Below are 70880 nucleotides of genomic sequence, written 5' to 3'. Positions count from 1 at the left end.
CTGGTATCTTGGCGGTTGTGCTGTTTGGCGTTGTCCTGTAGTGCAATAAAAAGATTGATACCTGGTGACTCACGGACCTACCAGTTGGCGTTGTTTTTAGAGACTTCTTAAACTCTTGCACCATTCTCTCAACCTGTCCGTTTGAGGCTGGGTGAAAAGGAGGAGTTAATTGATGTTTTCTTCCATTTACTGACATAAAAGTCCTTGAATTCGTGTGAAGTAAATTGTGGACCGTTGTCCGTCACCACCCGTAGGGTAGTCCATTATAACTAAAAGTACATCTCATGGTATCCATTGTTTGTGCTGTGGTTGCATGAGTACCTAACTCATCTACTTCAGGCCATTTACTGAATGAATCCACCATAAGCAGGTACTATTTCCCTGCGACTTTACAAAAGTTGGCGTGTACTCTCTCCCATGGCTTCTGAGGATAAATCCAAGGGTGTGGAGGATCAGTCCGAGCCGGTTTGTTTTGCAGACTTTGACAAGCTTCACACTGCTTCACTACTTCCTCAATCTCTTTATCTAGGCTTAGCCACCATACATAGCTGCGGGCCAATGATTTCATTCGACTCATTCTTTAGTGTCCTTCGTGTAACTCAGACAGAATCAACGATCTCAACTGGCTTGGAATAATGACACGGTTTGCCCATACTAAGCAACCGTTCTCAATAGAAAGATTGTTTGCTCGTCTCCTGTATTGTTCTATGACTGGTTCACCATTGGGTCCCCAACCACATTTTGTATATTGATAAACTCTCCTTAGGATTTGGTCTCTCTGCATTTCTTTTGCAATCTCTGCTGCAGTGACCAGTAATGCCCAACAGTAATCCACATTAAACGTCTGTTCATTTGGGTCAATGACTTCTGCTGGGATGGGCAATCTGGATAGCAAATCAGCTTCCTTATTCTCAACGCCTGGCTTATACTGGATTTCATAATCATATGCACTCAAAATAAGAGCCCAGCGCTGCAAACGTGCTGCTGCTAAGGTTGGGACTCCCAACATGTGGTCCTAGGATCCGTAGTAATGGACGATGGTCAGTCACTAAAGTGAACTGTCTTCCAACTAAATATTTGTGAAACTGTCTCATCCCAAAGATAAGAGCCAGTACCTCTTTCTCCAACTGTGCATATTTTCCTTCCGCTTGAGACAGAGTTCTAGACGCGAAAGCTATCGGTCTTTCTGTTCCATCTGCCATGACATGTGATAGGCAAGCTCCAACTCCTGCTGGTGATGCATCGCAGCATAGAACGACAGGCTTCTTTAAGTTGTAGTGTACTAAGAAATCAGACTGCGACAGCTTCTGTTTTGCTTTCAAAAATGCTTTCATCTGTCTTGTTCCCCAAGACCACTGTCTCTGTTTCTGCAACAACTCATACAATGGTTCCAATACGGAACTCAGATTATGCAGGAAGTTCTTATAGTAACTGAGAAGACCCAAAAATGCCTTCAACTCAGTAACATTGGTTGGTGTTGATGCATCTCAAATTGCTGCCACCTTGCTCTCTGACGGTTGGATGCCTCTGCTGGTGATAACATGGCCTAAATATTCAATTTGTGACTTGTTGAATTCACATTTCTCTCGTTTGAGCTTTAGACCCGCTTTGTTCAATTTCTGTAAAACTGCCATGAGTCTCTCATCATGCTGTGATTTGTTTTCTCCTACGACTAAGGTATCATTCATGTAGCATACTGTTCCGCCAACTCCTGCCAAGATCCTATCCATTTCTCTCTCCCAGATGCTGGGTGCTGTGCTGATTCCAAACGGCATTCGAGTGTTAGTGAATAGCCCCTTACTAGTATTCACAGTCAGATATTCTTGGCTGTCCAGCTCCAACTGTTGGTAAGCATGTTTCATATCCAGCCTTGAAAATATGGCTCCTCCTGCTAGTGTGGCAAAAAGATCTTCCGGATTAGGCATAGGGTGTGGATTACTCTCTAAATAAGGATTAATTGTCACCTTGTAATCTCCACGCAGACGCACAGTCCTATCTGCCTTCCGGACCACTACTATGGGCGCAACCCACCGACTGCTTTCCACAGGTCTCAGTATGCCTTCGTTTTGCAAGCTCACTGTCCACTTTCTCTTGTAACGCGTACAGTATAGGACGGGGTCTATAGAACTTCGGTTGAGCTCCCTCCTTCAGTGTTATCCTGACTTGACTTCCTGCCAAGGTACCGACTCCTGGACCAAATAGTGCAGGAAACCACTCAACTAGACTAGGACGCTTCTCTCCCTGGACTTGAAACAATGAGCTCCAATCCATGTGGATCACCTGCAACCAGCTCCTTCCAAGAATTGCAGGCCCTTTGTTAACATCAACAACAACAATTTTTAGCACAGCGAATTGATTGCCATACCTCACTGGAACATCTGCTTCTCCTCGTACTTCTAATGACTCGCCACTGTACGTTTGCAGACGCACAGAACTCGGTGGTGATAACTGCACATGACTTAATGCACTCTGGTAGACTCCTGTTGGAATCACTGTTACCGCCGCTCCCATATCCACCTCCATATCGACGTCACTTCCCGCTATGTTCATTGTTACATTCACTCGCCTTTGCTTGTGAGCAAAACAATACACCCACTTCCTCTTGATCGATCTGATGAGTACTGCGAGGTTTTCCCTTCTGCTTAGAAGGCGTGGCTGGCGGCGCGGCTGCTGCCTTTGTACTCTCGTCTCTCCTTTTCTTGTGGCACATTCTGGCAATGTGACCTACTCCTTTGCAATGATGGCAGGATTGAGTTTTGAACCTGCAGTTTGCTGGATGATGACCAGTACTTCTGCAATGATGACATTCTTTGAGGTCTTGTGAAGGCCACTTCCTCTGAAAGAACCATATGTCGCTTTCTTTCTCACGGCATGTGTGGTCTCTGATTGCTGCATATTGGCCGCCTTGGCGGCTGAACAGCAGAACCACTACGTAACAAACGCGTCTCCTGAGTCGCTGTCTCGAAGGCTTGAGCCATCTCTACAGCCCTTGCAAGGGTTAGGTCAGCCTCCGCTAGTATCTTTTGTTGCAATGCCTCTGAAAACAAACCGGAGACGAGCTAATCGCTGAGAGCTATACTCAAGGAATCACCAAACTGACAATCCTTTGCTAACCTGTGCAATTCTGACTGGTACACTGCAATCGACTCTCCTTCCCTTTGTTGTCGCTTGTAAAAACGATATCGCTCTGCGATCACGACTATGCGTGGTTGATAGTGCTTCTGTAGTGCTTTGAGCAATTCGTCCAGACTCAGGTCTTGCGGCTTTTGCGGACGGACTAGGTTCTTCAACAAATTGTAAGTTGTAACTCCGACACATGTAAGAAAAACGGCCTTGCCCTTGTCTTCGTCCGTCAAAATGTCATTTGCTACACAGTAGAGTTGAAACCTCTCTTTATAGTCTTCAACACTGTCGATTCCTGGTCGAAAATCGCTAATCTTCCCGTGTCTACCCGTTGTCATATCCTTGTTGCCAATTGTAGTGTCTATACCCTTATATGACACGTACGCACTGATTCAGACACAGAAGATCTATTACTCACAGAACACTGAACACAGACTACGCGGACTAAACACAGACTTACTAAAGATGAATTGTCTCACAACATATACGTGGCTGATTAATCTAATTAGTATACTATATCACAATCAGTGTGTTTCAAGTGCTTTTAACTGGTTGTCTGCACAGGTTTCGTTAATCATAGGAAATGGTCATTAGACACTGAAATAAGTGAAGGGAAGCCTTGCTTGGAACAGCCAAGTGATGCTAAATGGAGTCATGACGTAGACATAACACTGCCAGGAAGTATTTTTGTAAGTGATACATGTCTATTTGAACTTTTGCTCTAAACTGGTCATCCACAAAGCATTCTCACTTAATCTATTATTTTCTAAACTGGAAAATTGTCAAATTGTAAGAGTTAATGCTATAATTGTGTAACAGATTGTCAAGGTATAGCAGTACGTAGTGGTAACAACTGAAAAATAATTGCTTTTAATTGTTTGTGAGCTTAGTTGAATCTAATAGCTTTAATTAATCCAGGTGAATCATTTGAACAGAATGCCAATTTTGGGATGTCGAAGTTTTAAAAGAATTTTTTTACTGTACCAAATTCTAGACATTCATCAGAAACTATTTCTAATCATATCAAGAGTAGTAGATTTATTCAACTTTGTGGATTTCGATGCTTGACTATTCCAGTCATTTATGCAGTTTACTTAGCTTAATTAATAGATTGGACTGCCAGTTTATGAGGCCAACTTGCTCTTCAACTAGCAAAGTTTAATGAACCAGAAGAAATTCTTGGTCAATGCAAGATTACTTTATTGGTGCAATCTTACTACAGTAGTAGCTAACATTCAGTAGCTTTTATAATATTTGAGCAACAACAGTTGCTTAACAGACCTTTCAACTCTCACAATTTCATCTTGAGACTCACGATTTACGGGCATGTCTCATGATCTCACGATTTCTGGTAAATTCTCACGATTGCCAGTCCTTTCTACCGACAAGCCTATTGTGAGACACTCTGACTGTCGCTTTGTGTAGCCCCGTCAGAATAGACCCCGAGAAAGGTAGTGACAGTGACGTGGCTACGCAATGACCTTCCATTGCAAGCTTTCAAGGCAGCGAAAATAGAAAATTTAGTCAAGACTTGATATTCTGCTTTCTGGAAAACTGCATATATATACTAGTTATTTAATTACCTATATCTTCAGCTGGAAGTTAAGTTTAGTAGACAGCATTGAAGGCAAGTACTTTCTTTGCCAACTTGTGAATGTTAGTTGCGTCACTGAAAAGATCAGAGGTTTTTATAGTTGGGACACTGTACAGTAGTGAGCCAGGCAAACGAATGGTTGTGCTGTGGTTTAACTTGTACTACAACTCTTGCACAAACAGAGTATAAAGATAAAATACATTTTTGTATGTATCGCAAACATCTAATCTTGCAGGTTACAAATATTACTAGGATAATGTCATAGTTTATCAATGAATACTGCAAATGGCTTTATGGATGTGTAGACAGAGTGACTGGCTGATTGATGGGAATCTTTCCCAACCAGACAAACAGATCAACACAGCAACACTAACTTACTGATTGGCACAGACAGTTTTAATCTGCATGTGCACATACAGGCTGAAAACTCTACATTGGCCAACACTGAATCTGTTGAGAATGAACATTTGCAGCTTTATGGAAAGATTTCAGACATACAACCTCGACCAGTTGGACGACGTGGTACTAGAACTCGGCATGCACAGGGCCTTCACTCAACAGGTACTGTATAAAGCAAGTCGTTTATGAGGTAGTGCTTTCGATGATGTTGAATGCTCACGTAGGATCACATCGTAACATTCGATGTAGTTTTTCTTTGTCAAGTGTTGCTGGACTAAGGAGTGCAAAAGAAGAATACTGTGATTATGCAAAGGTTTGTGATTAGACATGCATGCAGAGTAGCCACAGTGTAATGGCTACTCTAATTGTGTCTCATATTTTGTTCTACTGCTACTTGGTAAATTGTGTTGGAAACTTAAAACATATTGATTCAGGCAGCTTCTACTGATTTGATATAGTTTGAGAACTATATAGTATTATTGCCCAGGACCTCATCTATTTGCTTCAAAAATGACCTTATATACTTTACCCTATGGACAAGTGGGAGTTGGAGTGAAAGGTGGTCTATACATTCTGTTCGGACATATATTGAAAAGAATAGCTTAAACGAAGAAGTGTGTTGTTTAAAAATTTAGATGAAAAATGCCTTCAACTAATGTCACAGAGAATCTTTCTTGCAGCGGTTGCAAGTAGAATTTCCAGATCTATTTGCGTGGGCTATGAATGGCCTTATCAATCTGCAGGAGGGCTAAGGTTTGGCCAAAACCACATTTCTTCTATGGCTGGTGTCCAACAAGGAGACGTTTTAGGTCCTCTTCTCTTTCCCTTGTTGTCCTCGAGCTTTAGATGACATCGGAAACATCAGTGACATTCAGTTGTCTATCTGGTATCTTGATGATGCACATTCATTAGTAAGAGAGACTCTGTTTCCAATTTTCTGAATCTTATTATCTCCAAGAGTCCTAGAGAAACAATCTTTTGGCCCTCAGGAGACCAGTTGTTTCATGACTTTCCTACTGAGATGATTAGAAGTGGGTCTTCTTGTAATGCAGGTAAGAGCACTTGGGCACACCATTACTTGGCTCTGACCAATACTTTGCGGAATTTTTTATCAAGAAAGTGGACAGAGTTCTTGGCGTAGGAATGCTTTTAGATCTTAACAATCCACAAGTGGAAATTTAGTTATTAAGATGCTGCCAGAGTATTTGCAAACTCAACCATCTTATTTGCACAGTTCCCAGTCACATGGTCAGTGACCAATTTTCTTGTTTAACCTAGGGAAGCAGAGATCTTTATGCTATATAACACACTCTTCCATCTCAGACTTGGCATGGATGCAAGCTTCTTTGCCAATACGTTTAGAAGGTCATGGCCTGTGTTCTGCTCTATCTTCATATGCTGCTGCTTTTGTTAGTAGCTGTAATGCAAACTGTCATCTTGTTAAACAGCTATTGGGCTATCTATCTAAATCTTTGTCATCAGGATTTGTAGATGATACTTCTTTTATTTCTACATTGGATATGGTTAAAATTCAGGGAGAAGTTGTTATGAAAGATCAGCTTTGTCAGCAGTTATCGAGTGTTCTTCCAGCCACTTTTCCTGATCTTTCTGTTGCTTCACAAAATCATTGTAGTAACACTTTGACAGAATTCAACTGGAGGCTTGAACAAGAGTGTAGCATTAGAGACTGAGCAAAGATCAATACTATAGCTTCTCCTTAATAGGCTTATTCTGGAACCTGGTTTTAATTAAGGACAACATCTAACAGAAATCTCAGCCTGGCTATGCTTCAGCATGAATTTATAGTTGCCATCTGGTTATGGTTGGGCAATTCTATATTTCCTGCAGCAAATTCCAACAGCACTTTAACATCTGTGTGCGGTCAAGTCATTGATCGCTTTGATGATCATCTGTGAGGTTACATGTATGACAGAACCTTGTTGAAATGTCACAATGCTTTATGTGATACACTGTGGCATGCACTACTTTCTGACAACAAATGTTGTAGAAGAGAACAGAACTGTTCTGCTAATCATCAATCTTGCCCTGGTGACGTTTATCATCCAGACTTCCTTAATGGGTACCCAGCTTTTTTTGACATCACTGTCCGCAATTCATTGCAACCACGTTTTGTCTGTGCTGCTGCTATTGAAACCGGGGCAGCCGAAAATGCTAGAAAATGGAAAAAGACGAAGATATGGGTTTAATGTGACTCAATGTGGAGCTGATTTATTTCCCATCTCTATAGAAAGTTTGGGTACTGGAATACTGGAATCCGGCCAGTCTTATGACTCTGAAAACTATTACTTTGAAATCACCAACGTTACTGGGACAACTTTAAATCAAGCTCTCCGAAATCTTGTGAATATAATGCAATTTTAAGGAGAATTGCATTAGAGCATGATATATATATAATATTTATATTTATATCAACTACATATACCCCAACTACCAAAAACATTTCCGCCCCAACCCTAATTACTACGTAGGTAAATCCCAAAAAGAATCATTGCAAGAATGTAATTACAAACAGCCATGTACTAATCTAGCGTTATCTATCCAAAGTTTGACAGACAGCTATTGCATTAGGTTATTGAAAGTTTGCAAAAGTGTTGTTGTGTTGCATGAGGTGGTCTTGGATGTTACAGTCTTGAGTGTCTTCAGAGTCCAGTAGCCTAATGTTTCCACTACTAAGGGGAAGAATTAGACCTCCAGAAGAAACGACTTCTTCATGGCGTTCGTCCTTTTCCACTTTACCAACTAGTGCTGCAGTTCCAGCAATTGTTGCAGATGTTGCAACATAACGGGGTTGTAAAGAATTTTCTTACAGTTACATCAAATAAGGCTGGTTTCCCATTTATGAAGTCTGGATGGTAAATATCGCCTGGCCTATGGAAAGAGTCTTGTCCGCCAGTTGTTTGTTCCTTTGAACATCGCTGTTGTCTGTCAGGAGGGCATGCCGTAAGATGTCTTTAATACCGGCTTTACACTAGACGATTTGACTTGAGCCTGGTCCGTGCTAATTTGGCATGATTTGTGGCGTGTTTAGATAATCTGAGCTAACTGAATGTGGTGGTGCATGTGGCATACTTTGCGCAAGCGCATGAAGAAGACGTTACTGTTTCTGCTAATGTTTGCGGTCCCAGTTAGGTCAGCTTAAACATTTTCTTCTGACCAGATGTCGATTAAAACTCTTGCCTTCACGTCGGTCCAGTCTTCACTACGTGTTCCGGCTTGCCATTTTGACAATAATACGGGAATACGCAGAGGAAAATATACTATAAGTATTGTTGCCCAGTAACACAAGAATATGTAACATTTGGTTAGGTTTAGCTCGAGCCTGGCCCTATGGTTTAGCTTGGACTAATTTAGCATGGGCTAAATGCACTTAGCTTGAGCGAACATTGTTTTACATGGGGCCAAATTAGCATGGGCTAGGCTCAAGCCAATTTGGCTCGAGTCAAATCGTCTAATGTAAAGCCGGTATAAGACTATCATGCCGTTTCGTACGTGTAGGACCACTGCCACAACTCAAGGAGTAGTCACCAAATTTACCCAGTAAGTGACCACAACACATCTCTGAGCATTCGGGTGAGATCTGAATATAGGAATGCCTAGCCAGATTCTTACAAAGGTAATAAAGTCATGTCTCTGCATTGCTAGATCAAGCTTATTGTTATGAAATGGCTTTAATCCAGGATTGAGCATGGGTTGATGAGATCATGTTGAGTCTGGCCTGATCTCTAATGCTGTAAATGTCTGTCAAGAATGACAATGACTTGTTATGTATATGAGCCTGAAGTGATTTCTGTAAATTGCTTGAAGAATGTGGATAAGCTGAGTGTTTTCATAGCCAAGATGATTGTTAAAACTACTGCTGGCAACCTCTTCACCAGAAATTTGGAGTGTTGAAGGTGGTAGAGAGGCTGTGCCTTGATCCAATAGACGAACTGTTATTTGGTGGTTTGAATGACAATTTCCCAAGAAAGCAGCATACGATGAAGTCAAAGTTTAACAAACACCTAATCCACCAAGTCAAATCGGTAATGTGACTTGCAGCCAACATGTATCTGAAATCAAAGATTGAGTGATAACCCCAAGGTATGATGTAGACCATGATCAAATCTAGCAAGCTGGGAGTCTGCAACACCAGGAGGCACAATGTGTAGAATATGATTAATCTTGCATGCACTCAAACAACTTCGTAGTAAATGAACTGATACTTGTCGGTTATCCAGATTGGCCAAAAGAGCTTGAGCATCAAGGACAACATCAACACGGGATTTGACGAAAACATCGGAATACAGAGCTCGAAATAACGGCCGGACATCGAACAATGTCCGGTTAATCAATCTGAACGGTAGCCAAGGAATCTTGATTTTGTTAACCAATGTGAGCTTAGAACAAGCTAGAGCAAACTGTCGAGCATGTAACTTTTATGGTGTACATGTACAAGGCAGTCAGTATCTAATGTCTGCTGCATCACAGGTGGTCACAGGTGAAGGTAACACGTTTAAGTTTTAGGTGTTTTACAATAATAAACAGCTTGTGTTACCATTTTAGGTGTTTTATTAATTAACATGTGGTTGGGTTGAATTCATTTTTCTCGCCGTTGTTGCAGTTCTTGAATGTGTCTAGGTAAGGCAGCCATCCCAGTCCTTTGGCCAGCCATCCGTTGAGTGTAGTCCTGTAACAAGGCCACTGCTCATCTCTTTCTATGCAATTATAGCAGGCTCACTCCCTTGCATAGTTTCACAAGCTGATGATAGGTGCCATGGGCTATCACAAATCATTTAGTTAGCTTCTTAATGTGTCTTTTGTTTTCTGACGGCTGCGTTTGAGTTCCCGACGATTGATTTACGTTCCTTCAGAGTGGACAACTTTACAGCATTAATTCTGCTGGAAACACCGTCTGGTGACCTACCAGTAATGGTGAAAGGTGATGGGAATTGCCTTTTTGATCAGCAAGCGCTTTCACATTTGGAGAAGACAGCCAACACAAAATTTTAATGAAAACACAGAGTATTATGCTGATCAGTTTCTAAGTGTTTGTGTTCATTGCATTATATAATAGTACAATCATGTATGCAAACAGTGAAAGAGTGCCAAGGTGTTAAAAATTAATTCAAGTTACAGTACCTGAAACAACCTTGCTATCTCAGTAAGGCAAGCCTCTTACCAGACCCTCTCGCGCCGTTTTGCCCAATTCTTGTATAAGACGACAACGGCTAGGTGAGGCAGTGGGCTTTATGCCCCAAATGGCATCTACTAAACTGGTTGCTAGGGCTCAAAGAGATACATGTAGTGTACTTGTGCATGATGCTTGAAGTCCACAGAGCAGTGACAACAGCTCTTTATGTGTATGGATACATTATGAATATATTATGCATATATAATTATAATATATAATATAATTATGTTATATATGTTATATATTATACTATATGTTATATTACGATATTGCACATTTTGTGAATGTCCGATCCACTTTGAAGGAAGTCTGGTCAAAGCTAGTTTGGTCGGACTTTATGCCTGGCCAACTTTTTTCCTTATTTCGAGCCCTGGAATAATCCAAGCAGTGGTGAACAAAGTAGTTCAGCTCCATTTGATGACACATCTAGGCGACGAACCTCAGGTGCTAAATGTGGGGACTTTTGGTCTACATTTGTCAAAGTTGATGTGCAAACCAAAATTTGAGCATCTTGATATGAGCAATTCTAAAAATGTTGAAACTGCATCTCGTGTTCCAATAAATGTTCCATCGTCCAGATACCATAGTTCCACTAGTACACCATCAATGTGACCTAGCTTATTCATAAGTTCTAAAATTGCCAAGGAAAACAAAAGGCATAAAGAATCTCCCTGTTGAACTCCAGTAGTTGAGGTAATACGAAAGGTCCTAAAGCAAAGCTCACCAGATGAACAATAGCACCACTCTGCCCAAGCCACCAAATCAGGGAATCCTGCCTTAGACATCGAAGAAAAGGTGACCGAAGACACTCGTTTTCATGTCTGTCATCAGACAGCATAAGTCTTCATCTTGACCATGGTCTTCAATAAAATTTCTAACAGTTTGGCAGCTTCTAGGCCTTCTTTGGTGCCACCCCAACTTGACCATACGGTAAAAGGACATTAGAGAGTCGAAATTTAGCTGCAAAAGAACAAACTCGACTTCTAAGGTCTCGTAACACTTCACCAACTGCTGTATATTGGTCGAAAACCTCCAGACTTCTTCTGAAGAGTAGTTAGTGGTGCACTCACAAGCCACGGTGAAATACATTTGTCAAGCTTTCCAGACAATAGCAAGTGAGTTAGTTTGGTAAGATTCTCCAAGCAAGCGTGTGACGATAGAGCAGTGACTCCTACGGTTGCATCAAGCGAATGTTGTACCCTCAACTTAGAAAATCCAGCACGTGAACCTCTAGGTAAATCACGAAGGGCAGCAATGATAGCAGACGAGTGAACAGTGAGGGCAGAAGGTACTGTTTCTGAGCTCATTGGTAAACTGGATTGTGGGTGATGTCGAAGCAAATCGTTCAGAGCGTCCTTATCTTCATTAGAAACACATCCTTTGGAAAGCAAAGCACGAGTGGCATCATCATAACGACCATCTCTAGCAAGTTTCAAAGCTCTCAAGTTGTTGTTCTTCTGAAGAGATGCACTTCTAAAGAATCCAACGGTCTCTTTTGATTCTACTCTGGCTTCTTCCCATAAAGTGACTAATTCTCCATGTTGCCATTTGTGTAAACGTGAAGAAATGAGAGAAGACATGACAATGCGTTTCTTCTGTCTGTTTTGTGGTGGACATCAAAGCACACACTTTGCTAGCATTGAAAGTCTTACATCCGCACAACCCACAAGTGTTAGCGTTGTGTATTTCAGAAGCTAGGACTGATGCAAACAATGGCCGTACTGACCTAGTCTCGCGAGCCAGACCTTAACCCCACCCTCATGCCACATGAGAGAAAAGGTCTGGTGACGTTCCTTTGATCTTGCCGTGTTGCCGCATCACTGAATCCCAGTGAACTAAAGACCCTCTAAAGGTTATAAAGAGGCAAGATAATATTACAGCTTCTCATGCCTAGCACTTGCACTGGGTGTTTACAGGATGTAATCATCAATGCTATCTTCGACTCTAGACAAACCACGGAAGAATGTTTCATGGTCTTACCATTGAACAGCTATCGTGAGGTGAGTTCTTGTCGCAAACTGTCGTCAAAATGGTGTGTGTGCGTGCCCTTTGCAGTCGTTGATTTTCACTTACCATGCACGTTTTCGGTTAGTAAGTAGGCTAGTCCAGTGAGAAACTAGACGCTATAGCTAGGCTGTATGGTGAGGCGATCATCTCCTATATTCTTAGGAGTTGACAGGAAACATGTCAAACACAAGCTGAGCATCACTGCATGTGCAATGGAACCATCAGATGATCACCTCGCTGTAAGAACATGCAGAGCATTACAGTACGTCGCCATACAGCCTAGCATCTAGCTTCTCACTGGACTAGCGTACTTTTCTGGCCCAACACGTATGTACTCATCACCAACGGCATTGCTACGTGAAAATCAATGACTGCAAAGGCTGCACACATCATTTCGACGAGCAGTTTGCGACAAGAACTCACCTCATGATAGCTGTCAACAATAAGGTCAATCATGAAACGTTCTTTCATGGCTTGGCTAGAGTCGGAAAGAGCATCGATGATTACATCCTATAGACACCCAGCGCATGTCAGAAGCAGTAATATTATCTTGTCTCTTATAACATTATAGGGTCTTTAGTTCACCAGAATTCGGTGATGTGGCAACATGGCAAGATCAAAGGAACCTCACCAGACCCTCTCCCTCTCGCGGCATTAGGGCGGGGTTAAGATTGACCTTGGTATGTGAGAAATTGTTTGAACTAGCAATAGACTAATATCGTCCATCACTAAATTGAAAATGGCAGTCTCATCTGCCAAAGGTGGTGAAAGCAGGGAGGCAGCTTTCAAACCTTTCAAAATAGAATTAATGTTACTGCCAGCAACAGGGGCATCTGCTGAAACCCTGGCACTAGATTTGGGGAATGCTGCCTTCCTTCAAAATCTGGTAGAGTACAGTCAGTAGGAATCATTGTCAACTGGACTTGAGCATGAGTCATGATGTCACCAAGTAGAAACATGACCATCTACCATCTTATCGTGGCATCTTGGGAGACCAGGACCTAAAGAACGTCGACATAAAGAAAACCGTCTTCATAGGCGAAGCCACAGTCCGAACACAAACAACGACGACAAGATACAAGGAATGGCGCATCCGGGAAACACTGCTGTGATATGTGACTTATTACGTTACTATGTTGAAACAGCGAAACAGTGTCTCTCGCAGAAGAGAAACAGATGAGACAACTAGTCTGTGAAACTGGAATTTTAAAACCTTTTTCTCTGAAAAAAGAAATAGATTAGGGATTGCATAAAAAGTAATAGAAACAAGATTAAGATAATACGAACCAAAGCCAGACATCATTAGTGAATCCTTCCAACTCAGAGTAAAATGTAGGGAATGTGGTTGGAAGGATTCACTAATGATGTCTGGCTTTGGTTCATATTATCTTAATCTTGTTTCTATTACTTTTTATGCAATCCCTACATCTATTTCTTTTTTCAGAGAAAAAGTTTTTAAAATTCTAGCTTGATAAGTTTTTAAGAGTGCGAAAGCACATCCTTCTTCATTAATTAAACAAAAAAATTTATAGCCTAACAAAAATACACGTTTCCTAAATCGTACTTGGTCTTCATGTATAGTCTCATATCTCGAGCTTGTGGATCTTAGGATTACAGTGTACTTGCAAAATATGCAGCTAAGAGCTATGCAGTGTTTGCGTATGTGGTTTGAATCAGATGTTACATGTAGTTGCAATAATACCACTAGTAAATATGAAACTGTTCTACTTGCTTCAGAGCTACGAACATACCTGCATGTAGTTGTGTGTGTGTGTGTGTGTGTGTGTGTGTGTGTGTGTGTGTGTGTGTGTGTGAGTGTGTGTGTGTGTGCATGCGTGTGTGCACAGGTGCGCGGTGTGTGGTGTGGTGTGGTGTGTGTGTGGTGTGTGTGTATGTGTGTGTGTGTGTGTGTGTGTGTGTGTGTGTGTGTGTGTGTGTGTGTGTGTGTGTGTGTGTACTGCAAAATATTTTGATCTCTTGCAAAAGGTCGAGATTGGAGAAGGAATGTATGCGGATGATTAGCTGTTAGATCTCCTGGTTGTCTACAACAATTTCTAGATGCATTCTTGCATAATTTTAAAATTTGTGTCCAGTGGGATATGAGTATTAGCGTTTAAACAACTAAAGTTCTTGGTGTGGGCAACAAAGCAAGCTCGCATTTCCATTGATGGTCATGCATCACGTTACAGAATGTTAATGAGTTTGTTATCTAGACCACTTAATTAATTGAAAACGCAAGATTCGTTAAGTTAGATAGACATGTCAGTACTATGAGAACCGAGATGCCAGTTTCAGCAGCGTCAGCTTTTTCTTGGTCATCATTGTTGACCCACATTTACGCATGTGCACGTGACCAAGCGTGTGTCTACGCGCGCGTGGAGCCTCTTGAACAAAAGCTCTACTTCTACACGCGACTGGCTGGTACACAGTAGGAGGTCTTCGCTTTGCGGCAAAATTTTTATTATAGGCCACACCTCTAAGCTCCTAACAAACGTCACATTCCGAGCGCTGTGAAGTCGACATTTCGTGATGGAAGCAAGCCGAATTAATTTGCTTTTGCCATAATTCAAATGCTTGAAGACGTTGGTGTTCCAACTAGTGCAAGAAGAGGTATATCGCATCTTCCATTGCGATCGATGACGTTCAACGTCACTTATAATTAATTAATTACGGGCACTTCTTGCGTTTGCTCGTGCGATTCAAGAGCGAGGTTCTTTGCCTAACTGTAGGCTTTCAGATTTTTCAACCACGAAATGTGTCAAGAATTCTTGTCGCTTTGTTCGTACACGTACCCTAGACTGCTTCATGCAACATAACAAGAGCTTGTGATTGGCTGCCTGGTTATTGTTTGCTAACAATTGCTTGAACGTAAGTAGGGTAGCAGGTTCAAATCCATTCTAGAAATCTTTTTTCTTAGATGTTTCTTTATTCTATCATCAAAAGAATACAGGTCGGCTTATTCTACGTTGTTTCCCAAAGTTTTAGCTTTAAATATGCCGTAGTTAAAGAGATTATGCGTGACGAAAAAAGAAGAAGAAAGACGACAAAATCCAGCGAAAACTCCGAAATTGACGAGCGTTTTTCTCCTTCTGAAGACAAGCTGAGATCGATTCAGAAGTAGTCAAGCGTAATTGAACTTGTAAGGTTTTCTATCTGTTGTTTTCAAGATACCTAGCCGCGTTTTAAGGTGATTTCTGAAGGTCTAAAATCTGACCACGCCCACACAACCTGGTCAATCCCTGTACATATAGGGTATGGCAGATAGTCATTCTCCAGTGATCTTGCCATTCATCATCGATCTTTTTTACTTCCAGGATTTCAAGTTACACAAGTGCCCCTAGAGTGCTGAAACCGCGTTGCTAGAAAATTGAAAGTGAAACTACCAAGGTAGATAGCCAAAGGTATACCCTCAAAGGGGGCCTTGGTAAGAGAAAGGTCAGTGAGTATTTCGGCCATTTCAAATTTCAAATTTTCAAATTTTAAATTTTTAAATTTAAATTTTTAAATTTTTAAATTTCGAATTTCTAATTTTTTACATAACGTTTTTATTTTTAAAAAATTTGCATTACATTTTCAAATTTTAATTTTTGAGAAATCAAAATTTAAAATTTTATTATTTCAAATTTGTAAATTTTAGGTTCAGAATATTAGAAATAGCTTTGCCGACGAGAAAGCGGACGTAGTTGTATATATGAACTGATGGCCGGATTTGAACTAAGAAATTGAACGCTCATCCGTTCTCTCAAATGATTTGAGTACATCAGAAAAAGAAAATTGAAAGAACGAGTAGCAGTGTACGCGGTAGGGAGTCCATTGGACGGCGTAGGGGTGAATTCCAACGCGTGCTGATACGTTGATTCAATTGAACTTAGCGCGGTTTCTGCTAATCACATCAGCACGTTTCCTGTACATACGCCGCTGCAGACAGTTACTAATTTTTAGTAACTCGAAGTGCATGGTCGCGTCGTTACTGTAGATGTAGGAGTACGATTGGCCCAACTGCAAGTTGCACTTCATGTCTAGGTTGCACTTCATGTCTAGATTTTGTACATCACATAGAACACTACCCGATAGCGCAGATAGAACCTCTACAACCTCATGCTGTGTCTCTCCTGTGCCGTGAGAACAGAACCCACACTGACTACAAGTGAATTAGAGACCAAATAGTAAGGGTGGACACGCACGCAGTGCTCATGGCAGGAGGGCCTAGGGAAGGTACGTGTACACCGTCCTGCTGACAGGCCCCTCCCCTGGATGGTACCGCGTCCAACTACTACATTTACGTATGTCATACTGTACTGGCAGACTAGTTGCCAATTCAATACCAACTAACTTTACACAAGCAATGTACTGCATGATCGCGTGAATCACGTTTGTAACCTTTCTACAGAGTCTCTACCTACCTAAGAATGCAACAACACGCAACTAGAGATCCTCTAGTATCAGTATCAACATCAATTAGGAGTTTCCTCCTGTATCGTTGAAGGACGCCCCCACACTACACATAGAGCACACATACACACGAACACACAATAAACCGAGTTTTGTGTCCAGGATATTGAGGGTAGTAAGGCACAAGATTCATTTGCCGATGAGCTAGTTGCTGCCTCCTTCCATGTTATCCAGGAGCAACTTGTTTAGAATGTGTCCAATGCGTTTGTCACCAACTCTAAGTCCTCCTGCATGAAGATACCCTTTCATCATCTTTCTTCCTACGCTGGACCAACCTACGTAGAGACGTGTAACAACGGCAAAAGTCTCCATCTGTTTATACGGGTTTAGTAAAAAGAGAACATATTACTCCTCTAGCAGCTGCCTGGACTACCAGCCTCATGTCAAAGTCAGATAATGCAGAACGATAATGAATGTTTTGCTCATGACAAAATCGTCTAGCGGATCGTTCAGAAAAACCTTTGACTCCAGGCTGTCTTCTTCGAAGTATCTAACTTATGTTTTGAGTGCGATAGCCCAGACTTCACCATTTCTTGAATTTCTCTCTCGTCCATTCGTGACTCAATTTGATAGGATGTGCCTAGACTGTACGTGCTGCTACTTAGTTGAGGAATCCTCAAGTTTATCGCGTGCGTTGAAAGAAGGCTGTCACATGTTTGGCAAGATCGCTAGCATCACGAGGTTGTCGAGGGCACAATCACGTTGGTGGTCGATGGTGTTTTGGAAATTCTCCTGGATCAAGAGCTGACAGCACCGACTAGCTAAATTTTAGTAGCTACGTAGGCAGATACGCGAGTTTCCGGACAGCCATGCAGACTCTAAGGATCAACTCCTACCGAGTGCTAAACGATTTCTTTGACTCGGATCCGTTGTTTATTGTGTGTGCGTGTGATCTATGTGTAGTGTGTGGCGTCCTTCAACGAAAGAGGAGGAAACCCCTAATTGATGTTGATACTGATACTAGAGGATCTCTACGCGATCATGCAGTACGTTGCTTGTGTAAAGTTAGTTGGTATAGAATTGGCAACTAGTCTGCCAGTACAGTACGACATACGTAAATGTAGTAGTTGGACGCGGTACCATCCAGGGGAGGGGCCTGTCAGCAGGACGGTGTACACGTACCTTCCCTAGGCCCTCCTGCCATGAGCACTGCGTGCGTGTCCACCCTTACTATTTGGTCTCTAATTCACTTGTAGTCAGTGTGGGTTCTGTTCTCACGGCACAGGAGAGACACAGCATGAGGTTGTAGAGGTTCTATCTGCGCTATCGGGTAGTGTTCTATGTGATGTACAAAATCTAGACATGAAGTGCAACCTAGACATGAAGTGCAACTTGCAGTTGGGCCAATCGTACTCCTACATCTACAGTAACGACGCGACCATGCACTTCGAGTTACTAAAAATTAGTAACTGTCTGCAGCGGCGTATGTACAGGAAACGTGCTGATGTGATTAGCAGAAACCGCGCTAAGTTCAATTGAATCAACGTATCAGCACGCGTTGGAATTCACCCCTACGCCGTCCAATGGACTCCCTACCGCGTACACTGCTACTCGTTCTTTCAATTTTCTTTTTCTGATGTACTCAAATCATTTGAGAGAACGGATGAGCGTTCAATTTCTGTTAGTTCAAATCCGGCCATCAGTTCATATATACAACTACGTCCGCTTTCTCGTCGGCAAAGCAATTTCTAATATAATGCACCTAAAAATTTACAAATTTGAAATAATAAAATTTGAAATTTGAAATGGCCGAAAGACCCACTGACAGAGAAATAACTCAAATGATATCAGAAGCCAAGAAAAACATGAAACGAAAGCTGAAGCAAGTGGTCAACTGATAAGATAACCGGGCAGAGGATAAAACAGTGGACAGATTCAAATGTGAGCGGCTTGATTATATAACCACAAGTTACAAGAAAGTTGCTGGTGTATATGCCATGCCTCCTAAAGAATTCATTCTTTCTATGCACATCTGGCTTAGACTTTCGCTTTTTCCTGATAGTTTAGCTAATGTAATTTTTCACGCTCTGCAAGTGGATAGTGCTGGATGACACTGTGAACAAAGATGCAATGCCGAAAGTGGAAGTACAGTAGTCCTGGTGACATTTTTGACAAGGATTCTGAATTTGTTCAGCCAGTGTACTTTGATGTGTTCTTGATGAACTCATTGCAGCCGAACTACACAGCAAACGGTGCACATCGTGCAGGGTACGCTGCTGAAGCAGGTGAAATGGAGAAGGACACTAAGTGAGTTCTCGGTAGCAGCTGCTGGAGGGAACTTATATATCTAAATGAATGAGTCCCAATCATTACAGATATATAAATTACCGGAGAGGAAGACTACGTCATTCTTGTAAGGCCTGTTACATTCTTACATTGCTTTTGAGACTATTGAGTCAATCTTTGTCAAGGATACTGAAAAGAAAGAGCAAATATACAGTGGCATCCATGACTGGTGTTATAATCACGTGACAGTTAGCTATAAGCTAGATATTTGAGTAAGGTTTACCGAAGCTGCTTAGGTTTAATTTGTAATTTAACGTGTTTAATGCTGCTTAGACCTTTTGAATTATCGATATGTTTAGTTAAACAATTTGGAAACTTGTTTGAGCGTTCCCAGAGATACCTTAGCGGTTTTATAAAGCTTCTAGCTCTTGTTATGATCAATTTAGTTGCTGTTTGAAGTTTTATTATTTGTACTTGTCTGCTTATAATGGGAACTAGTTAGTAACAGGATCAAGGAGAACTCATTTCTGGCCTTGGCGATGCAGATTTCTTTTTACCAACTAAAAAATGACTAAACTGGTTCGTTTCAGTCTAAGAATATGATTTTGGCAGCCAACACGCTAGTCATAATGTGCATGGAATATCTATTTTATGCACAGAGCTCATATAACCACTAATCATTGAAAGCTAGAACTATCAGAAAAGCGTTGAATCTGAACAACTGGTGTAAGTCAAGCATGAAGTTGACTCTATAGTTTGCAAACATTTGACACGTTCCTTTGTAAAACAACTAATAATGTTATCATCATCATTATAGTTATTGTAGCAGATTTGTGTAGCTACACAATCTTTGTTGCACAACAGTACAACTACATTGTAGCAGACTTAGCATTTACAGTAAATATATGTAAATAATATATCATGACACGTGAAAAGAGATGTTTATTGTTTCCAAGGTCTTTCCAATCCATGACTTTGTGCCTTGTTGTACGTATGACTCAACAATCCATGATGGTGCATGATTGATAACTGAATAAAGAACATTGTCCTGACTGGAATGTTACGAATGAAAATGTACAATGCAGGGGCGCATTCGAAAACTATTCCGATGAAGCCACTCCATCGGCCGGTTTTACTTGGTTTAGTTTGCGGTTTGGTGTGAGAATGAAAGGAATACCCTGTTTGTTTTGGCCAAACCGCAAACCGTACATGCGCACTGCTACACTGTCACTCTTTGAATGCCGAGAAAGTCAGCCTAACTTGTATTTTACGACTGATTGTCCACCTGGCTATTGTTTCCACCTCCTAACTCAAGGTCATGGAGAAAGACACAATGTACGCCAGTTGGAAGTCTATTGTTTCACTCCCACTGCTTGCTTTCTTCACTACTTTTGCTGTCACTTACTGCCTCTAGCAAGCTTAGAATCACGGCAACAACGGTAGCAGTGGCGGAGGAAGAAATAGTTCGTTTGATGCTCCGGGAGATTAACCCGCCACAATCCGGAATGGATGAAGACTTTGTTGCATTCGAAATAGAATGGGTTGGAATGACTTCAACCGCGTATTCAGGAATAGTGGCAATAGAACAAATGAACACACCCCAGATTACATTTGCTTAATATTATTGTTTTATATATTCAAACGAAAGATATGCAAATGCATCTCAATAAATGGCAATTTATTGCATGCAAACTTTTTCTGAAATTTATTATGAAATATGGATTTGGTACAATCTAATGAGACAATATTTATGAATGGCTTGATTTACACCAGTGAACTAAATAGGAACATTCGTCACATCCGACAAGATCTTAGCTCAATTTCTTACTTAAATGCGTAGTAGTTCATCTTGTATTTTTGCAACATAGGCTTGCCATTCAGCAGTGAATCTGCCAAGTGAGATTGGCCATGGTAGTTTTATTGAAGAACCAACAGAAAAGATCACAGCGAGAGTGGATTGGTCAGTGGGAAAACATGGTAAAAGAAGGATGACATTACCTGTGCCACCATTTGGTAATGTGTTGAAGGATTGATGCTTGTTTATTTTTTGTAACTGAGTGTTATTTTGTAAAGGAGTCACTTTTGGTAATAGCAATGGGGTGAGCAAAATGATGTGGTAGTTCTATTTGATATTGTTCTAGTAAAAATTGTAAACACAACAGGGTGAACCAAGACAGAAGTCAGTGAAAATTGCATGGAAGGTCACACCTGCAACACCTGATGTCAATACAACTGTAAAACTCCAAGAAAGTGAGCCGTCCTTTGACACTTTCATTGAAGAGGAAAGCCAGCATTGTCCTCTATCTGAAAGACCAAGAAAGCCTTCATTGATCAACAGGAATCGCAGTGAGTGTTTTTGGTCTCAATTCTTAACAAATTTACTCAACTGTAATGGTGGTGCAGGTGAAGAAATTCCAACTCAAAGGAAAGTTAGCGGCATAATACGAATTGAGAACTCACAATCATGCCATGAAGGAGACAGGAATAGGGACATGAGACACTATATGTGCCATGAGAAGTGAACATGCTGAAAGCAAACCTGAAGAGATAAGACTGTACATAGTAAATTAGTAGTTAGTCGGATAGAGTGAGTTATAGTAAAGAGGGAGGGGAGGGTTAAAGTGAGTACTGGCAAAGGGCAGACTTGTAGTCTCAAGGCATGAGGGTTGAAGTATATGTAACTGTACAGTGGGGATGATCTAACCAATAATAAGTGAATTAATACAAGTCTGAGCACAGTGTGATTGTGGTGTACAAGTACTCTACACCGTTCTACCGCAATTAACTCTGAATTTGGTAACCGGTGTCTCTATTTATACAGGTGTGTATCACCAGTTCCAAAATGCTCTAATTTATGCAGTTTCACAACAGTGTGTCATCACAATGCTCATCGTACAACAGAATCTCATTTGAAACTGGGGTCTTCAGGTAGTAAAATTTGGACATACTCTTCCTTAAGGGTGCTCCACAAATATGGTTTTAGATCAATCTGCACAAAAAAGTCTTTTTTTCTGTCAAGAATAATAATCAAGTGCTACTTACAAAGCATTTGCCCTCTTTTCTCAAAGCTTGAGGATTTTGGCACAACCTCTTAAGTCTCTTCAGCAGTTGATTTGGTGTTGAATAAAGATGTTCTTCTATCACAAAGCACACTGTAGAAACTCAATTACCTCAAACAGACACACATGCACCTGTGTGCGCACATGAGCGTGTGCAACATGTGAACAGATCTGATGTAAATACTAAGATCCATCAGACACTCAAAATTCATTATGAAAACAAATTCATTAGTACAAGATGCTGCAGCAAATTAATTAAGTCAAGATCATTTTAATGTGAATTTGCATATATAGCTTTTGTCTACATAGTATCAATCATCTGATCTACATATACTAGTTGATGTGTTTTAATTAATATGCCAACATACATAATCAATTTAATTCACAAAACTCACTGGAAAATATTTCAGGATAAACCAGGCGATTAGGACAAAGAGGATAACATCCACAATAGACAGCTTCAAGCCTGCAATCTCATGTCATAATTCCCAGTAAACTAAGAAGCTTGTTTGCTTACATGGCTACACCAAAAAACTCATGTGCTGCTGTTGAGACAACCACATCTCCACTTTTCAACACTCTTAAATAATCATCTCTGTCAGACACATAACCCCAATTGAGAATGTGTTCTCGTAATTCACTCTGTGCCCTTTCAAACATTTCTAAATAAACACCAAACTACTACTAAACAAAATCAAAAGCATGTATCTTGTTAATTAATGCTCACCAAATCAATTGATGTAATGTACAATGACTTGACTGGCATATCCCATGCACAATACATATTGTAGCGAAAGGCAGTGGTGTGTGTGTGTACATGTGTACATTAGCTGAAGTGTGCGTAGTTGTTCCAACGTGGACGCATAATGCATTTATATAATTGACTCATGTGCATCATAGCTCTCACCTGGAACTTCATTGAAGACCTGACCAATCACGGACACAACAAACTGAAAACCAGCAGCTTTTAGATCACAAATAACTGAAAAAAATGTGTCAGGATCTTTATCATGTTCCCTATAAATAAGTCGACCACCATTAATTAATTGTGACATACACATCCATTACACGTGTACCATCTGTGAGGCCAAACAATGTGAAGTGGCAACTCTGAGCACACAGATTGACAACATTTGGCACTCTCAACTAATGCTCCTTTTTGTGTTTCCCTTTGGTCATTGTCATCCAACTCACTGTCGTGCAGTGTTACCATTTTCAGATGTTGGGGTGCTGGCAAATCGAATTGCAGCGGGTAATACAACACCTTGCACTTAGATCGGATTTTGTCACTTAAGCCCTTTGGTCTATAATCTGGCATCAGCTTTAGAAAACCATCAATAGATGACAGGAATGACTCCTGGTTGAACTTTGAATTAAAAATCACAATATCAGCAGCCAGACTAATTCAACATAAAACAAACGGTTAAATTGACCATAATCAATGCATTAAAAATGACTAATAATCACCGTAGCACATCAGAGTAATACTATTTCTTTATGCATTGTCTGTTTTGTCAAGTAGAGTGTCTTACCATGAAATAATTTGATTGTAGCCATATTGAAAGTCTCTGTCCTGTTGTTTCCTGACAGGGTAGACTAACTGGTTTTCATGAAAATACAGCACTTTCTTGATGGCAGCCATGTCCGGCCTGAGACCAATCAACTCAGCTAAATTCAGAACACTGCTTGCTAATAATACCCTATAGCATCAGATACAACTATATAAAAGCAAAATTCAGAATACTGCTTGTTAATAATACCCTATAGCATCAGATACTACTATATATAACAGTATGCACAAACACACACCACAAACCACACATGTGCAAACAAACAAACTAACAACAGACAAACAGACAGACAGACAGACAGACAGACAGACAGACAGAGCAAACAAGCATTGTTGCTTTCAACACTCAAGCAGGCGCTGACATTGAACTTGATGCGTCCTTAGCTTTCCTGTGGGCAGGTCACATTGCATCTCAGGCAGCTGAGGAGGATGACGTGGCAGCAGCAAGGAGAGAACAGAAAAAGACAAAGAAATATGCTGGAATGCTAGACGTTTGGGATCATCTTCCACCCGTATTCCTCTAGTACTCAAACATTTGGCTGGTAGAAAGAACAAGCACAAAGTTTATCAGTTGTCACTACAGTCAGTTGACAAAGATGGAAGGAAAAATTCCAATAAGTTCAAGACCTATTCAATAATTGGCATCGGTGCTTTTCCATAGCTCTACAGAGGTGTAATGCTATGTAGAGTAACAAAAAACTGTCTAGAATGGTTAGCTGCAAAAACAGTCCTTGCGGTGCTTTCAAACCTTATTCTTCTCAACATGTTGTATATTCGTTAGATAGGTATAGTTGTAAAAAATGTGGCCAGTCTGGGCCATTAGACAAAAGTTTTAGATTCATGATTTAGCCTGTAATAGTTTTGATTTATGAGAATCAGAAAGATAATTTATTCTCATACAGATTCTACTTGCACAAATGCTAGGATTTTTTCATATACAAATCAGTCCTTGCAAACAACAAAGTCATTAACTAAAGGACTTGAACTTGAATGTCAAAATCAAATAATGCATCTATATCACCATGATTAGGTGACAGTTTTTTAAACTTTTCTAAGGATAACTTTGGCATTTCATCTTTGCAGAATTGTAGAAATCTTTTTCTCCAATACGACATGAACATGGAAGCATAAACTTAAAATTGGCTTCTGGATTTGCTGACTGTTGTGACAAACCTTTGTGCCCCACCTCCCAAAATGTTCTATCACAAGAGGAACACATCTTGACACATATCCTCCTGGATCAAGCTCTTCTGAGTATTTTTCATTTTCTTTTCTTCTCTTGTCACGGCAGCACAACTAGCTTCCTTGCTAGCCTTCCTAATAATGTCCTGACTCCACTGATGAGCCAGGGACACATCAATATCCAAATTCTGTCCAGTATTTGGATCAAACATTGTAATGTCTGGGCGGTCTTCAGTCTTGGTTCTGTTTGATGGTGAAGGTGAAAGTCAGACAGGCACTCACTCCACCCATTTAAGACTGAATTGTGAGACCACACAGGTCCACCCCATATTTACAGGTTAAAAGATCGTATCCGTATTCATTCAAATCATGACCACAATCACACTTTTTAATCCAATTGGTGAAAGGTACAGCCACTCCCAACCTCAGGTAAGATGCTAAAAAAATTCGTTTGTTTTCAAAGCGTGCTTAGCAGAAGTGGGGATAACATCCAGCCATGCACTAGCTCCTCATCCTTGCAGGGATGTCAACCGTGCTGCATCTCTATCAGCCTATGCTTATATAATAATATCAGTACAGTAGCACTATCACTGGCAATCTTTGTGGATAATCAATGCTGTCATTTAATGTCAAATTTGATGAGAAAGTTGCCCGTTCCAGTATCTAAGATATGCTCTCTAGAGTAGCATTCCACGCAATCTGTAAGACTGAAATGGGGTCAGAGTGTCTCAGATGCGTTTGATGTGACAAATGGAGTGAGGAAGGGAAGTGTGGTTTCTTCTGTCTTCTTCAATTTTTTATGGATGACTTGCTGACTAGAGTGCAGAAATCTGGATTTGGTGCAAACTAGGGTGGAATGCCAGTTGACTGTATATCATATGCAGATGATCTCACTTTGATTTCCCCAACAGTTATGGGTCTGCAAACCATAATGGACATTAGTGAGAAAATTTGCTTATGAAAATCAGCTAAGGTTGAACATAAAAAGTACAATTGTGTTTTTATAGGTGTAGGAAGCAGGGGGACCGAGGGGCACATGCCCCTCCCCTATTTTGGCTAAGTTGATTTTGGCCAAGATCTATTCAACTTCAGCCGTGTGCCTGACAAGTGACCGGCTTTTATTTAAGGATGACGTACATAGAAGAAACTGATAACATTAACATGACAACCAAATCTAGCTAGGTCCCTACCCTGCTGTGTTTAGAAGAAGAAAAACTTCCGAGCCTTTTAATCCTCTCAAGGCATCTTTGTGTCATCTAGGGTGTACGTTGAGTAACGTCATGGATAATGATAAACTCTCAGTTCAATAGAGAACTAGAAATTTTATGCAGCCGTAAATGCAGTTGCAGGAAAATTGAAACAAATTTGCCATGAAGAGATAGTCTGGACTAGCTTAGATAAACAATTTCTTCCAGTGTTGTCTTACGGGGCTCATCTTTGGAATGTTGATAAAGGAATGGTTAGACTTACATTAGATACTGCATGGAAAAAGGCAATTGTCAATGGACCGTTTGTCAGACCAAAGAAACTCCCCAACGACTGAAACAAGTCATAGTCTCATGAACAACGCTAGAGAAACATGAGAAAGAAAGACAGACAAGTTTCATAATTTCCTGTCATCACTGGGGTTTGAACCTCCAAACCATGGAGTGGTATAGCCATTGTCGCCAACCACTAAGCCATGGCGGTGACTTATTATTGTTATCATCACCCTCTAGGTAGGGTAAGTGGGGTCTTTACCCTCAACTGGGCACCTGGCTTATCAATTATTGATTGCTTGCGCTACAAGGATTTCGTGAGCTCTGAACAGCACACCCAGTAGATATCAATGACTACCAGGAAAGCACTTATCTCCATTGCCAACGATCCCCACATCAGATCACATAAACTCCCCATCAGCGGAAACAAGTCTAATCTCACAGATATAGCCAAATTAGACAATGAGAAAGAACCAACAGACTTGTTTCATTATATTGCTGTCGCCATCTGAGATTGAACCCAGGCTATTATGGTCAGAGAACCAGACCTCTAACCACTAAGCTATTTACTATTATTATGTGTCGTTATGCTTTTCCATGATGGGCAAGTGGGGTCTTTACCCTATCTGGGTATCCACCAACCTGGCAGGTGAGCCCAGCAGGGTACATGTTTCTGTGTAGTGCACATGGCGATCAATGACTAGCCAATTTGACATAGATTTCAGGCATTACTGTGACCGCAAACTCGGAACAGCACACCTAGTGGATATCAATGACCACCAGAAAAGCTCTAAACGTCCTCGTCAACAAACCGTTCGCCAGACCACAGAAACTCCCCAATGACTGAAATGAGTCCTAGTCTCAGGGACAAAGCTAGAGAACATGACAAAGAAAGACAGACAAGTTTCACAAATTACTGTCGTTACTGGAGTTTAAACCCCAAACCATAGAGTGGTACCCATTGTCGCTATATAACCACTAAGTCAACCTCATGAAATTAATGCTACTTGCATGTGGCCCAAACTTAATATAGCTATGACTTAACTGAAATAAATTGTTAGTATCGGAATAGCTAGCTACAGCCATCACTAAAGAAATTTCGTCTCTTGCCTACTGAACAGACTTCAGTCACTTGCATTTTTTACCAAAGACAACTCATTGGGATTTTCAAAAGCCATGTTAAATAGAGGTGGCTACATACCGTATTTTTCTGCACATTTCAGCAGCATGCCGGTATAAATGAGGATTACCAGAAACTTGCTTGTTGGACTCTGGTAACGGCAAGAAAGCAACTACACCTACACATGCGTGGTACTTCTACTGCACATGCGCACTAATTCAATTCAGTAGCAGACGTTGACCTAAAAAATGCAGAAGCCCAGCTAGAAGTCAAATAGTCAGAAAGTATTACGAATGGATATTCGCAGTTTTGTATAAGTCTTTCAGACAATCGATAAAAAATACAAAACTAGCAGTAGTACGCACATACGACAAGCTCAATGTGAAAAAAAAGTCGCCAGGGAATGTGGGGTGTTTCGTCAGTACAGGATTGGGTTTGAACAAGCAGAACAACACATGGGCTGACAGATGAGGAAAAGCAGGAAGACGATGAAGAAGGGGAGGATGAAGACAGAGAAACATTATAGAATTAATTATAAAAATATAAAAAGATTTTGAGAGCGTGATGAGTATGTACGGATGGGTATGTACTTAGTCATGCTCATCTCCTACATCACAATCCAGTACTGTAAGTGTCACACATAACTGCTGCGCTTTAGATTGAAACTGCTGCAAGCAATTAGTTTAGGCAAAAAGATTATGATGTAGGAGATGAGCATGACTAAGTACATACCCATCATTTTCTCAAATGTTTTTACTTTTTAGAATGCATGGAAATGATGCGTGCAGCTTGGGATTCGATACTTTGACTGATGTATTGTACCGGTAGCAGCTGATGGATGTACGTAATAACACTGATTGCATCAATAAACAACTCCCATGCATCTTGCACGGAAGTCTACACGATCAGATTCACATGCACAGAGACAGCACTCATTGAGCATAGTCTGTACATGGTCAACTACATGCAACTGTAAACACACCGTGGAAGTGGCAGCAATCTCCCAACTGTACAGTTTCCACCAGCTAATAATAATAGAATTACATGGAGCTATCATGGACACACGTGACAGAAACAACATGGCATTGTAGAAGCACTACGTAGAGTTGACATGATACTGGGTGGACTGCTGAACTGACTTTGCGCTTAGCGCTTGCTCGAGTAACTGTCGACAGATGGGGCGTACACTGGTGTAGCATGTCGATTTGGTGAGTCAGGGCAACGAGTGAACTAGGTAGCACCACGTGAACATGCAGGCTGCTCTATTCTCTGAGCTACACACGCTGCTGGCTCTTCAACTTCAAACTTTCAAACACATCATTTCCGTATGCCTGTATGAGTTAGATAGATAATCATACAGTAATGGGCACACAAAACAGGTGGTGTGTGTATGATGCGAATGAACAACCGCAACGCAAATCCCGGATGCCTACAGTGGAAACTCAACTGTAGTTTTGTCAAAATTCAGTGTTTTCTTGAGCTGAAAGACATTTGCCTTGATTCCGGGTAGGTTTTCAACCTATTTGTGTTTGTTAGTGAGTTACATAATTTGCCCACGTGCATGTTGCGTGCAGTTTACAGGTTTCGTACCAGCTAGGACTTTCCAGTGACATGCTGTTAGACACTGAATGTGTTAATTAAACTGCTTGAGCAGTTAGCTCTAGATCCAACAAAAGCTGCAGAAATTTCCGCCTGTCTTACTCCCCTTACTAACTACAGCAAACTTGCTGGAAAAGAGTTGCTTGGCGATCAGGATATTGATGACTTAGCACAGTCAATCTATCACATTGCAAGAGTTGTTGGATAACATTCATGCTAGATTTCCATCTGTTGCCATATTAGATGCTCTCTCTGTGCTTGATCCTGGAAATCTTCCTCCTATTGAAGACCTAGTAGGTTATGGAGATCAACAGATTCGGATGTTGATCAATCATTTTGGAGAACAAGCTCTTGAAAAGCCAGGCTTTGTCAATGAAGATGCAATGACTGAATGGTTGATTTGCAGGCCCCTTATGAGCAACAAGTTTTGAAATCAGAGAATGGTTGAATTTGGATCTGCTATCTTATTCAAACACAGAGATGCCCTCCCACAGCTATCACTCCTATTGGCTGCAGGATTTGTCATACCAGTAACAAATGCTGGCTGTGAAAGAGGATTCTCTTGTCAGAATCATATTATGACAAAACTACAAACCGTTTGTCTGAAGAGAAATCGACGGCTGATGCGCATTTCACTAGAAAGACCACTTATGTGTCAGGTTAATTTTGAGCATGCATTATGCAAGTGGAAAGAGCACAAAGCTAGAAGGTTACTTGGACAGCACCATGGGCACAAAGTGTTATAGGCACTCACTGCCACATAACATGATAAACATAATTACAAACTGTTAATTAAAAGTTTGTTTGCACAAGTCTGGTTAATAAACTAGTAAAACATGCTCACATGTTTGTTTGATGTAGATTATAGTAGAAAGTATTTGCCTATACAGTGTTCTAGCCAGGATTTTTTGCCAACCGTCAATATGACATCATCAATATAATTATGTCAGACAATGGCGTCATCAAATGTTTATTTTTGACTTATTCGGTGATAACATCATACTCTTACTTTATCTTTTCCCAAGTTGTACATACGTGTACTACGTAGACTAAGAGTCTGATGAATGTGTATTAGTTACTGCATGATCGTTAGAGTATTCAGTATAATTGCCACTCAGAACTTGTTGAATAACCTCATTGAACATAACCTTGTTGAACATAACACAGACAGACAAATAGTACATTAGATAAATACAATGACAAGTTGACTTACCTTAATTAAAACTGGGACTGTGAGCTGAGCTTTAGAAGAGTAAGTTGTGCATATACGTTGGCTACTGTGCCGTCAAACTTAAGAAATGAATAGTATTCTTGCAAAAAGCAGTGTAAATATCTAATGCCATCAGTCAATGGAATGAGAGCAACAAGAGTGCCTTTCTCTCCATGTCCATGGCTGTCACACAGAAGAAACATCCCGTCTTGCAGTGCGACAGCAAAAGAGTAAGGCTGCATAATCAGTACACCAGCTGACCGCCCGTCCATTCTGATAGCCGCTTCTAATTCCAGTGTTCTTATAACTTCATGGCATCTGCCAGGCGTAACAAAAATGTCTCGAGATTCAGACACACCAATCTCTGGTTGAAGGGCAACAACTTCGCTGCAAGAATAGAAGCCTCGCAGTCCCAACTTGTCATAAAACCTATTGCCCGTCATCATAGTGTCAACCACCAAAGACTGGAGGCTGCACGAGCTGCTGGAGGTAGCTTCTGCTGCTGCACCAGAAAAAAGGTTCTTGCAAACATAGCGCATATCACAGTACAAGCATTCGAACCATTTCTCCCTCCAATGCGATTCTGACACTGTTCATGTGGCAACAGAACTCCCACCTAGAAAATGGAGGGTCGGCTAGCAATCAATGATGATGCATTTGGTACAGCAGTCTTAGAGGCATGTGGAGATGTTGATCTGAAATAACTTTAATATCAGCCTTTCTGGACATACGCAAATTCAATACAGAGGATTTTCCCATACATTCTGTCTGATCAGGTAAGATGGAACTTGGCTCCTCATCATTCTTCGGCAAACGGACTTGCAAAGTCAACTTCATATGACTACTTTCCTGCTTTCCAGGGATAGCTAAGTTACAGGAAGCTGTAGCAACTGCAGTGCGATTACTTGCATCAGTTTTCAAAGCCACTCTGTGCAATTCAGTTCCACAAGATAGACATCTTTGCTTCACAGCATGCCACTTTGTCAGTGCAGTGGCAAATGGAAAGTCTGCTACCGGAGGCCCATCTATTGATAATTCCATCAAGTGATTGAGAGTGGAAATGCAAAGACGGTTTCATCTCGCAGTTTTCATTATGCCTAGCTTGCTAAGATCGCGCTCGCTGTCGGCTGTTGCTAACGGAATAGCCAATCCCCAGTCTGCTATACTCAAAATGTTGGGTAATTCATCTGAGTAGTGTTGATGAAGACAAACAATAAGTTCTGCAGTGGTTGTGCACTTATTTAGTCTTGGATCTGATCTCACAATAGACTTTATGTGCGTCCACTCATGATATAAGCTTTGTGCATCAACTAGGGGTTTCACAACTTCCATTTCATTACCTGTCAAATGTATTGTTTGTGGTTCACCCAGCACACCAAGCAGAAGTTCTAAATGATGACAACCAAACGATGTCAGATCACTGGAGTCCAGGCTGACTATACGGCAGGATCAAAAATACTCAAGGCTGAAAGAATTTGCATAGCTGGAAAGCGGTCCTTGAGACAGCCAATAAGGGAATCAAAGTAGGGCTGCCGAACATGGTTCACCACATCTCTAGCTTTGCAGGTAAGTTAGAAACCTTAAAGTTTATGGACACAAGAAAGTCTTCAAGCTGGATCTCATTTGGACCTGGTCTATTCTGAAGTTGCTCTACGGACGTTATAGCAGTATCTAGTGCCGACTGTAATTCACTGAAGTTCAACGATGATTTCTGAAATACTTTAGATAGACGAGAGAGGTGAGGCAGCAAATCGTACAACATTAACAATGTAGCAATAAAATTGACTGTTGAAATTTTAGCCAGGTATGCTTTAGCAGCAGGGTCTTTCCTTTCGCTTGCTTCTCGGTCAAGTGCTACCATTAACACCTTGAAACACTTCACAAATGCCCTCACTGCTGCATCATGTGACAACCATCTTACAAACTTAGGTTCCTTGAGGTGTGTGTCAGCTTCATCAATGATATTCTGGATAGTATGAAGGGCTTGTTCTATGACAGGCTAATTGCGGAAATAATGAAATATGCCTCCTAAAGTTGGCTGGAATGTGTTTTTTAGGACTGCACACTTTTGCATGCATCTGCTATTGCCAGTGCCTCACGATGGCATACACAATGAATGTGAAAAAGATGTGGATTGCAAGCCTTTTAACTGACGTGCAACACCTTTGTGGCGGCCAGTAAAACTCACTGCTCCATCTGTACCCAAATGTAGCCTGCGCAAATTGATTCCACGGAAACCGCACCAATTAGTTACTACTTTGGTTAGTTCATTGCACGTGGTGTTTGAAAGCGCCTGCAAAGAGCCAAAACGAGATGTGACAGCACCCTTGTGAACCAGACATAGATGTATGCCCAGCTGGGAGATGTTACTGATATCAGTGGTCTCATCAACCATGATACCAACAAATGAAGCTCTCTGTATCAGAGACAAAGTTGCATCATGGACAACATCAGCTAGAGCTGACAAAAGCTTACTCATTATTTGGTCACTGGTATATGTCGCATTGTCACCAACCTGCAATGGTGAGAGGTTGACTTCAAGCAGACACAGCAGGTCTTTCAAACTGTGCCACTTATGAAGAGAAATATTCTCCTTAGCTATCCAGTACAAAGCATGCATTACTTTCATCATAGCTTCATCATACTTAATGTTCTTCTCATGAATGTGCTGAATTTGCATGCTCTTTAGACCTCTGCGTTCCTTGAGTCTATCCCTTTCATTTTGGTCTGCAATAGCTTGTTTGTGTAAGACAGAATTTTCGTGCTCTTTTACAGCTTGCAGCTTTAGGCATGTACAGCCTTCGATAGACCATGCATCTCTCTTGTGCCAGCCAGCGGCATGTCGTACTTTTCACAGCACACTTTGCAAAAGAGTTTTACTACTTCACCTTCGCATATCCGGAATGTCAGCAAAGGGCGAGTGGAAGACCACATCATGAAAGCAGACAGCATAGTCTGGCAGTTTTATCTTCTTGCGTGGTGGCTCAAAAGACGACAATGACATGATAGATAGTGATGTCAGTATATGGGAAGAAGTGATGTTTCTCTACTGCTCTTCCAGACTGCACACTTTGCTGTGCCCACTCCTCTGCTACCTATCAAGGGGTCATGATCATAAATCAGCAAGATTCTCAGCAGGGATACTAAGGCATATCTACGCCTTCTGACCATTTATACTTGTTTTGACCATAAAAAAGCCCGATTCACAGTAAGACGCTAGCACGAGCGTCCTGCGAGCGTCAGCGTCACACTGTGAACATGTCAGCGTCCGAGACGGTCGCATGACGCTCACACAACGCTAGGCGAGCGTCCCCGACGCTGGAATAGCGAGAAGTTCTAATCGAGCATCCCAGCCGGAAGTGACCCAGCATCATCAGATGACATCACGTGCTCATTTTCAACCAATCGAAATTCAATCAGAGCAACTGGATGTATCTGAGATATTCTATTTGTTCACATAGCATCGATCATTGAGTCATCGCTGGAAGTTTTCATTGAGTGTATGCGTCATTGCATAGTTTCCCCATGCATTTGGCAAGTTCAGTCAAAAAACCATAAGGACCTAAGGATGAAGTAGAATGCTTAGGACTAGGACGCAGCAGCAACAAAAGCAAAACGTCGTCGTCCCTGTCTGTCGCAAGTACATTGTACACACGCGGTTACTTTGCAGTGCCAGACCACTGTCGCAGTGTGTTCTTTGTGCGATGGACGCTCGTCAGACACAATACTGTGAATGATCCAGCACCAGCGTCTTCGCTGATGCTCATGTGAGCGTCCTTGTCAGTATCCAGGACTCTCGCAGGATGCTGTGCCAGCGTCATACTGTGAACCGGGCTTAACTAAGACACTACGTTTCTAGTAGTCTAGCGTAATCATGTGTAAAATCCAAGCAAAAAGCTCTAGGAATTTGTAGCTGCAAGCCTGCTTTGTGAGAGAGGATCAATATGTTTTTACAACCATAACTAATGAATCAACATATCCAGTTGAGTGGTTATGCTGTAAAGAGATCTGAAAGGTAGGTACAAAACATGAAGGGTAATTATTAGAACACTGCAACCTCAGAGTCTTATTAGCTAATCCTGTGTGAAATGTCAATGGGAATTGTCCACAAACACTAACAAAGAGACCACGCCCTAAGGTTACTAGATGTCATGAGACTATTGTTTTTGTAGTAATGTCGGGATGATCAAGACCACTGCTGTCTGTTCCCCATAAGCGTAAACTTTGAAATTCTTCAATATCTCTGCTGTTTTTTGGACTTTCGTGATGATCTCGGCATTGTTCGAAACCCTTAGGTGTGGCATTTCAGTTTATCAAATTATCTAAGACTTTTGCATATCAAAGACAAATGGGCGAAGCAATGGTTATTATCCAATTATCTTGTAAGAACAACAGATCAGCAACTGAAACCATTTAAGATAATTGGTGTAACATGGTCCAACTGGAGCAGCTCTTAGTGCTCTAATGAGGACACCTGGTGTGACCTCTACTTCATTACTCACTTCCGAGCTCACACTTACTGGGAATAGACAGTAGAGGTAAATGTCTTTAGATCCGTAATGGGTCTTATAGGAAGACATCCCAACCGTCAATAATTGCTGTTTTCCACTCCCCAAACGTCTCTTCCTTGTCCCAACAGTCAAAATGACGGTACTGCCGGTACTGGCGAGAACACTGCTATAATACTTGGACAGCATCTAGGCATAATTTGTATGACTATAATATAACATGATGAGCATAGTCACAAAGTGCTACTATTAGTATAGACCTTTTTTAAATTTTGGTTTAATAATGAAACCTGTCCACAAGTTTGGTTGATATACATACATTACAATTACATTCACCATACAAAACGTTTACTACTGTACCACATCACCGACTTAGGCCATGCCTCTTAAGGGGCAGGGCCAAATATGCACAAGATGGGAATGCATGTTTGAAGGGAGTTAGCAAAATCACTGATATATATATATTAGTATTTGAACAACATAAGAACACGCCAACATGACGCCTTATGCGATGTTCTTTTTCTTTTTCACGCTTTGCTTGTGGATAATGGCAACTGCCGTAAGGAACAACGCTGCAACACTGATACTTGTGCCAGACCGGGTGATATTTTCCACCCTGGCTTTGAACAAGGTTGTGCCACCTATTTTGATGTAACAGTCAGGAACACAATGCAACCGTCATACCTTACCCAAACAGCTTACAATGCGAGAAATGCAGCTGCAGCTGGAGAAAGGGAAAAAGATCAACGTCATGAAGCCAATGTCACATCAACTGGGAGTATTTTCCACCCTCTTGTGTGTGAATCTCTTGGCTTGTGGTCACCACACAGTTTGGAAGTATTGAAGACAATCGCACGACGGCTATCTTTCAAAAGAAATTTGACAGTCAGCCAGGCAGTCAGTAACATACATGAACAACTGTTGGTGAAACTCTGGCTATATCACGCCAAAATGATATGGCAGAGACTGGCTCTAGACTGTACTGACATGTTTTTGGAATAATGTGTGTTAGATACCCACGTAGGTGGGTTTATATAAATATATATAATTATGTCTCCATATATATATTATTACAATACCCCAATACCCCAAAATCTCTCCCAAGTCAAGTAGGCAAATCCCAACTACGAACATCTAAAACTTCTGATTGCATACATGCATGTAATATCTTGGCGTTGTTGCACCGTAGCTCTACAGACAACTGTTCTAATATGTTCTTGAAAGCTTGAGGAAACGGTATCCCACAGACTGATGGGGAATGGTATCCCACTACACACACACACACACACACACACACACACACACACACACACACACACACACACACACACACACACACACACACATATTGCAGTCGTATGGAATATTGGATGTTGCCGCACTTTCACCCCTTCTTCAGCGCTCTTCAATTTTTCATCTTCTGCATTGCTCATGTTCAACCTTTCTTCTGTTCTTTTGATGTGGAGACTTCTTTCTGTCTTTGTGACAAGTGGTGCAGTTGGGCAAGATCCTGAAGCTTGTTGCACAATTACCCTTCTTCCCGCGCTCTTCAGGCCTTCTTCCTCTTCTTCATTCACTTGCTGCTTGTTCTCCGGTATATACTTCTTCATCCTCATGCCGTTTATAGTAGATGAACTCAGACTGGATTCTGGAGCATGCCGCATTTCAACCCTATTTCAGCACTCTTCAGGCCTCTTTGTTTATCTGCTGTACCATTCTATAACTCTTATCTGCTATATAGTGCTCTTTTTAGTTTCTTCTTTTTGTCTTGTACACGGACAGTACACTAGCTCGTATTAAACACACACACACACACACACACACACACACACACACACACACACACACACACACACACACACACACACACACACACACACACACACACACACACACACACACACACACACACACACACACATATATATTTCTTCAAGTACAACTATACATAGATGTCTAGACCACTAAATAAAGACAAGCCAGTTAAGTCATCACAATCTAAACATAAATTATCTAAATATATAATATATATATATAGCGGGAGCATTGCGACTAGTGGGGTGGGATACTGTTCACCACCCTTGCTGGCGTTGCCAACAGAAGTTGAGACAAATTTGTAGAGGTGGTAGCGTCCACTTCTAGTCTGTCTAGTCGGTGGAAGCAGCAGCCGGCGGCCAGTGCTACGTATAGCCTGTCATGCAGCAGCTGGGGAATACTGGAGTTGCTCCCAGGATAAGGATAGTCCCTGTGAACAGAATAGTGCCTATAGAGTCCCGTATCTAGTTTCGAATACGTACCATCTAGATTTGGATGTGAGATCTTGGTCCAACACAATGCCTAAGTATGAAATATAGGGCAACATAGAGACGTCACTTAACTATTCTTGACCCGCAACAATCAATGAATTTGGCTCATTCTAGCGAGAACGAGACTCGACTAGTGAGAACGAGAGTCGACTAAACCTCTACCATGCCCTAACTCTAGTTTCGAATGGCCTCTCATGTAGAGCTACTAAAGCACAGACACAACCAAATCTATTTTTGCAGTAGCCTAATGTCTCATCTCCCAAACAATCGTATGGGCAGCGTCATCATGTTTCGTTTGTAGCCGTGATAGTTGTTAAAGTTGAGTGAAGTCAAGCCTTCTAGTTTCGGATGCCTGGAACACAATCATCATCTTACGAGCAAATTTAGACATTCTGTCAAGATTTTAATTAAGAATAGAATATCAATGTCTAGTGCTAAAATCAACTTTTAAGACATGTTTCTACGTATTTCTAGCCAATTCCTCATTGCTCTCTGCGGCGTAGAGATCGTACGGTGCCGTTTGAACATCTAGGGAACAAATATTCCTTATGTAGCAGTATCTTACAGGCCTACTAAGCAATCTAGAGTACAAAAGGTCCAACTTGCACAGTAAAAAGTAGGGTATTCCCCTCTGCTATTGGATATCTAATTTCCTTTGCTCGTGAAATGGTAGTATTAATTTGTTCCACATTTCATACAGAAAGTCCTGTAAACCAGCGTCCCTGACCTCTCGTTTTTTGCTTCAGTAGCAAACAGGAGTAACATTCAGCTGATCCAGATTCATACTGTAGCCTCGGATTTCCAGACCAGTGTACCCAGTAGTAGAGGTTTAGTTGAGTCTCGTTCTCGCTAGGACGAGCCAAATCCATTGATTGTCACGAATCAAGAATAGTTACCTAACGTCTCTACGTTGTCCTATATTTCATACCCAGACAATTGCGATCTCGCGTCTGAACCTAGACGAAACCAGATACGGGACTCTATATATATCAGCACATGCTTGCCTACAGACTCAGAGTAAACATGCAGAAACCGATATCTACCTAGATCTTACTGTACTGTAAGTTCTATACCTGTAGCAATGATCTTGCGGTATCACCCTAGCGAAGTAAAGTGCTGATGTTCGCATTCTCCAGTGCCATTTCTTGTCAGACATAGCCAGAAGCTCACATCCCGGAATGGACTCAATCAACAACTTCATTAGCTTCTCATGAGATCCTCCGCAAAAAGGTTCGATTAAGAGGACGACTTTGTGTGCAGATGCTGCCATGTCTTGCTTACTGTACATGCATGCGCACCACAGTCATGGACCAGTCAAAGTCATGTACCCTCGACCTCCCAGACCCGTGTAGCGCCGGTGCACGCAAGGTCCACACTGCCGACAGTAATCTAGAGCCTGTGAAATGAGTTACAGTGGTTAGGGCGTAACTTGCCGGTTGACGTTGATGAGGAGGTGTGGTTAATAGTTAAGTCATTACTGGCGTAATATTCAGTCATTTGGTCAGTAGATATTTGATTGTGCGACGTACATGGCAGTGCATGATGATTCACAGCGAATTGGTTCGCCGGCTAGAGACTATTGAAGGGTGCCTGGACACTCACCGGTTGTTGGCAACGCAACGTACGGCCAAGAAGTCGAGTGACTGTTTTTCTCGGAGGTGTACGAAAAAAGGCTGCGGAACAGAACGTAGCATTCGTTCTGAGACGTGGTTCGACAAGTCACGTCTCACTATTCGCCAAATACTGGAATTCACCTATTTTGGGTGCGGAAAAGGTATGTGTACGTCGTCGAATATGTCCTGCGTTTCATCTTGATCGACTTTGTGATTTTAACTTTGCTTAGGTACGGATCCCTCAGGATGTTGCGCGTCTCGAGTCGGGTGTGCGTTCCAGCAGAACGTACGTAGACTGGGCGTCTTTTGTCGTGAGGTCTGTGGAACTATTCTAGTCCGCCATACAGCGGACGCTAAACTTGGAGAAGATGGAAAGATCGTCGAAGTCGATGAATCCAAGTTTGGCCGACCGAAATACCATCGAGGTCGGTCTGTCGCTGGACAGTGGGTGTTTGGTGGGATAGAAAGAGGAACAAAAAATGTTTTTACAAGTGAGGGGTGCGTTAATTTTTACGTCTAGTGTTGTATTATTCGTGATAGTACTAAAAAATGGTGGAAGATCGCACCTCGTCGACATTGTTAGCCGTCATACGAGATCATATCCTTCCTGGTACAAATATCTATACTATAGATTAACTTAGTTATTTCTAGACCGTAAGATGACGTTTTACCTATAGGAACTACCATCATTAGCGATTGTTGGAAGGCCTATGATTGTCTGGCCGATGAAGGCTATCACCATCTGTCGGTCAACCATTCCTTGAATTTTGTTGACCCCGAGACAGGTTCTCATACAGACACTATTGAGAACACTTGGATGCAAGTTTGTATGATTCTCTTTACTAAATTTCCCCTAGTGTAAGATTAGTTTCTAGGTGAAGCAATCTCTAGCTGCATCGTAACAAACTCTACACTACCAATTCATCATTACTGAAAACAGCAATAAGCCTGTACAGCTGTGTGCATATGTGTTTATTTGTGTAGGTTTGTTAAGTAATTTATTATTAATCAATTAATTAATTAATTATATAAACATACCAAAACGCTTTCAACGCACGAGCTATCATCACATCGTAAGAGTATGGCCTCAGAAACCTATTACTCGTATCGTACCGTTTGCACGACTTGTAGTAGAACGATTCTAAATTGGGGACTCCTTTGAAACAAGCGTTACAGTTACTGATGGAAGAGCGCACGCACGTTCCACACTTCCTTTATTTAGAATACAACAAGAATATATGGCTGTAACGCGTCTATCGAATTTAATATGAAATAGGACAAGCGCACGTTATGATGTGTACATTGTTGATAACAATCTACAAATGAGCTATAGTGATATTAAACAATACAATTTTTTTAAAACCGCGTTATAAATTTAGTAGCGCGCGTTGCATTTGGATTGTTTATATGCGCGTTGATATAAACGCACACCTATGGTCACTTGCAGTTACTTACTCACCCGTATAGTCGGTTCCTCGTATATGTACTAAGTCGCTCGTTCGGAGCCATTTCGACAGTTCCGTTGGATGTCGTCGCTTCAAAGACGTTCAGAGACATCCGGGCAGCAGAAACCAGAAGTCACGTGAAGTAATTTACAGTCAACAGCAAAAGTCCGGCCCCTGGACAGCTAGATTGACCAGCCCCTATAGAGAGTATATGTGCTGTAGGTTCAATGGCAGACTTTGGCCCGCTTCTTTTACAGCATATATAGTGTTACCTTTTGTAATTTTGTCGATCGTGGCTTCTCGCCCCTCTTTCTCGTAAAGTTCGATAGTTCGCTTACTTACGATACACAATATACACTAGAGTAGCAACCCCGGATTACCTTACGTTTCGATGGATGGCGGTAGTTTAACAAGAACGTTGTGAGCGTGCATTAAATCTGGTGTGACTATGATGACATCATCAAGAAATCTTGTGCGATGGTCGACATCTCAAAGGGACCCCGCAACGCCAGGTACTATCCTATGTTGTCTTCCGTGCTCTACAGCGATATTTTCAGGCCAGTTTATCCATTTTTCTGGCAGCAGTGGCCAAGCATTGCCCGGGCAACGTAGATACAACAATGCTCGCTGATACTATGGCCGTCTGCCGTACGTTTCAGCGTACGCGGCCTCGCCATACGCCTGCCGGCTACCACCGTACTTAATTAAACAAACATAGCTGTAACGACTTTCGTGCAGCCGTCAAATTCGGCAAAAGGCATGCAGGCGTTCTAGCGTTGGTTTAATCGGAGCAAAACATTCGATTTTTTTAAAAGTATTGGAGGGACGGTTTGAATTGTTAGGGGAATGCTGTCGGGGTTCGCGAGCCATATCTGAAACGACTCTGGTCGCATCATTAATTAAGAAATTTGCGCGACGGTCGACCCGGCGAACGCCACCCAACCCATCCATGTTGTTCTTCGGCCTCGTGTACGCGTACAGCGATATGTTTCAGGTCGGTCCGTCCATCCGCGTTCCTCCAACTACCTCAGATAGACAGATAAGCAGACCGCTCCTTCTCTGGAAGATATACCCACACCTGCCTTTCAGTGAGTCTTCATCGCAGCAAAGTTCTCTATCGGTAGTCGAGATCGATCTTCCAAGTGTGGCTGGCGTCTTATAGATGAACAAATAGTTGCAGGTTCTTTCAGCGCATTCGTCTAGCTTTCATTGTCTCTCTAGCTTTGATATACGATAAAATATTATGCCCAAGCTCATCCTCAATCTCTGCTTTAGAATTAGGTTCTCGAGTGAATGATTCAGAGAGATTGGGAGAGACCTCCGACGTATACGAATGCATGGAAATGGCCATTTAGCTACTATGTAGGCCTCGCATGTCTAACATCCTCTACAGGATGTTGAAATAGTAAATACTCCATCAAAGAGCATGTCACGCAGCATCAAAAACTCCAGAACTAACCCGGTTCTCCTGGTTGAAGTACCATGCTTACTGATATATTTGATCTACCAGATATCCACTATATTATATTATAACTAGCTCACGGGCCCGTTCTCCACACGGGCAGGTTAGATTATTCCCGTTCAGAAATATGGATATGGACAGAAACTTGAAAGTCACGCGCAGTTTCTTGAAGGCTCACACTTAGGATACGGTATAGCTTATCTAATTGCCACGCAGGCATGATTTATCACACTGTTCGCGCTCCATTTTGACGTTTCAGTGTAGTGCTCGGTGCAGGTACGGTGTAGGTTGGATTCGGTGCAAGCGCAGTGACACGTCTCTTCAGTGATCCGGTATAGTCGGCTATCAAACCTAGACCTTACAGTATATACAAACACCGTCAATTTAGTACTGTAGTATAGATAAGTAAAATCATCTACAGCTAACCTTGTCTGATGGAACTTGTAGATAGCATTGTGACGTAACAATGGCATGTGAATAAACAATGAATATATTGAAATTTTAAAGTGAGCATTGCACACCTAGTTATGAGAAAACAAAATTACCCTAGGAGATTGAGCTCACGTAACGGAACTTCCTTCAAATTGAGTCTATCAGGGGCATTCAGTCTCCTTTCTGAACGACGAACAGCACTATGTCGTTCTACGTTGCACCCCCAAAAGGGGACCCGACTAAAATAGCTGGAAGACGACGCCACCCTGCCTATGTTCTTACCCATGTCGAGTTACGCTTGTACCCCAAAGTTTAGCCTTGTGGGCGATCCGGTCTAGCCGGCTATCAAACTTATACATACACACACATACATACATACATACATACATACACACACACACACACACACACACACACACACACACACACACACACACACACACACACACACACACACACACACACACACACACACACACACACACCGCCAATTTTAGTAGTATAGATACAAAAGTTTTCCACATTATTCTAGGAAACTGTAAGACCCCGAACCACCGAGCCATCGCAACGCTGGACCACTGTTACACCAGAACTTTAGTCCAGATGGTCCAGAATACCCACTGTGTATGCTATAGCTAAGAAGCTACATCTTGAGCGCTATTCACAGTCACTTACGGTTGTGGTTTAGGAGCTACAAACGAGCAATTAACGATCAAGGAGTGCGCAAACACGTTGAGTAACCCACTTCTCTGAGAAGTACAGCGTCTCCTTCCACAGCTTATGTCGTACTTCACACGCTCATGCATGTAGCTACTTCGGCGTCTCTTCATAACTAGGCCTGTCAAGCCTGTCAGTCACAAGAAAACCGGAATCTGGGCTACACAAAACAATCGCAACAGAAAACAGCAACGTTGTTCGAAGGACATCTCACATACCAAGTTAGACTTACTGTGAGAGTGTTCGCCAAAACCAGGAATTTGTAAGAAATTATAACAACCACATTTTAGGAGCGGTATGCGCTAAAATAAACACGCAAACTGAGCTTCTTTAGGTATGAGCAAATTCCAAACATTCCTTGCGCCAAACCCATGCCTCGACTGCACCGCAACAACACGCAGATACACAAACGAGTTAGAATGAATCACATCAAAACCACTAGAGATGGTCAATCTCAGTGTAGTGCATGTGCAATAAGCCAAGCATTTATTACGAATAAATATGATTGGCACACTTAAAAATGGCGTTGCAATTACGCTGTTTGTCTACGTAGAACAACGCTGATTACTTCTGTACACGGCAGGTCTAACCAACGGTGAGCGATCACTCCGACTGCTCCGTGACGTCGTGCACTACTAGACAAGTTGCTTTCTCTTGAAACGACAACTCGCAGCTTCGCACAAACACGGGAATTCTTTAGTCTTTATTTTCCAGAAACGGGGACCGTAGTCAAAACTGCAGAGATTACAGAGATACAAAATACTGGAAACAAAGTGAAAAAACTGACCAATTACCATATCTCCTGACCAGGTTTTATCTCACACAGACTGAAAAATGCCATACGAGGAAACCGACGATCCTGACAAGAAATAATAACAGGTCAACATAAAACTGATTAGGAACATGTCATTACTTTGTAAGTATTCTGTACACGTGATAGAGGCAAGCACTGTGTGCAGAGTACAAAGTGGAAAATTGGTAATAAGCCCTCTGAACGTCTGTTGTAAGGAAGTAACCTAGCTAGAGTCCACTGAAAACTTGCTCTTTAAAAGCTACTATACAATCCAGTGTTTCCGTTGCTCCCTGTCGTTTCTGCACGGAAGTTGGACTTGACTGCGACTGATTATGCTTATTTTGGGCAAATTTGGCTAACTACCACGAAGACATGAGAAACATACCGCACGTCACTGCATCGGTCACGCACTGTCAACGGTTGAGCTACATTTTGTCGCCGCATGTACTCCGAATCAAGACTAAACCGTTGGGTACAAAGTATGAACCTTCTCTGACAAATTAACATTTAGGCAAAGTTTGGTCTTGGCCACCGTGCCATTAGAAAATAATAATAATTTTTCGTGGCAAACTGTATAAACAGAATGCACATGCAGAAATAACGGGCTCCGTCAATTGTTCAAAAACATGACAAGTACAATCATGTACCAATATATAAAATGTACTTGGGTGTTCATACAGTGACCATATCTAGTAGCGTATTTGCGAAAGATGATCAAGAAAGAATATAATACTTGCAAGGAGAGACCAAACTAAGTGTTAAAAGGACTCTTTAACACCGACTGAATTCTTAATAGCATGTGCTAATTAAAGTATCCGTATTAAATTCAGTCCGCTGTTGGAAAGACTCTGCTAGAGGAACACTCCGGAAAACTGCGCAGCGTAGTGCGCAGCCGAAATAGCGAAGTCCGGTGATCGAGGGAGTTCGCAAAAAGTGTTCCTGCGTAGAGATGAGTGCCTCGTAAACTGCTAGAACACGATCGGCGACAGTGTCCATTGCCTTCAACGCCAAAGAATCTCACAAAACGCCAAATGTTGCCGGATGGAAATAAATCGCACGAAAAAGGTCAGTCTGAAAGTAGCACGACGGTCTCCACAGTTCTTGGAACGACGGAAACAACAGAGAGACCATTTCCGGGAGCATGACTGCGTCAGTAAGGCTCACAAGATCTGATGGCGCGCAAAAAAACGCTTCACTTGGCAGACGAAATTCTTGAAACGGCCCCATCAGTTAAGTTAGGAAAAGTTCTTAACGTACATCTGTCGGGTTTGCGCTGAGATAGCGCCCAGATACCCAACTTGGTTAGTATGGATTTCCCATTAACAGAACCATATCGCATATCTCCCGGAATGCTCCTTTAAATTCAGTCTGGTGTTAAAAGAACAATGCACAATAATTTTCTCGATCATTTGATTAGGTGTAAACTTTTATAACACGCGTACCATACGTTCAGACTGCTTTTTTCAATGTACACTGTAAATTCGGTCAAATAGCGCGCGTTAGACGTTAGCCAAAATGGCTGCATCTTCAAACGCTGTACACATTCAGGGGTGTCTAAGTTGTCGCTATGTCGCCAAAATTGGCGATAGAATTTTCATTTTGGCGTGAATTTTAGGCGACAGACATGTATAACTCTGAAGTGACTCAGACCTTCGGGCGCCAGTAGACTCTTGACTCCAGTACTAGACCTGCCGACAACGGTCTGGCCACATCAGCCAAAACAATCCAGTAGAGTAGTACCTATTTGGCGCAATGGACTTTCACAAGAGGTATACCAATTAATTGACGGACATTTTGCGTGCGCTAGAAGGTGATTCAGTGATGCGAAAGCACATTTTACTTTGCCTAGGCAAATATCAAAGTCTACATGAAGCGGTAAAACGAAGCCTACACTTATTGCAAAACCGCCTCGTACGGTTTTGTTTAGCATAATGGTCCGCTATCAAGTTTGCTCTGAGATAGCGCCAAACTTCCCAACTTGATGTGTGACCAGAAACGTTTAGCGTTGAGGGCGGAGTCAGAGATGCGCGGACTGGTACTTTGTTAAAAAGACTCTTTTAACGCGTAAAACGAGTCTTTAAAGTCTTTTTAACTCCGACTGAACTCCTCATAACACAGGCGCATGCCTATGGGGTTTGGAGATGCGAAATGACCAACTCACTGGAGTCCGACTTCCGCTTTGTGACCTCTAAGGTTACCTCCATTAGTTTGTAACATGTCAAAGGTTATCTACAATTCTAGATAGCAAAAACATATTCGCTATACATATTTATAAATTCCTGGCTACATTCCAGCAAGTGGTAGTACATTTGTATCTACATGAAAACATTTTGGCCTGTGGTGTCCAGCACCGCACCGCTCAAATGTAGACGTTGGTGCATGACAAACGACACGGCAGAAATGTTAGAGCAGTAGATTTAAAATCAAGAAAAAAATGCAGTGCTCGAACTCCACACGGTGACGGCTCAATGCTGGGACCAGGGTAATGTTTGTTCTGAGAGTGAGACTGATGAAACGACTGGAGCAAAGAGCACACATAAGCAACGGGCTGAGTGACTATACACATTTATTCTTACGCGGTTACGCAATGCTCAGCCTCTTAACACTAACCAGTAAAGCTCACAGCTATAGTTGGATAACGTGTGAGCAACGCACGTGTGAATCTAGCGTGGTTTCAAATGCTATATAGAGGCCCTGAGCCACAGACAGGCAGGTCACACGTCAAATTGTTCTTCGTCATACCAAATCTTCTCATATCCCTAGATGCCAGTAGTGGCAACGACCTCTTTTTCTTGCCAAAGTCTGCTGCCGAGAACAGCCCATTTGACCAGCAGGATGGCTCACTCAGCTGCAAAGGCTCCTTTCTGTTATATTTCAATCCCCTAATTTTGTACATATAAGCTGCACACATTTTGTACGAGAAAGAGGCAAGCTGCATACGTTTTACAATAACGAATGTTTTAAAGATCTCCCATAATATTCTTTATTCAATTATAATGCCTCTAGTTAATCGGTCATGCTGTGTAAAAAAGATTTGCTAAGGTGCCGAACGTGAACCATGAACACTTTAATTAATACGAGAAATTGTTCGGTCTCATTAGCACTTCTGCTAAGGAACGATGAACGCGACTGTCCACTTCGCTATACGGACGCTACGCGTAGGCCGTTTCACTACTAATAAAGACACCAGACTCCTACCTAATTCATTAGCATGCCACGAATCGACGGAGCATCTGCCGTTCTGAGTAATAAAATAATAAAGGTGACCGTAAAGCACTGCCATTGCCGTCTTATCAATTATTAGCATGCTGCACCTAACCTAGACCCTAGCATATAATCGCATATAATAAGGAAAGCAAGCTCTTTCAATGCCTTCGCACAAAAGGCAAACAAACTAAAACACACATACGGAAATACAAAGACCATTGCTTAATTTCGGCTGTAAACGTGACGACAATTGCTCTTATGGGACAGCAATCTCATCACCCGTGCAGAAACGAGTATAGATGACACAAACCAGTCTATTGCCTGACACAGACACAACAGAAGAAAACAGAGCACAACCAAATTTCGCACCTGATGACTTGTGTAAACGCGAAGGGGAAAGATGTTTGGTTCGCAACTGTGATTGATAAAGCGGCTGACGTTACCGTAATCACGAGCATCTATGCACATGCAACCGACCACGTTTTCCTGCAACAGACAACAACAATAAACCAAACCACAGCTCCAAACCCAACACCCTCAGATATACTTCAACATCCAAGTCAAAGAGATACGTATCGTCGTGTATGCTATCGGCTTCCCTGTCCGTCAACAGCAGACCCGTATATCTATTAAAATTATAGATAGTAAAAGTCCACCCTCGAGCAATACTTTTAACAACGCTTTAACTCACTCGCACACAAACGCTCCTTTGGGAATCAGTGCTAAACTCTTGACACCCCATCCTTTCAACATCCAACTCGTCACTGCAACCAAAGCATAACATCATTGTATGACTAACCTTTTCTCTTTGTTCTATATACTTCCAAGGGATACCTATATAACACAATTCGTTCAGGCAATGATTGTCGTTCACGCTCGTTTTCTCACTTCATTCCACGTTGCACAACGCGATTGCGACATTTGGCGTTGCAACTACACGCTACGTTGCACTCGAAGATCAACGGCTTGAACAGCTTCTCTATTTCTGACGACATCAAACCCTCCTAGACCACAAGCAACAGTAAACGGTCTTCGGCGGTAGCGCGTGCCACTTGAATTTACCTCGTCATACCAAATCCGTTTTCTTTCATTCAGTCTAGCACAATCGCAATTGCGGTTGTTCGCACACGAGCCTTCACAAGAGCAGCCCTATGTCAATAGCAAAGTTCGATTACTGCAATAATTACATCAAGCCTCCAGAACTCCCGTATGGAACCTGCAGGTTTCGAAGTCGCCGTTCTACACGCACCAGAGGGCCTTCTTGTGGTTCAGTGACGTACACAAACTGAGGAGCAGGTTCGTCATCCACCTCAAAATCAAGAAAGATTAAACTACAGGGACAAACTAAAGTAACACCGCCTCACATCGTTAAAGCAAGAAATATACACAGATTCACGACCTTTAGAGAGATCGCTACAATTAAAACCAAAGCAAAGTGAAAGAAACCGATCATTACAATAAACGTTGCGAACCTTGACAATAGACGGGGGGTAGCCGCCTTCCGCGACGACTTCAATTTGCGTAGATCGTAAAAAGTTTTCAGTAGCTTACTTAGAGTTGTTCGACTCTCTGCCAGCTATACAGAGACGCAAAAACGACAGCATGTCACACAGTTGGCTCCACAATCGTTGAGATCAAACGTAACGTACATCCATAGGACTGTACCCGTCATTATTCCTTAACGAAAGATCAGAACCCTTCACAAGCAGATTCCTGTGAAAATATCACGTAACTACGATTCTACAAAAACCCAAAATTGCCATTTACCTAGCGCACTCCAAATATCCACGACGAACGGAAACGTGCCTACATAACATTACACAACAGCTAAGACAGCAGACAGACACCACAGCGAGTAGAAAACGACCCCATACAATGGTGTGTCTCCGTGATTATTCAGTGCATTGACAAAAGAGGATTTTTGTAAAATCAATTCCAATACTTCGATACAACCAGAGTAAGCCGCCCAGTGCAGACAAACGTTTCCTTCCTGTTACAGACAATCAACGACACGCACACGGTTATAGCCCCGCCAACTCTCGCTTCACTTCAGCAATCAATTTCAAGCACCTCGTCTTGAATGTGAAGGTCGGCTCCGTGCTGCAAGAGACACGTAAAAGGTCGAAGACTTTTCAAATCGGCAGCCCATACAATAGCCGTCCAGCCACCCTCGTCCTGTGTGTAAACAGACTGCATTCGACAAAATTATAGCCACAGTAAATAAAACTTACTTGTGCGTCTATATCCACTTGTCCCGTCTGTAGTAAACGAGCCACAATATCGGCGTAGCCTCTTTTAACAGCCGTGTGCAATGGAGTCATGCCAGTCTCTTCCTACAATATATTTATAATACCCGTGTATTAGAGACACAAAATTAGCAACAAACTATACCATGTAGTCGCATCAGGACAAGACCTACTATAATACTACTGACTAAATGACTAAAATGATGGAAGTCTTCGAACCCGGACTCCAAAGCTTGAAGACATGCACATGCTCGTCCAACTAGTGAAGCTGGCTGTAGAGTAACAGGTCGAAACCCAAGAATTTCCGAAAGAGGGGGTTAAACTTATTGCAGTACGAAATGTTAACTAATATATTCTCTCTTCTAATAACTCTTTCTTGCTAAACTCAAAACGCTGCCAATCTCTTCGAAGGCGTGGGGATGAATCCCACTGTCACCATTGTAATTACCTAATAAAACCGTTCACTAGTAAAGGAACACAAAGACAGCAGCTCTTTTTGTACAACTCTGTCTATTGCATACTCTGTGCATTTGCAACACAACTCATGACCTCTGCTAGACTCACTACAATTACGTGAAATAATGCAATCACCTGTAGAATTGAAATAAACAAATCAACAGCATTGATAAGGATTTGTAAGACCTTGTCTTGAAACTTTCTAGTCAGTCACTCACTGATTTGGCAGGCATAGAAAGTGCATGTATGATTTTGGTTGGGATAGTTTTACAGTACTGGTGTACTTTTCAGCAACGAGAAGGTGCTTAAAAGCGATTTCTCTTCTCCCCACCCTCCAGTGTGGCAACAAAATTACCTCCGTTTACGTTACCACGGAACGAAATCTATCTTCATCACGGGTGCCTGTTAAAGCCAATCCTGTTTAGCCAGAAACCCTACAGCTCCTTAGGCTTGAGTGTCCAGCCGGTTGTCTCCCCCGCGAAGGAAAAAGACCGGCTGGAGACTATCCTCCAATCAGGATTTTACACGTTTGGTTAGTGTTTGAGCACACACGCGTGCATTCACGATAATTGCTAATAGCAATGCCCGTCGCTATTGGCTCTCTGAGTAGTCCATTGCTTTTCCGTCTGATATCACATTTCGTTAACGTGTGAGCTACCTGCATATCGTCTTCTCCTTTGTCCTCCTTTTCTTACTTCGAGGAATAGACAGTGCATGCATTAAACGAGTAGACAATCTACAAAGCGTGGTATTTGCACTCAACGCAGGACGACGCGCAGAGCTATGATGTTCCTACGTTGCGGTCGATCTTTGGTTGGCCTCTGTGGTAAGCTTTGAGTCCAGCGCTCTTAGAACGAGAGCGACAGAGACAAAGAGAAAAGCTGGAAAGAGCCGACCTGTTGTTTGTGGACTTGGATGGCACGTGTCGAGACTGCAGACACTTGCGTCAGAGCGAAATTACATTAGCAAAGAGCCAATAGAGACGTGCATTGAACGGCACTCTGACTGGAGGATAGAGAGCCTAAATGCTACTACGACCTGACGTAAAATAACTTTGCTTTGTTTGTTGTTGAACTCGACGTTTCTCAGCTGGCTATCTCCTCCTGCATGCACCATGATTATGTAAGTTAGGTATGAAGAGATCACCTTGGTCTCAATAACGATGCATTGCAGTACATTCGTCGTACACTACTGTCTGTTCCCCATAAGCGTGAACTCGGAAGTGAGTAATAAAGTAGAGGTCACACCAGGTGTGCTCATGAGAGCACTAAGAGCTGCTCCAGTTGGACCATGTTATACCAATTATCTTAAGTGGTTCCAGTTGCTGATCCGTTGGTCTTACAAGATAATTGGATAATAACCATTGCTCCACCCGTTGTGTTTGATATGCACAACTATTATCCTTCCGTTTCGTTTGCAGGAAAGGCTTAGATAATTTGATAAACAGAAATGCCAGACCTAGCGGTTTCTAACGATACCGAGATCATCGCGAAAGTCCACTAAACAGCAGAGATATTGATGATTTTCAAAGTTCACGCTTATGGGGAACAGACAGTAGAACGTCATCGTGACCAAGGGTTTTGCTGTACAGTTCTTGTAAGTTGATAACGTCGAGACCCAAGTCTTTCTCACATAATGCCGTCTCTTTCTGGCTGTTCACAAAAGAAACTGCAATTGCGACAGATTCTCCTCCAAGCAACTGACCATTTGAAAACCAAGGAAAGTTTCGTAACCACCTGCACTGGATAAATACTCTCCAAGTATCTATCTTTCCTTCTTGGTTACAATGAGGAAAGTAGAAAGCGGCAGAAGAAAGTTTGCGGTGTAGTGCACCGTATTGTTATCTCTGGAAATCCGGGATTTCTTTGTCAATTGCTTCGAACAAAGGAGCCGTGCGCAGCTTGTAGTCTAGGTCAACTAACTGATGTCTGCTAGCGAAAGTACAACCACCCGTCCACGCTGACGACACCAAGAAAGTCCGCTATGTTCACTTTGCGCATGCATAGTCCAACATCAGACAAAGTCGTTTGCGCACAATCCGACATCACACAAACCCGTTTGTTGACAGCATCATACAGGAGATCGCGTCACTTCTGTGGCGGCTGATGATCCATCCTTCGTGGTGACCAGAGGTATCTTCTTGGAAGAGAGTTCAGGTTTCAAATCTACAGCTCTGCATGAAAACATACGGAATCGGTGCGGAAGGGCACGCAACTAGTTGACAGAATACGTTGAATAGCACCTTGTCAACAGAAAGGGATCACGTTTGTTGTATTCACACCCGGAAGAACGACGACAGCAAGAATAATCTTGATTGTGATCGAGACTTAAAACCAGATAACGGGCGCTACGAACGTGGTACTTGTGTTATGAGGAATTCAGTGGTGCTAAAAGACTCCTTTTAATGCGTTAAAAAATCTGTTTAACAAAGTAGCTGTTAGAAAGATTCTTTAACACCGACTGAATTCTTCATAGCATCTTTTTAACAGGTATTTTGTTAGAAACACTCTTTTTAACGAGTTAAAGAGTCTTTCTAACAGCTACTTTGTTTAAAGAACACTCTTTTTAACGTGTTAAAGAGTCTTTTTAACAAGCTACGTGTCAAAAAGACACTTTAACACCGACTGAATTCTTCATAGCATCTTTTTAACAGGTATTTTGTTAGAAACACTCTTTTTAACGAGTTAAAGAGTCTTTCTAACAGCTACTTTGTTTAAAGAACACTCTTTTTAACGTGTTAAAGAGTCTTTTTAACAAGCTACGTGTCAAAAAGACACTTTAACACCGACTGAATTCTTCATAGCTTGTGTTAATTAATTTAATTAATTAAAATAAACTAACGAACTCAAAACATAGCCATACCATTCAGCAACAACACCCCAAAAGGAGTCCTTCTAATTCGAACGACGCGAAGAGCTTCGAAGAAGACTCGTCTGGACAGACGGTGTGGAAATCGGTCACCAAAAAATGTCTTCAAATACAATCTTCTACCATTCTGCCGAGTTACAACCGGTTTGAGCAAAGTTCGTGATCGACCTTGGTCCTGCAATAGAACAACGGCTACCTCGAAAGCCTAGAAACGCGTAGTTTGGCAAGAAAACGAACCAACGAGTAGAAATGGGATATATAGACATGTTCACAGCCGGGGTTTAAGCTCGAAAAGAGTGCACAATTAAAAATACATATTGCCGTAATGTGAGGTGTGGCATGCGTGAGTGCGCCAGTACAGCACCTTTATTAAATAAAGTATCCTGTTAAATTCAGTCTGGTGTTGAAAAGACTCTGTTAAATTCAGTCTGCTGTTAAAAGAACAATGCAGAATAATTTCCTCGATCACTTGATTACGTGTACACTATTCTTAGCACGCGTGCCATACGCTCAGACTGTTTTCTTCAATGTACACTGTTAAACTCGGTCAAATAGCGCGCTTTAGACGTTAGACAAATTGGCAGCTTCTTCGAACGTTGTACGTTACGTCCAGTAATTGAACTAACCTTAGTCGGTGATAAATAGGTTATGATAAAAATAATTTAGTCCGTGCTAGAAACGCTATACTTTACATCTCTACCGCATTCGTTGCAGAGTTCGAATTCGTCAGGTATTGCAAGTTCGGTTGACACGCGCACATCTACACAAGCAATCTGCAATATCGTCTGGAGCTTCCCTGATCTTGTCGCAGTAACTAACACAAAGCAGGAGCGTACTACGCTAGTGTAGCTAGCTAGTGGAAGCTAGTTGACTAGATCAGCTAGGTATAGGTGGTTCACGAATAGAACTCGTTAAGCTAAAACAGGTCATCTTACCCTACGAAGCAATGAGAGCGGATGTCTGTAACGAAGAAGCGGCCATTGTGCCTAACATCTAACGCCCGCTATCTGAAAGAAATTTAACGGTGTACATTGTTAAAAACAGTCGGGGCGAATGATACGCGTGTTAAAAAAGTCTAGACATAACCAAGTGATTGAGGACACTATTATACATTGTTCTTTCAACGTCAGACTGAATTTAACACGGATACTTTATTTAACACCGACTGAATTTAACACAACACTTGCGCACTCCAACCTCGAACTGTCATACCAATTTCCTCATCAATGTCCTTTGCTTTCGTCAGGGTGAACCACGCCTGTTAGATAATACGAGTTTAAGTTAATTAATTAATTAATTAATTAACACTTTCATAACCACCTGGATCCGGATCTGTAGGAACATGGTTACATCAGAGACGTAAACAGCGTTAGAGTGGGTCGCGTTTACCCTGCTAAAGACTTTAAAAAGTTAAGGGTATCTCGTGTACATCCTGGTATAATCCTTGATGTCCGGATACTTCAGTATTCCCGCTCTTAGCACTGCAGCATTGTCCGATTAGGTGACTGGTGTCACTATTCCGAGAAAGACAGGAGTATTATTGTCTCTGTCTCTGTCCTCTAACACTCTCCAGACTGGAGTGCCGATGAAATGACAGCTCTGGTCAACTATTGGGCCAAAACAAAACACAATAACGGTTTCTTGAAATGAAACAAACCCATACCATACGGTATGGGATGAAATTGCGAGGCAGCTGTCTGCATTGGAATAACCAAAATCTGGCAGCTAATGTAGTGACGATCTAAAGACGGCCAACAACAAAAAAAAAAGAAAAAAAAACGCCACAAACAAAGCAGGGAGTGAATGGTACCGCCTTTCCCAATTGTGAAACCATTGTCAGAGTCGTTGCAGACAGACCAACATTTGCTTCTGCAACAAAACTGTCAGCGAAGAAATTACCATGCTATCTACAGGGTCTGACAAGTCTCCAACTGTGCATAGTTCATCAAATGAATTCAAATATCACAAGAACGTCCAGTGACTCCAGTAAGTCAGAGGCAGATGAGATGAGGTGGGTCCTTCTGCAAAAGCTGCTACTGAAAAGCAATTGACTTGAAATGAAAGAAGTCAAAACTATCTGACATGGATGCTTTGCACAGAGAATTTCTTGAAGAAATGAACAAATGAAATGTAGATTCGTAGAAATGGAAGAAAGCGAATGATGAAAAGCGCGGCTAAATGAGCAGAACAGGAAGCAAGAGACTTTCTTGCAAAAAAGATGTCCGCAACAATGGCTGCAGCTACTGTAAAGAAGTAGACACAAAAACAAAAATTGTAAAACTACTAAGTTAAAACTGTTGCAGTATTGCTACCTTTACCGCACTGCTATTACTAACCTTGACACTACTACTTATGGCATGTCACCCTTTGCTAAAGCTTCAGTAATAACTTGTTGAAATATTGTTCTGCTGTCTACCATTACAATGTAAAGCTACAACTGGTGTTGTCCTCTGTGCACATCATCTTCATCAATCCAGTCTATAGGTCGTCATCGCTGTGCATGATACAGTAGTTGCGCAGAACAAAGCGAGATCCTATAGTAACGACTGACTCAATTGTTTCTTTCAGTCGTTCAGCAAGACATCTCCACCTTCGTTTTAGCATACCAAAAGCTCTTTCCACCATCATCCTGAAGCTGCTCAATTTAAGATTAAAAAGTTGTGCTGCTGTCTTATACTATTCTCAAAATCCAGTTTCATGAGCCAGAACAGAAACGGATAAGCTGCATCACCAATGACACAACCAGGTACAACAACACCTTGACAATGAATAGTTCTAAGGCTGCGCCATCACAAACCCTACGACATAACTCACTTGTTGCAAAGACTGGTATCATAAATACATTCCCCTGAAGGCCAATATCAATGTCAGAGACGAATACTGTAGTATGATTGAATAAACAGATTTCCCATGATAACAGTCAAGTAGAGTTTTAACTCGAGCTACTATTGCAATATGTGTCCCATGAATGGCACCTCCACATTGTGAAAACCGTCAATGTCCTTACTGTCTCTTCTAAGCACCTATAGCCTGTACGCATTTTTGACATATTTTCAAGTAAGTTGCCTACAATTGCATTGCCGGACGGCCTCGTGATTTGGTACACAGTAGCTTGACCAACATCCAACAAATGAGACATTGTCCTGTAGTTTTAGTTTCAGAAAGACGCCATAAGGGCTATTGCAACTCTCAGTTCTACAGCAATTGACTTTCGGTAATGAGTACCAACTTTTTAAGTGCAGAACGTAAACAATGACGCAAACTATAAATATTTCCTCTATTTCATACGGAAGTTGTCTTTCCACTCCATTTCCGTCCACTGACGTTGTACAATCGTATGCCAGAATACGCCAATTCAAGGCATCCTCCAAACAAAGCGCTCCTTTGCAAGGCATGAGCTATACATGCACGTCAATTTGAGCAGCGTTGTTCTCCTTTCATGGACCCTCACTCCGAGACAATGAAGTCTCAGCGCTCTTCTGTGGTTTATGAAATGTAGACTCATCTTCCTTCGAAACATTAGCAAAACGCTGAGCCACTCCGATCTCATTCGCCAAAAACTAAGTCATACTACACATGCATCGCAGATGTCAAGCTCACGTGCCTCCCTAAGAGTTCTAAAGAACATTCTCAACGTCTTTACGATGTTAGCAGAATTGGCACACTTTTCCACCAAAAATTCGTAGGCGAATGTCACTTACGGAGACACGCCCACATGGTCCTGTTGGAATCACACACACTACTGTTCAGAATTTCCATAGACAAATCAGCCTTTGCAAGCTACATTCTTTATTGTTGTTTAAGAATACTGTACTGTTTATCTAATCTTTATAACACAAACCACTTGCACCATGCCTGCTACAATTTACGCACGTTCTATTGAGCCAATAAATTAAGTAATTTTTTGTTGGCCAAACAATTTCTAGTACAAAAATTTCCCATTTGAAGTTTAATTAAGCTACAAGTCCGAGATTTTTCATTTCTAAGTCGAAGTGGTGGATTTCTCCATTGCTCACGAAGGGAAGCTACTAAAAGTTTTCGCTATTATTTATTATGCAGCATCCGGGTTTAGTTTTAGCCTCGTGAGGTCCGGAAAACAAACGACCACCAAAACGTTGTGAACGGGATACTTGGTCATCACAAAACTATGGTCTCAGAGATTCCGAAACCGTTCTGCAAGAAGTAAACTGGGCACAAGGAAGAAGGCTACACAAAGCTTGGAGACACTATGCTCGTAAGACTATTAGGCACGACTTAGATTAGTCGCGACGATCTATTTTAATTATTCGTAGGCCCTCCTGCATTTTTCGTAGGCGGCTTTTTGCAGCAAAAATTCGTTGACTATACATACATACATACATACATACATACATACATACATACATATATATATATATATATATATATGTATGTATGTATGTATGTATGTATGTAATATGTATGTATGTATACGAATCTATTCGGACATGGCAATCCTGCTTTAGGCTAACGATCGTTAGCAACAGTGTAAACAGAACATTAGAAGGAGAACTAGAGACGCTTAGTGCCGGTGCAAACGCAACTCAGAGAGTACCTGTCTTGACATGAATATGAGTATATACGCTCAATCAGTAATGAAACACTCCATAGAAACGTCCGTTAGCATCAATCTTAAAAGTCACCTCCACTTGATGTCTTAAAGTAACGGAATCAGTTAACAAGACAGACAAACTTATATATATATATATATATATATATATATATATATATATATATATATATATATATATATATATAGTTAAGGCGCGTCTACACTAACGCCAATGATCTGTGAGTGTGCGTGTGTACAGCTATATAGCCTCAAGTTGTTTCAGAGCATAAAAGGTACTGTAGAACGACGTTGTACAGGGCGTCGGCGCGCAAACTACTATGCACAGTAATAATATTCGAAATAAACAAAGTTTAATAACCGTTGCTTTTCATAAAACAGCATACCGCATTGACGCCCTCGGTACCAATGTCTTAGTCAATTTCAACCTACAACACGCACGAGCAATGTCTTGAATCGATGGTATAATAACCACTATACGATTTCACTAAACCTGAATTCCAGAAACATAATTATATAAAGAATTCATCGCAAATTTCCGACCACAAAAAAGTACCATAATAGACTAGACACCCACGCAGTCAACACTGCAGTGGAGTTGTTTATTGGGTCCTGGGTGAGTCATGGCCATCAAAGTAAGTAGGTGTGCATGGATACATAATTGAGACGGACGCATCTTACACCTGCTTAAAATTAACGTCATTTCCGACGGGTCCGTCGAACGTACCATCACGCACATCTCAACACAGTACAGTACACATAGGAAAGGCCTCGCCAAGGCTCGCCCCAACAAGTAGTTTGCAAACTGGTGTCTAAATTCATAATATTTTGCGACAAGTCCATGGTAGCTCTTCAAAGGGGCTCAGCTGTGGAAGGAGAGTGAAAACACAGTTTCAGTTACTAGCAAGACTTAATTAATTAAACCTGATTCACAATGGAACGTTCGTTACGTTCGGTACGTTAGTTACGCTACGTTGGTGCCAGCGTAGATATTGTGAACCGGCCTTTACCGCGACAGGACAGTCACCCACACCTACACACGTACATACGCAAACCGGAAGTGATTTATCGCCCTGTCTGTTTCAAGTACGCAATTCTCTACAAAGTCCCTTTTCTGATGATTCATAGCTGAAATAAGCTTAGTACCGTCCCAGTCGTAGAGGTCAACGACGCCACCAGCGACTTATTACAAAACTCACTTAAGAAGCACCAAAGTGCTAAACCCTCGCGGCTGCTTAGTGCTATTTAGGTAACACGGGACAGATACTTCACATACAAGAAAAACCCACACGCGCGACTAGACGGCTGACTATTGAGTAACACGTGGGATTCGATAGCTATGGAATACAGTACCTCTCGAAAGCATGCCAATACATCATCACATCGAGTGGCAAGCTAATTAACACCAACAATAACAACAAGCGCATGTGCTGCATTCCGATTATCCGGAAGTCCACAGCGGTATCACTGTAAGTAACCATAAATAGCGCAGCGCGCCTCGGGTTAAACACAACTGCATCAAGGGCACGTAGCACACCATTAATGTAAACCTAGGCAACGAAGAAAAAGCTGTCATTCCAAACGTTTTTTTACAAAATGCATTAATTAATTCCTGCAACTTGCGCTAGCATATTAAAGGCTAGATGAGATAAGCCTAGCACTTCCGTCCATTGTCCAAGCAGTTCCGCAGAAAACATTAGACTAGAGTATGGCGCTGAAACGTTAGGAGACAAAACAGCAATTAAAAGAGAAAACATTTTGTACTTTTGGCTCTCCTGAGCAAAAGCAACCATATAAAGTACAATGGCTCCCATTTGTCTTATTAGCATAAACCTTATGAGACTTCAAATATAATTACAGCATTGTGCATGAATAGCCACAACACATTTGAGCGAAGTACATAGAACACTAGAGTCTGACATACCTTGATATCAAGTTCAGCGCCAACATGGATAAGATACTCAACAGCAAGTAAGTGGCCTCGCTCTACGCTCTTGAACTGCAAGAAATCAAAGCAGTGGTTATCCGAACAATGACACAAACTCTTGCCTAATCTCACAACAGGAGACTTCATATTGGCATCTCTTATATTCACCTCTCCTCCCGCCTGAAGTACATGATGACAAATTCACTGTTACACTCGACGCAATCGTTGATTAGCAAATCAAAGATTACTTCTCTAAGAGCCATAAGTGTAGCAACACAACCCTTGTCGGCAGCTGCGTGCATTGGAGTCTGACCATGGGCTTTAGAGTTTCTGGCGTTTGGATCACTTCCTTTAGCTGTAATTACTCAACTAGGTATATGTCAAATGAGCTCGCAAATATAACTCTTACACAACAGCAGAACAACTTTCTCCAAATTGCCATGATATGCTACTTGATACAAACTTCTGGCAGTGATTCGAAGCTTGCTCATTGTCCTGTCAGCAATAGTTGCAACAATTAAACTTATTGAAACTAATAACTTCCAACAAACCACTTACCTGTCACCAGATAGTTTTTTCACAGCCTCCTTGGCTTCCATCAGTTGTCTGGTGGCAGTATCAAGTGAGCCACCAAGAGATATACGTGCTGGATAAACACAACTCCCCACTACTTCCTCGCAGAACAAGACAAACCATTTAGATTGTCTTACCAGCTAAATGACGAGTGTCAGTAGAGCGAGAACATGCCCAAAGACTAGAAGATGCCGTGCTACCCCCACATCCACTGCTGTAGCTTCCACCGATGTCACTGGCACTCGCCACACTCGAAGAATCACTTCCTCTGCTCTGCCAGTTATTATTCAAGTATAACAGTGAAGACAATGATTCATCATGTATTTCAACACTATTCTGTTCTTCACTGGTTTTGTCCATACTAAAGCCATGTACCATTCTCTTCTGTAAATAGATACCAGGTGCTTCAAACTTAATAAATATGTATGTAATTTCTACTCACTGATTCAGACACTGCACCACTCATCTCAGAAAAAGACAGCTGACCTTCACTGAACACGTCCCTAGCATTACCGTGTTCAGCTTGACTGATAGATTTAGAAAAAAAATCATTGTCTGTTCTAGTGCTGGTGGTATGACATGGTAACTCTGAAACAGTATGCAGTAATGACGAGAGTGCAGGACCTTCTACTGGACTCTGATATGTCCAAACGTAACTTCGATCAAACTTCTTTTTTTGTGCTTCAAACATGGTGTCAGAAACAGTAGAACTGCATTCTGTTACGGCAGTACCTTCAGCAAGTGTCTCATCATCATGTTGATCCACTTCTTGCAATATCACTACTTCTTCTTTGATACTAGTGACCCGTCTTTCTTTTTCAAAAGCCTCATTCATTGCAACAGGTGACAGTCCGTCGCTGCCACTACTCGCATCATCCAAGCAAATTGGATTGTCTTTGGTGCCAATAATTTTGCTATTCTTCAACAAAGGTTTTTGGCCTGGAAAATCTAGACTTTGTCGTTTCCTGCTACAAACACCATTCAGCGACCAATTTGAATCGCCAGTAAATGATAATAAAGACATCGGTTGAAAAGGTTGTAGAGGTTGAACCTGTTCATAAAAAACAGTGGAAAATGATGATCCAATGTTTGTCATGATCTACACAAAAGATAAAATAGAGAAAAGAAAAATCAGGTTTAGCAGCTACTTGACTGACTTGACTGTAGCTAGATGACTGAGTTGGTGCAGTTAGACAAGCATGAGAACTGTTAGCCTGGTCTTCCATCTACTTTCCTATTTGTAAGAAACAGAATGGCAATACCAACGTTGTAACAGTAGTCAACCTTACCTACAGTAGTGCAATGTTGCTGTATTTACAAGGTCTACGTCTTAATAGCTCTAGTTGACAAACGTATCATCACTTCGACTTTGACTAAACGTTCAGAACTAACCACACCTTCACTGAGTTCCCGGATGCGACGTTATCTCATCAGCGCGTCCTCAAATAAGGCCCCGACAAATTTCAAAAGTCCCGACTGTTCAACTCTTTTTACCCGTCACCATAACCTGTCTTCGTCAAAATTGAAGCAACGACAAGCAGCTCACCGTCGATGTCCGATCCCGGCGCGAGTTGATCTGTCAATAACGATTATCCGGGACCCTAGGTAGGCAGCCAATCAGGCAACAGACTGTCTACTCAGAATTCCTTTACAGTCCCGTCTTAACCGGAACTGCTAGCAACATCTTTGGAAATACCTTAGCTACAGACGCTAGTAAGGGGGAGTTTAGCAATCGCCTTGATTTTGATTTTCTCTTCTAGATACTGACATTTCTCGGTCCTCTAGATACGCTTCTTCCGGCCATCGAGATTATAATCTTGATAATAGCCTTAGAAATCTTACGAAGTGTCCACTAATTACATCAGCAATTATTATAGAGAAATCTTGGGCGAAAGTTTGCTCTAGGATTCTAGGTAGACTGGGTCTGCAAATCTGTGACTAAACCCAGCTTAGCTAATTAGAGTTCCGATTTTCTATTGGTCAATTTATTTTTATGCATATCAAATAATCTAGCTGTAATTATACCACGTACTGACTAGGACTCCAGCATAGTTTGCCAATTTGGCACAATTAATAGGGTCTCCAGGGGTCACAAAGATCGTGCAGTCACTGTCTATATCGTCGTGATGTCTTATTCTTTAGATCTTGCCTCTTTCTTGATGTAGATCTAGTAAGGCGTCAATTATCTAGACACATTCAAATGAGAAACGGTCTGGATAGAACTCTATGATCACTATTGCATTCAGACGCAGATCCAGAGACCCAAGATGGAGGTGCACAATTAATATCAACAAATAAAAATTTCTATTAACAGAAAGATTTAGCTTAAGTTAAAGAACTTAAGTAGTTAATAAACGGCACTACGCACTAATCTGCCAAATAATCATCTAAGTCTAGAATATGGATTGAATAATTCCATCCTTCAAGGGTGTTTCTAGATGACGTCCTCGTATTCTCATTCCATGTTGTAGTGAAAGTGTGACATGGCGAGACCGTTAATTGTCTGTCCCGTGTAGAGCGACGAGAGAGCGATTTCTTTGACAACTTCGACTACCAATGTCTTATCTCTCACTATGCCGTGCACTCCAACGGATTGTCTGATTCTCTCACCCACGCATATTTCAACATAGCGGTAGAAAGAATTCCCTCGGTGCAACGAAATCCCGAATATCAGTATGCATTACCGTATTCGCCCGTAATAACGTTCTGGGCGTAAAGAAAAAAGACACTTTTTTCTGGGCGTATACTAGCTAGGGCATGGGCATTATTTTGGTCCTAGGCGTATACATGGTCACTAGATGTTGTCGTCTGGCCAGTCATCATCTAAATACTTGAAGACAGAAATACCACAAATGCTTGAAATTATCCATTTGCAAGATCTAAGACACTGGTATCCATTCAGCATCAACATACACGCAGAAACTAGACACTATATACACAAGTGGTCGGACTGAAGCCCGTCAAGAGCATCAGGGGCGGTAATTGCAACGAAGACATGAGTCTAGCGGCAAGCACTCTCACTCAACATTGACACCAACTCATCAAACGCACACAGACGGAAACGAATGTCCTGCGGACCCATTTTGTTTTGTCTGCGCATGAGTATTCCGGGCTTAGACTTGGGCATGGGCGTATTAAGTTGGGCATGGGCGTTTTTTCGGGCTGAAAGTTCTGACCTGTCGCACATTGGCGTATATACGGGCATGGGCGTTATTTCGGTATGGGCGTTATTACGGGCGAAGACGGTAGCTTAACTAAAGAGCACTGTCGTGATGTTTTACTACCTGGTGCCTCGGATACCGGATTGAAAAATGTATATATGAAATCAAAATCTCGAAATGGGAGAAACTTAGCACAACAGCGCTAGTAGGATGTGATACCCTACCGGAAACTCTACATTCTTATCGCACAGCATACTTGGACTCGTAACACAACGTGAGTTTGGGTCGCGCGCAAACAGCGATCGCCAGAGACAGCTATTTTACTGATCCTGCACGTGGAAACGTGTCAAAATGCCGTTCAGAAAGTAAGAGTTTACAGCGACGTTTGTTCGTGCACTTCAAATTGCATTCAGGACGGAAACGGTGAAAATATCGTATTCCGCAATGGCGCGCGAGTGGAAGCAGAACTGCAAGGGCCGCGACAATGTTTTACGCAGAAGATGTACAACTGAAAAGAATGCTCCCACATTGACTGTAGTTCAATCTTCACACGTCCATAGCGCGTAGGCAACAATCATGGCAGACGTAAACTACGTGATGACTACATCTAGCACTAGCTAGAGTACTGCATGGTACAATCTGCAACACAGTCAGATTCTGTAAAGTGAACAGCCTAGCAGAACACAGGGCACTCTATTTCTAACTCACAGCCTCCCGTTCCCGTCTATCTTGCGCACTAGAAAGACATGTCTTCGCGTAATCTGGACAGTGCTCCTTTTAATTAACCATCGTCGATGTCAACAAGCTACAAATGGCATTACAAGAGATTTAGAAACCGAGCCCTCTCACATGCATGGCCACAGCTGTTAAAGTAGATCTGCAAAGAGATTTCAAGTTATGAGCATTGTTGGCCATATCTAGCTAGGAAGAACAAGGCGTCCACTTTTCTATGTGAAAAATGCATACATCACGATGAGAAAATTTTGGAAGGTTTAATTAATCCTACTTTGGCTAAGAGGCTGTTTGCAAATCGGTATGGCTGGAAATTGTCACAACGAAGCCGCGTATGAAGCTTTAGTGATAACCCTTTTCAGTACACACCACTGGCAGGTAAAAATTAAGCGCCCCTCAGCCATTTGCAAAACGGCTGTGGATGGATCAGCCTGCTCCGGCTATACGTACGGTTGGATTGGACGATGAGGCGCTGGTGCGGTATCTCTATGCCCCGGTATCTCTATGCCCCGGTATCTCTATGCCCCGGTAAAGCTCGAAGTGAGGGAGCACGCGCAATTTGCCACTGATTCCGTTATGCAACAGGATCAATCGCATGGTCATCAAAACATGATTTAAACTGTGCTCACCTCCAAAGAAATCATGACATTTTAGGGAAGAACTGTAGGTCATGCCTACCCAATCTCTTCGATTCTTATTAAGAGGGTGGTCAGCCATTCGACTTCACATCGATAATGAGGTTGATGGTTGATACAGTCTCCGATCAGTGTATATTCATGAACGTCCAATCTATGAAATTTGTCTGCCCAAGATGGTCTTCAGTTGTGTCGTCACGGTGTCGAGAACGATGTGCAGACTTGACTAACGAGTCCATCCGATTCTCGATATTTTGAATCGACTGCCTCTAAATGATTGCTAGGTCGATCTCCTCCACCTATTCACTAAAGAATTAATTCTACTTTTTAATCGTTAGGTTGCAATCTTTATGTACATATACGCTGAGTGAAATGCCGTCTCCATTACCACCACTGCTTAGAGTCGAAGGAAGAGAGTGAAACACTATTCACCGTACGCCAGAGATTTGGTGTCTCTCCCTCCGCAACATGTTCATGCCGTGCCTCGACATCTTTCTCTCGAAGATAGCCTTTACCTACTGCTCATGGCGATGATTTTGCTTGGCAGAAATATATTCACCCTATTGGCTTTCCGTCTTTCCTTTTGTTAGCCCTCAGACACTTCAGCTCACTGACACTTCATCCTACTAAAGACACTCTTATTGAGGAGACTCTGATGTGCACTGGAAGATCTTTGGCATAGTCACTGATGTCATAAACCTCGGAAATGCTATTTGTATATGCATACACATCATCTTGCTGCATCTCTAGGAGTATGCTGTCTGTGTGCGTATACAGAGAAGACTAAAGTGGTCTTCCCATGTCTTTTTCAGAGTGATATAGGAGAAGTCATACATTAGGTGTTTGGAGATATGCAATGTCCCGTGTAGCCAGGGCGGTTCAGCATCAACTTAGTACTCTTGGGCATATGAAAGTAGCTATGTTGACTTCAAAGATACTTGCTCGTGCAAAGGCTAAGGCCACGATGAGCCGTCGTATCTTGTCTTCTACATACGTATACGAAACGGCTTGACAACACGTTTTTGAAGTATCTTCACGGTCTTACGAAGGGCACTGTTACTGACCAGATTGTAGAAATTCTCAAAGTTACTGGTGCCTGTTTTCCAGAGTTCCGAATTTATCCTGATCCATCCAGGGATCCGCATTGCACCGTAGATCATCGTCAGCCCACGCCAAACAGAGACACATCTTCAGGTTACTATATTGAAGAACATGGCTTTCCTTGCTGCAGCACTGCGTTGAGGGTTGAAATACCTGATGGTACTAAAACATTCGGATCTTAACAACCAAGCGTATGGAGCCAGTCACATCAGAGGTGGGTTCAGGATTTAGCTGAAGGGTGCGCCAATGCATGGACTCGCGTACTTGCGAGCTTGGTTCAAAACGGTCAAACAATTGAATGATACATATACCTAATTCTCTGAATTCTTGTATCATGCTAAAATCGTCGTACCCTCGTAAAGTTGCAACAAACAATCAATTGCATATCAATATGTATAATGGCATTATTATAGTACAGCAAGATCGGTCTGAACGTGGGCGCATCCATCATCCCACCCTAAACCCGCCTGTAAGTCGATAATCGTTATATGCATCATGCAGCTACTGTAGATACTCAAAGTCTACCCCAGGATATTGTAACGCTTAATTCTTCAACAAGATGAATGTTTATGGAGGTTTTCAACGTCTTGCACATTCCGCTCTGCACCACTCAGACCTGATGGTGGGTAATTGCTGCTGGTTCATTGCCCAATCCATAGAGGTTGTTGACATCCAGGTACAAAATGTAGGTCTTGTGTTCGATATGATCATATTCTTTTGGTCAGGCGACGACGCTTCTCGAACAAAGCGTGCATGTTGTAGTCCGTCAGCAACTCCAGCTCTACTTGTCTTTTTCAATAGTGCATCCCAACCGAGTGTCATCGTTTCGCAATAACAGATAGTGCTCTGTTCTGTTCATACCTTGTGATATGAAAGACATCTGGTGTGTTGGCTGAAACAAGCTTGTGTTGTGACGTGAAAAAACTGAACGCCGGCGATAAAGTGTAGCTCGTCTAGGGAAAACGAGATGCCCTTCTTTGTGTTCTTTGACAATTAATACAGCTACACCTAGGACATTACCAATAGCCTATACTATACAGTGAGATGCATGGGAATCACATCTCCGCAAATTATTGAAGACTAAGGAATAGCCGTTGTCTGAGCTTCAGATTGCAAGCATTGTGGGTCGTTCTTCCGTATTTTTTGCGAACAGAGTCACCCCTGCGCTCTCTGTACACATGACAGTCGGTGGCTGTTCGCTGCCTCCGCCTGTCCTCGTAATGTCCAAACGTTGGCCAGCGAGACTTCATCTTCTGTCTTTTTTCGCCTGCAGGGTTTTCAACAAATTCCCGGCGGCGTGTGGACCGACGGTAAACAATGGCTGGTTCTTGAGGTCATCACACTTCACTGATGTACGAAGCCGTACATGTATAGCCGCAGTATTCTTCCTGTTGCTTGCTCGGTCAATCTCATGCAGGTCACGCATTCGTGTTCGCTAGGAACTCATAAATCCTGCATGAGCAGGAGAGCTGCTTCTGACAAATTTGGAAGGACAGCCTAATTAGTATTCTCCTCTTGCCGAATGCTAGAGAAATTGGAAGCTGCGGGTGTTGAACAAAAATCCCTCATGGTTCCGCAGTTATCTCAGTAACCGCTCCCAGGTTGTTCGTAAAGGTAATGAATATTCAACACCAGTACGCTGCCTTCGTGGAGTACCTCAAGGATCAAAGCTTGGTCCACTCCTGTTTATTCTGTATACTAGTGATGTGATCAACGCAGTATCTCATTGTCGTTTACTACTGTACGCTGATGACTCGTGTCTTTACTCGTCTGGTCCTTCATTTCAATCAGTTACTGCACAACTTCAAGCAGACATTGACAACTTGTCCATTTGGTTTAATAAGAACTTACTGCAGCTTAACGGTTTGAAAGCAGAACTAGTGGTCTTCAAAAAGTTTCGTGACAAACAACCAAGATCAGAATTCTTCGTCAAAGTTAACAGTCATCCACTTTTCGCAGTCACTCATGCAAGGTACCTTGGAGTCCAATTTGATGAAAACATAAACTGAAAGTATCACCTGGACTATACCGTGAAGAAGGTATGTAGAAAAGTAGGAGTTCTCCGAAGATATGGTCGCTATCTCACGGATGATGTAAGGGCTGCCTACTTTAGATGTCTTGTCCAACCTGATCTGGATTACTGCTCTAGGACCTGGTCTGACAACTGGAGAGCATTGAAAAGCGTGCACTTCGAGCCGTTGCACTCATTCCAATTCGAGAAAGAACAGGAAACGTTGAAGAAATCTACCAAAGGTTTCACGTTACTCCCTACCAGGTCAGACACAAGCTCGCTTTGATTCAACGAGTATTTCGAACGATGCATGGAATGTCATCAACGGAATTCCAGTCTTTGTTTAGACAATCTGACACAGGCTATAGCACAAGGTTGTCTAATGTGGGACTTTATGTCAACAGACCTCGAACAGAAGCTCTGAAACGATCTCCCAGTCATAGATCCCAACAGCTATGAAATTCTCTCCCAGCATCATTGAGATCAGTGACAGGAGACTATTTTCGTCTGTTTAAACAGAGACTTCGTAAATTTTTTACTTGACTTTTTCATTATTGTTTAGTATTCTTTCGTAGTGTTTTTATAGTTTAGTTTTCGTAACATATTTAATGCAGGGTACCTGGAAGATCGGGGCTATACTGAAGGTTTTCCCTGGATAAAGAAAACATCTATCTATCTTTTTTTTTTTTGAGACATGGGTTGAGTGCACCAGCACGTCAAAATCACCCGGGAACCGAACCCGGCCATTCCGCCAGCCACATGAATTTCTTCTGTGACTCCTGTCTGAGTCGTATTTGGACAGGTCTCATGTATGATAATCATTAGTGTTGCACGAGAAGTAAAAACTGACTAAGTGAATGCGATTTATGGTGCCCCGGCCCGCCTCACGCCGAGGTGCGAGGTGTACACGTTACGTCCATCACGACCGTTTTGCTGAAATGTGGACATACACACAGACTGACTACACGGTTATAAATGACTGACTGAGTGACTGACTAGATCACATGTTTTTTTGGTTTTATATTGGTATACTCAACAGAGGAGACAGGCGGATGTCAAGGCCACCGTCGCCATCCTCAAAACACAAAGCGCACGGCCTATCCGGTGGTCTCCATTGGCGAGAAAAGAAATCAATTCTTGGCAGACGGTGAAGACGGGCTTCGTGCCACTCCTCCAGGATCCGCCGCCTGATGGCCGACGCTGTTACACTCAATATGCTATTAGAATTTAAAGAATTACGATGTTGCCAATAGGATGCGATGAAGGTCCAGACGATAAACGATGCGGGTGATGATAGCGATAGACCACACAAAAACGGAGCAGTCAAAAGAGTCACATCGGACGGAACGTCAGACAGGAAGCAGGTAAGAATACGTCGTAAAGAAGGTTGGAGAGACCTTGCCGACGAACAACGAGCGAAAATATGCTCGAGATCAGCCCGCCCGTCGCCGCACGAGTTACAAGAGGTGTCGTGAGAAGGTCGGAAGAGTGTCAGACGGTCTGGAGTCGGAAGGACGCGATGGAGAAATTTGAAAGCAATATCGTTGGAATATCTATCTATCTATCTATCTATCTATCTTGTAGCATTTCGACTTCACTAGAGATACCGTTTACCCTATACGCGTCTAGGCTTGTTTGTAAGAAGATCAGCGGGAGATACAACGGTTGGAAGGAGAAATCAAGTGTAGTTCTCCTCAAAGAGAAATCTCAATCAGCGAAGACTTTCTTCTAAGACGCAGTAGAATAGTCACACGGGTTCTCAAGCTCTCCGAAGCGATGTCGTCAACTGCAGATTGGATTTCGGGCATCAAGGTAGAAGCAATACCAAGCACGAACACGGCAGCACCAGTGGGGTATAGTGGCCGGGCATTAACAACAGCTACCTTGCTGCCATCAAGAACCATTGATATAGCGTCCATATTTCCCGACTTTCCATGGCAGAACATTGTTACAAATCTGCTCCATATCTCATTCTGTTACGTACGTAGTATACTTAACTAAACAGCAACGTTGCGAAAGACCTTCAAACATTTGAAGTCAATATTTACTCATCAGTGAATTTGGAAACTGAACTGTCGGGCAGCAGTATTCTTCACATCTATTCACATACTAGACAAGCACTGAGATATAATCATCATATGTCACCCCACCCCGCGTTTCATCATCAGTGCAATGGAACCAGAGAGTGGTTAATTAAGACCATCAGAGTCCAAAGCCGCGTATCCCTACATTGTGCTAATGACTTTACAGGTCAACGCCACTTGAATAGTATATCCCCCCCCCCCCGTTTAGCCCCACTCACTGTAAGCTTCCAACAACCGTCCTCATCATAAAGACGAAATTAAGCTTTCATGCCTCTCCAACATAGCTCAATTCAGAAAAAAGAAACAAATCAAGAGAAGAACAGAGTACAACACTGATGACCATGTGCACCATCATGCCAACTGGCAACACAGGAAGCGATCGAGTCATGGTGCCCTTTTGAAAAAAGTCGTTTGTTTTACATACAAATATAAGAACATCTTAATTAAACAGTACCTCTTGATTACTTTTGTAAATAGAATCTAAATTCAATCTAAAATTCAATAGAATCTAAATTCAAGACCAACTGTACAAGGGCATGGTTGGCTCCATATGACATTGTGACTAGTAGAAACTACAACTGGTGGGCACTACCGAATGAAGACTAATTAGCTGGTCTACAAAGCACTTGAACATCAGTTCAAACTAGTATTATTTACAAAAGCTGTCCAACAATTGCCAATGGTTGTAGACATCTAGCTTGCTGAACCCTCCCACCAGGTGACCACAAGCAGAGAAGAGCTTCTTCCCCTCTTGGTAGGAAGGGCTAGCTAGCTAGTATAGCTAGTTAGTATAGCTAGTAGAGATCAAGAATGTTGTCTATTTCCATCAATATCAATATTGGTCTCTTATACAGAGTAGCATTAACCAATAATTATAAACGATTTTACAGAATTATAGATACAACTACAATAGAAGTTTCCCTGCACTCATACAAGTTAGCTACAATAACACAATAATTTTAAAACCACTGTGACTCATCTTTCAAAGTAACCATGGAATGATGCAATATTTAGCAGGTAAACGACTCATGACATTGGCATACCAATGATGAGACTGAATAGCACATAGCGTTTGGTTGGTGACAACAAAAAATAGTTGACAAAATTGCATCCAATCTCGAGCACCAAGTACAAGAAGGAGTCCCAAATAGATTAGAATCTCTTGCAAATAGTGAGGACAAGAGACATACTGGAACCAATCACCTTGAGGTATTGCATATTTATGTTTTTCGCTTGACACACGTCGAAGATTGGCTAGTATACAAGCTGTTTTATACTGATGATAACTGGCCCAAATGAACAATACCACACCAGCAAATTGATACCAACATAAATCTCGAAAGCAATAGTCTTTGGCAGACAACTTTGTTACTTCTTTATCAGTGTTCCAAGAACCTGTTGCAACAGTCAATGCTGTGCTCAGATAGAATGTAATTCCCAGTACATAGTGCGCCAAGCTCATGGTTGAGTCAGAAAACACACTTACAAAACTTGTTTCTAAAAATCGCCTCATCACTTGAACAAGCAGCAGCATCAAGGCAAGGAGTCTAGTGCATTCCTGTGTTGAGACCCCGCCTTTGTTTAGCCATATGTCACGCGTCAGTGCTCCCAAAATGACAATACAATAAACAATTCCAGAGGCATAGAAATGTCTAAACCACCTTCAGCAAAAACACACAAAAAGAAAACAACAGTTAAACAAATGAATACTTAAGGCAGATATTACTATAAAAGCAGTAACAGCACAACATATCTTCAGACCTGTACTTTCAGTTTGCTCATCCTCTGGTGATGCTACAGAAAAA

General features: G+C 41.9%; 7 protein-coding genes across 11 annotated transcripts in view; 2 read left to right on the top strand and 5 right to left on the bottom strand.

Moving 5' to 3' along the window:
- LOC134191573 (uncharacterized) overlaps positions 1 to 5441 on the top strand; it is a 7104-nt gene extending 1663 nt beyond the window's left edge. Inside the window, exons 4-6 of the mRNA XM_062660195.1 lie at positions 3688 to 3812; positions 5137 to 5278; positions 5341 to 5441. Coding sequence (XP_062516179.1) covers positions 3688 to 3812; positions 5137 to 5278; positions 5341 to 5441 — 368 coding nt within the window. The remainder of the gene's footprint in view (positions 1 to 3687; positions 3813 to 5136; positions 5279 to 5340) is intronic.
- On the bottom strand, positions 1993 to 2566 carry LOC134190771 (uncharacterized). The gene has a single exon (XM_062659282.1). The coding sequence runs from the start codon at positions 2548 to 2550 to the stop codon at positions 1993 to 1995; it is 558 nt and encodes a 185-aa protein (XP_062515266.1). The 5' UTR covers positions 2551 to 2566.
- A 15006-nt stretch (positions 5442 to 20447) lies between the features above and the next one.
- On the top strand, positions 20448 to 21716 carry LOC134191288 (uncharacterized). The gene is made up of 5 exons (XM_062659887.1): positions 20448 to 20533; positions 20861 to 21005; positions 21066 to 21091; positions 21155 to 21338; positions 21396 to 21716. Exons 1-5 carry the CDS (start codon positions 20465 to 20467, stop codon positions 21512 to 21514), a joined length of 543 nt encoding a protein of 180 aa, XP_062515871.1. The 5' UTR covers positions 20448 to 20464; the 3' UTR covers positions 21515 to 21716.
- Positions 21717 to 21840: 124 nt separating this feature from the next.
- Positions 21841 to 23754, bottom strand: LOC134191286 (glycosyltransferase-like domain-containing protein 1). Of its 3 annotated transcripts, none has more exons than XM_062659884.1 (7): positions 23584 to 23754; positions 23128 to 23451; positions 22959 to 23068; positions 22569 to 22713; positions 22447 to 22517; positions 22035 to 22126; positions 21841 to 21981 (listed from the first exon to the last, which is right to left on the bottom strand). In XM_062659884.1, the coding sequence occupies exons 1-7, from the start codon at positions 23691 to 23693 to the stop codon at positions 21898 to 21900; spliced, it is 936 nt and encodes a 311-aa protein (XP_062515868.1). In that variant the 5' UTR covers positions 23694 to 23754; the 3' UTR covers positions 21841 to 21897. The 3 variants fall into 3 exon arrangements, with proteins under 3 accessions (XP_062515868.1, XP_062515870.1, XP_062515869.1); XM_062659886.1 differs by having other exon boundaries at positions 22035 to 22129; positions 23519 to 23678; XM_062659885.1 differs by having other exon boundaries at positions 22035 to 22129; positions 23128 to 23678.
- A 13465-nt stretch (positions 23755 to 37219) lies between these two features.
- LOC134191647 (glycosyltransferase-like domain-containing protein 1-like) lies at positions 37220 to 38348 on the bottom strand. Of its 2 annotated transcripts, none has more exons than XM_062660268.1 (2): positions 38098 to 38348; positions 37220 to 37376 (listed from the first exon to the last, which is right to left on the bottom strand). In XM_062660268.1, the coding sequence occupies exons 1-2, from the start codon at positions 38310 to 38312 to the stop codon at positions 37277 to 37279; spliced, it is 315 nt and encodes a 104-aa protein (XP_062516252.1). In that variant the 5' UTR covers positions 38313 to 38348; the 3' UTR covers positions 37220 to 37276. The 2 variants fall into 2 exon arrangements, 1 of the variants encoding a protein (XP_062516252.1); XR_009971825.1 differs by lacking the exon at positions 37220 to 37376 and adding an exon at positions 37431 to 37552.
- A 4759-nt stretch (positions 38349 to 43107) lies between these two features.
- On the bottom strand, positions 43108 to 60940 carry LOC134191096 (histone-lysine N-methyltransferase EHMT2-like). 2 transcript variants are annotated; one of them, XM_062659662.1, is made up of 26 exons: positions 60749 to 60940; positions 60641 to 60690; positions 60509 to 60585; positions 59794 to 60450; positions 59489 to 59735; positions 59337 to 59424; positions 59188 to 59273; positions 59027 to 59133; positions 58911 to 58958; positions 58776 to 58850; positions 48925 to 49026; positions 48764 to 48868; positions 48568 to 48683; positions 48461 to 48499; positions 48343 to 48406; positions 48166 to 48269; positions 48058 to 48106; positions 47910 to 48002; positions 47756 to 47842; positions 47582 to 47697; positions 47493 to 47527; positions 47385 to 47436; positions 47241 to 47319; positions 47063 to 47179; positions 43488 to 43552; positions 43108 to 43428 (listed from the first exon to the last, which is right to left on the bottom strand). In XM_062659662.1, the coding sequence occupies exons 3-26, from the start codon at positions 60575 to 60577 to the stop codon at positions 43329 to 43331; spliced, it is 2700 nt and encodes an 899-aa protein (XP_062515646.1). In that variant the 5' UTR covers positions 60578 to 60585; positions 60641 to 60690; positions 60749 to 60940; the 3' UTR covers positions 43108 to 43328. The 2 variants fall into 2 exon arrangements, with proteins under 2 accessions (XP_062515646.1, XP_062515647.1); XM_062659663.1 differs by having other exon boundaries at positions 60645 to 60690.
- An 8942-nt stretch (positions 60941 to 69882) lies between these two features.
- LOC134190529 (polyprenol reductase-like) overlaps positions 69883 to 70880 on the bottom strand; it is a 2215-nt gene continuing 1217 nt past the window's right edge. The window contains exon 2 of the mRNA XM_062658983.1: positions 69883 to 70736. Within this exon, the coding sequence (XP_062514967.1) occupies positions 70058 to 70736 (679 nt within the window). The 3' untranslated portion in view covers positions 69883 to 70057. The remainder of the gene's footprint in view (positions 70737 to 70880) is intronic.

This window comes from Corticium candelabrum, chromosome 15 (genome assembly GCF_963422355.1).
Source record: "Corticium candelabrum chromosome 15, ooCorCand1.1, whole genome shotgun sequence".
NCBI lineage: Eukaryota > Metazoa > Porifera > Homoscleromorpha > Homosclerophorida > Plakinidae > Corticium > Corticium candelabrum.
The sequence above is the reverse complement of the archived record's forward strand: the minus strand, read 5'-3'. Positions and strand labels throughout refer to the sequence as shown.

What these genes read in the sequence shown, in the direction of transcription:
- LOC134190771 (XM_062659282.1), bottom strand. Translation starts at nt 2,550, where the DNA reads ATGAACATAGCGGGAAGTGACGTCGATATGGAGGTGGATATGGGAGCG.
- LOC134191288 (XM_062659887.1), top strand. Translation starts at nt 20,465, where the DNA reads ATGCTCCGGGAGATTAACCCGCCACAATCCGGAATGGATGAAGACTTT. An exon ending in ATTACCTGTGCCACCATTTG is followed by an intron (nt 21,006 to 21,065) that starts GTAATGTGTTGA and finishes TATTTTGTAAAG; the next exon opens with GAGTCACTTTTGGTAATAGC. An exon ending in CTTTTGGTAATAGCAATGGG is followed by an intron (nt 21,092 to 21,154) that starts GTGAGCAAAATG and finishes TAAACACAACAG; the next exon opens with GGTGAACCAAGACAGAAGTC.
- LOC134191286 (XM_062659884.1), bottom strand. Translation starts at nt 23,693, where the DNA reads ATGGCTGCCATCAAGAAAGTGCTGTATTTTCATGAAAACCAGTTAGTC. An exon ending in GGTCTTCAATGAAGTTCCAG is followed by an intron (nt 22,714 to 22,958) that starts GTGAGAGCTATG and finishes GTGTTTATTTAG; the next exon opens with AAATGTTTGAAAGGGCACAG. An exon ending in TTATCCTGAAATATTTTCCA is followed by an intron (nt 22,127 to 22,446) that starts GTGAGTTTTGTG and finishes TTGTGATAGAAG; the next exon opens with AACATCTTTATTCAACACCA.
- LOC134191647 (XM_062660268.1), bottom strand. Translation starts at nt 38,312, where the DNA reads ATGTACAGTAAGCAAGACATGGCAGCATCTGCACACAAAGTCGTCCTC. An exon ending in CCGCAAGATCATTGCTACAG is followed by an intron (nt 37,377 to 38,097) that starts GTATAGAACTTA and finishes ATTGTGTTCCAG; the next exon opens with GCATCCGAAACTAGAAGGCT.
- LOC134191096 (XM_062659662.1), bottom strand. Translation starts at nt 60,577, where the DNA reads ATGGAAGACCAGGCTAACAGTTCTCATGCTTGTCTAACTGCACCAACT. An exon ending in GCGCTGAACTTGATATCAAG is followed by an intron (nt 49,027 to 58,775) that starts GTATGTCAGACT and finishes AATATATTGTAG; the next exon opens with GAAGAGACTGGCATGACTCC. An exon ending in TCTTTGACTTGGATGTTGAA is followed by an intron (nt 47,180 to 47,240) that starts GTATATCTGAGG and finishes TGTCTGTTGCAG; the next exon opens with GAAAACGTGGTCGGTTGCAT.